Raw genomic sequence first — 66033 nt, forward strand, 5'->3', positions numbered from 1 at the left:
TGCAGATTGCTGAACTGCAGCCCATCTTTATTTTGTTTTTTAATGCAAAAATAATGATACTGACATGTTGCAAAATAACCAAATTAATTGCAAAATATTGCTTCAGTTTTTTTCACTCTTACTTTTCCAGCTGTTTGCTGCCCTGTCCCAACTTTTTTGAGATGTGATGCAACAGAATAGTTAATATTAAAAAAGTACTTTTTTTTTCCTTAGAATGGTACATTTCCTTAATTTAAACAGTTGCTATTTTTTTATCATTTATTATGAATAAAATATGGGTTTATGAGATTTGCAGATCACTGCATTCTGTTTTTATTTACATTTTACACATTGTCCCAACTTTTTGGAACTGGGGTGGTACAATACCAAAAGTTTGCTACATGCCTAATTCCTTATTTCTTAACAATGGAATATAATTCTTGAAACATTGTATGTTACAGGCTCCAATCTGTTTGGCCTCCATCTGCACTAATTATGGAGAAACCCTGCATACTGACCACTGTGCCTGGACCAAAAGGCATCTATGAGTGTTTTAAACCATGCATTGAGAAGCATTTCACAATTATCCACTATGAGGAGTTTGTTAAAAGAAAGGAACATTATGCAGAACAGATTCAGGCTATTTTTGTGTGGGGTGTTATCTTAAAGGTTAATATGGAGCTTTTACAAACATTACCCAAACTCCAGGTTGTTGTGAATGGTGGTGTGGGAGTAGACCACCTGGACATACCGCTGATCAATAGTTTTGGAGTTAAGGTGTGCAATACTCCGCATGTAGTTGACAATGCGACAGCTGACATTGGGATGGCACTAATGTTGGCATCAGCAAGGAGAATTCTTGAAGGTGAGAATCATACTTATATAATTTCAGTTTTGTAAATTTATTTCATGAATACGACCATCACAAGATTCTGCTTGTCATGCAGGACATAACTTTTCGAAATACCATGAATCAGAATACATGCCAGAGGCTTCTTTGGGCAATGATGTCAGTGGCGCCACTTTGGGTATCATTGGTATGGGGAGAATCGGTTATAAGGTTGCCAGGAGGGCTCAAAGTTTTGACATGAAAATCCTCTATCACAACAGGAATCAAAGGTAAGAACATGTACTAGACAACATAACATAACATGTCATCTGTCAGAATTATTTTTGGTTTAAATGTGAAGCAGACAATATTACATTTAGAATATTTTAATCACACTTAGTTTCGAATATGTTGCCTGATATATATTTTTTTAAAGATGAAAAAAAAATATTGTCAGCAACAATATGCATTGTTCACTTTTTCATTTTTTATACTGGATTCGTTTGTTTTTTTATCTGATTTCTTGTTTATTGCAGGACAGAAGAAGAAGAGAGGGCAGTGGGTGCTGTCTATTGTGAGAAAATGGAGGAACTGCTGCAAAAGTCTGACTTTGTAATGATTGTGGTTAATCTGACTCCCCAGACACACAAGCTGATCGGTGCTAAAGAACTTGCCATGATGAAGCCCAGCAGTACCCTCATTAACATCAGCAGAGGTAAAGGCATAATGTAGACATATCATATATATTTGTGCATGTAATATCTATAGTTATAATGTTGGTCTTTTCTTAATGTCACAAGAATTCCCTTTGTAGAACCATCTAGTCTGGTTGCAGTCAGGCAGAGATGTCTTCAGGTGGTGTCATCAGTGTTTAGAACCTGAACCACAACAGTGTCCAGCTTGTGGGTTGGCTTTGACTTTGCAGTCGGTACATGTCTGCATGTCTGGTCAAATTCTGAAAGCAAACCTCCTCACCCGCAAAGTTCAGTGAAGACATTGGAAAGAAAATTTGATAACTGAACATCAGTTCCTGAAAGATGTTTTTTTTTCTTGTTTAGGTTTGGTTGTTGACCAAGATGCTTTGGTTGATGCTCTCCAACAGAAAGTCATAAAAGCTGCAGCACTGGATGTCACATACCCTGAGCCTCTCCCAAGGTACGGCTCATTGTCCATAATTGGTTACTTCCTTCCAGAAATATGACACAATAAGTAACAAGTGATTAAATGCATAAACCAAATGATATTGTTATAATGTTTGTTGTTACAGAGATCACCCTTTACTGTCAATTCCAAACGTAATTGTCCTGCCGCACATGGGGACGCACACTATGGAGACCGCTCGGATCATGGTGGAGAAAATGGTGGCCAATACCCTGGCAGTTTTGAATGGGGAGAAACCTGAAAATGAAGTGAAGATATAGATCACACTCACCTGTGTCTCACTTCCTACCTTTAAAAGCATATCTTCAAAGCTGATTCTTTTACTACAGTTTAATTTACAATATGTAGGGGCAGTGATAAACACTAAACAATCTAGAAAGTCTGTCAAAAGGTTTGAAACACCTAGTCTTTCATCATTTTCCAGAGACATATGCATGTTCATTTTGTTAATATGAAACAAACTAGGTCATTTATTAATGGTATGAAGATGTACTTTGACTAAAAATCCCCCCCAGATGTTACACTTTATATCCCTGAAAAATCATTCCTAAGCATAAATGAACAGCTTTGCAAACTCTTGGCATCCAGACAATTTCTTATAAATACTTTGCCAGGCCTCTTGTGAAACTTGCTAAAGGTCGTTGTAACTAGTTGAATATTACTTTCTGACCTTGTGATCCAGTTTATCCCAGAGCAATTCAATAGGATTTGGGTGATATAACAATCCAGGCAAATGTTTGCTTTCTATATAACCCTTACAGAACTTGGACGTAGGCTTCAGGTCATTGTTGTTGTTGTTTTATGGTGAAGTTGGTTTCACTTAGTCACAGTCCAGTTGCATGGAGTTGAAGTATGAAATCGTAGCCATGTCAGTTCAGTGTTTCATTTACCCGAAATAGGTCTCCAAAACATTAAGATTCAAACTCCATGTTTGGCAGTGAGTGTGTGGTGGTCTGGTAACTTCTTCTCTCCAGTTGATGTCTTACTCAAAATCTCCTGTTGGATCTTTCCACAGAACTTTTATTTACTGTCTTAATTTTTTCTTTGTGTTGACTTTTACCTTGTTTGTTGCATCTAAACAATTGGATTATACATGTGTTTCAAAAACAATCTTTTCTCAGGCTGTAGATAGTAAAGTTTGTATCATATTGTTCTTAATGGAATTTTAAAATTGAACAGTTTTACCTATAAGGGATGTATCTGACCTGATTTTATTAATGTTTTACAAAAAAATGTGTAAGATTCCAGGAAACTTTCAATAAATCAATATATGTTTGTCAAATGCAAATTTGTCATCATCAGTGTGTGACATTGAAATGCTCTCCTGAATGTACTGTACTTTCTGTCCGCACTGCAAGCTTGTAAGTGATGTACAACACGGTGTACGCTTCGTCACTCACCGCATGAGACATGAACCCCAACTCTATATTCAACATTTTCCTTAGTGAAGAAGTCAAGAGAACGTAAGAATAGCACACCACAAAGTGCAGCTTTTACACGAGTAAAGCCACACTGGCATAACTGTCCACAAAGCTCCTATTCACTCAGAGAAGCTGGAGATGTTTGAATAAATAGCAAGAAACCAGCAATAATAGCCAGTCAGTCCTAGAAACTCTTGCACCATCAGGATAACCACGAGTCATTGAAATTAGGCCGGGGCTCCAAATAACATGAAAGGTGAAAAGTTAATGTAATCCAAATCAGGTTAAAAGGCTGTTTTCTTACAGGACATTTAAAAATTTTCACGCATGCCCTTTACTCTAGACCAGCGGTCCCCAACCTTTTTTTGCGCCATGGACCGGTTTAATGTCAGACAATATTTTCACGGACCGGCCTTTAAGGTGTGACGGATAAATACAACACAATAAAATGATATGAGCGGCATAAAAACTGGTATTTTCTAAATATAATAATAAACGTGAATCCACCGTGTTGTTTAGTGTTCATTTTGCTAGCTTGGGGGTTTAAATTTAGCGGTAATATATTATGTGTTAGCGGCCGGAGCAGCCCCTGTAGGTAAGACATGTGACCCAGGCAAACATCTTGACATGCATTAAGAGTGAGTCATAGACAAATGTGGTGGAGAGAATCCAGTAATTTTTAAAAAACGGACAGGTGCCGGCTCAGGGGTTGGGGACCACTGCTCTAGACAATTCAGTGTTGAATAAGAGTGAGCTGAGACACAAGATTCACATTTCCAGTATGTCTATCTCATGATGTGTGTAATTTGTAGCTTGATGTGTTAGTAATACAAAAATTTGATCTCACTGTGAAAACTTGCCATTGCAGAGACCAGCTATGATAAAGCCAGGATTGATACAGCCTTGTGTCTGAAGCACATTCTCTTGTATGTATTCTTTAAAGGGGACCACAATCAATAGATGTGGGCAGAAATACTGTGGTTGTTTGAGGTGATTGGAGGATTCATTAGCTGACATTTGCAGCATGCTGTAATCGTGATTCATGTATATAAATAGTCAATCCTCTGATTTTGATGATTTCCCTTTGGCTCCTTGGGCCAAACAACTGCATCATCTCCAACCTTAATGGTAGAATAATTGGGATTGGAGAGCACAGCATTTGGCTGACCTTGCTGAACATTTATTAGTTTGAATTAGTTAAAGGCACGTCAGCTATTAAAGACTTTAAAATGTCTATTAAGAACATCAGAAATGCTATCTGATTTGTAACTCAATTTACTGGATGGATGAGATGAAGAACAACTGGTCCCTCTGTTGTATGTTTTTCTTCATGGATCAGGAGATTGTTTTAGTGGAAAAGGAATCCTTTTTTCATGGGGCAGTGGAAGGGCGTGGAATAGACAATGGTGGTGGGGTACAAGAGGTAGGCATACACAAGATTCTTTTCTGTTTTGACACTGAGATGTTGGAATGAACTTCCTCTAGATTTCTGAACATTGCCTATCTTTAAACGACGGGTTAAGACCTGCCTTCTCCTAAAACACACAAACTAGCACTTTTTTCTGTTTGTTTTATTTTAATACTGATGGTATCTTAAGTCTAGTGAACCAGTATTAATTTATTCATTGATCGAGACTTCAGAGCACTTTTGTACTTGACTCTAAATAAGGTTGTCCGCTAAATGTAAATGTTTTTCGTTTTCTTTGTCATTTACACCTTTGTCTCCGTATTTATTTCATTCCCACCACCTTTATTCACAGCCTCAAACCTGAACTTGATTATTTAAGCCCACATCCATACACACTGGTTAAAGTCTTGTTTTTTTTATTGTTTTGGTGACTGTTGTAAGTGTAACTTTAAAGAAGTTTAATGAAAGAGGGAGGGATCACAAGAGTTATATAAATTCTTTGGTATTTGGTATTTGACGAATCCATTACCTTTGCTGTAAAGCAATTTCAGTCACAACACAGCTCGTACGTGCAGCAGCAGCAATTCTGTGAAATTAGCCACACTTAAGTTCTAAATGCAAAGGGAGCTGTGTGGATTAAAGGTCCAGTTTTACGGTATGTATGGAAGATAACTTGAGATCCATGTACACTATATGATTTCAGATAAACACTGAAAATAACATCTTGGCAGAAGGAGTGTCTCAGGTGAGCTTAGAAACAGGCTTGCATCTGTTACATCTCTTACAAGTCCTTTCACCTTTTGTGTCAAACGCTTGCATTTGTATATTACATGTATTGAGGACTGGAAACAAGTAATAGGTAAAGTAGAATAAGTAATTTTTTCCCCCTAAAGACAAAAGATTCTGCACTTCTGTACATTCTTTGTGCAATTAGTCATTCATTGAATACAGGTTAAAAGTTATGCACTGAATAAATGAGTATAGTTTGACCCCTAGATGGCAGTATAATCATCAGTAGTAAACAACTGTATGCTCTGGAAATAGTGACCTCAATCCTTCAAACGTTTAAACGTAGCATTTTATCCCCATTCCCACAACTGAGCATCCATTTCAGTGCTCGAATTGAGTCAAGTCTTCCTCATGTGTTGTGTAAGTCATATATTTTTTACTAAAATAATCTTGGGGACCCCTAAGTCTATTTTTTTTACTTGTCATGGGGGTCCCTAATGCCTTATGGGGGTCACGGTCCGTGCACTGGCATCCATGGTGGGGTTGGGTGGGATAAGGGCCTTGCCACATGAGTGCCAGCCTTTTAGAGGTATAAGGGTTCAGAGCAGGGTGTGATTAGTGTCATCAAGTAGGTAGAAAAAATTCCTAGGTCACTATAATGCTGTGCCATCCTGCTTGGCTGAGGACAGCACCATGGCACCATTGCAGACTGCTATCCTTATATTGTTCAAGTAATTTTAAGGTTGTGAAAATTGAGGGATTGTGTGAAAATGTATACAAAACCGTTTTTTTTTTTAAACACTGTGAATTACAACTCATGCTATACAATGCATTGCTTAATTTCACATTCACTTTAATTTCTTTAGAACTTAACAATGAATATAGTCCCAAAGCAGCTTTACTGACATAAATACATTAAAAATCTAAATTCATCACTATAACTTTATACCTTTAAGATTATCTCGTATGAGCGACAGAAGGCCACAGTTTCAATAAGACGCCATCAATCTAATTAAAATTCTTTTAAGGAGATCTTTCTCCTGCTTGTCATATTAGCCAGTGACTAGTGACTTCCTGAGACGATAAAAAGAAGAGATCTTATGAGAACCGAAAGGAACCCTATCCTAATCCACTGTTCAGTTCAATTATCAGTTTGAATTGTATAGTACTTTAAAAAATGGACATTGTCCCAAACAGCTGTGTTGTGGTGTACAAAGGCAAAATTGTAAAAATGTTTTACTATCCAAATTTACCTTTATACTTTACTTACTGAATGTGACATGAAAATAATGTAGCAGTACCAACCAGATTCAGATATATTTTCATGTATGAGAAGCTCTGAGGATTTCTATATGTAAAAAAGGTTATTAAGAAACTGTTAATGCTTATTAATAGTATTGTACACATACTATTTTATTCTGAGAACCTTACATAATTTTTATCTATGAATATGTGACCATGTAAACATACCATATAGTATGTGCACTGTATAGATATAGAAATAAAATTTTTAATTCATGAATAGGAGGTACCATCGGTCCACTGCAGGCCAGATATTTGTGATATGTGATACGTATGTCTCTTAAGAGATAGAAAAATATGAGCAATTTTACTTGTTTATCCAGAATCTGCTATTATTTCTAGGACATTTGATGCGTTTTCACATTTTGCATGCCTGGAAAACACATTGCAGGGTTCCCAGAACATGAATCCCAGACTTGCCTACTGGAATCGTGTAGGTTTTCTTTTGAAAGTCGTCTCACACAAGAGGAAATTACACTGAACAATTTTAAAAGTCAAAGCTTATTATTTCCCAGGGGAAGTGATGCCATCACAGTCATTTACATGCCCCTCCTCGGTGCATTAGACAACTATCAGTGCTTCTCTTCCTGGACCCTGTATTGTAGGCACTCTGTGGTTATGCACACAGAACAAGCCTTTCCAGGACCAATTATAAAGGAAAAATGATCCGAAGTTTGTGCAAATCTTCAGCTTGGTGCTGCAGTTCGGTTGTTGAAGTGAAAAGCAAAGTAAGTTCACATAATAGAGTTGGAATAATTGACATAGACATTTTATCGAAGGTTCATCAATACTAAGACTTTTGTAAAAATCTAGCACTGAGAAATAGTTTTCTTATTGTTGATCATATATTTTGGTGCGAGATGTATGAACTGGGAATTTCCTTACACTATATTTAGAGACTGCTGCTTTTTTAAGACAAATAAAAACGTCTTGTCTGTGCATGAATAATTGTCAAAACTAGATTTGAACATAAACACTAATTCTGCTTGTATGGCAATTAAAACTTGAGTTCTGAGACACTGTGAGTTACTACAGCTTTTATTTACTCTGAGTTAGAATATTTGGAAGCTGTAGCAGACACTGTAGCATAGCTTCTAATTCACCTCTAGACATTTTGCTGTATTTGCCACTATATAAATGTTTTTGTTTTTTTTCCTTAAGTTTGGTGCAGAGTTTAGGAGATTTTCTCTGGATCGCTCTGAGCCTGGTGTGTTTAAGGACTTTTGGCAGTTTGTCCTGAACCTACACCACCTGTTTCCCACAGACATCTACATCAGCTATGCAGACGTACATGGAGATTTACTGCCGATAAACAATGATGATAATTTTTGGAAAGCAGTGACTTCTGCACAGACGCTACTGCGTATCTTCATCCAGTTGCAAGGTATGCTTTCAGATTTGCTATAAAAAGGACCCCAAGAGATAAAAAATGTCCAGGTACACGAAAAATTCCCCAATGGCTCAGTATATTAACATGTTGAGAGGGACAAATATTCTGTCTCTGTACAAAAAGACATTTTTCTCAAAGAGACATTTGTATTACCTCAATGTAATGCAGATTTTAGGAGAAAATGGGGTCTAAATAATAAAAAAAAGATAATAACAAAGAAATTATATATATTATATAAATGATAGATAGATAGATAGATAGATAGATAGATAGATGGATAGATGGATAGATGGATAGATAGATACAAGAATGTACAGAAGGGCAGAATATTTTATTGTTAGGGGAAAATAAATTCTTATTCTACTTTACCTGCTCCCAGTCCTGAATACGTTATATATCTTCCATACATCTGCCATAAGACTGGACCTTTAATCCACACAGCTCCCTTTGCATTAAGAACTTAAAATTGTGCTTAATATCTTAGAAATGCTGCTGCTTAGTTCACACGTACGAGCTGTGTTGTGACTGTTTTCTTTTTTGCTTTACTTTTAACCCAGAAAATTGTAGCAAAGGTCATTTATAATTTACACTTTCAACAGTCACTAAATCATTAGTATTAGTTTACTGTATTTAAGTATATAATTATAAATATTAGTATATATTAGATATATATTAGCTAGAAACAGCAACTCCTAACCAAAATCCTCATATAGTCCTTACAATTTTTTTGATAAATTCTCACAGTGTTTGAATAACCTATACAGCACTGTGTGAATATGTTCCCACAATGTGGTATTCAGTCTCGCAGTGTTTAAAACACTTACAGCACCGAACAATCTCTTACATTTTGTGTCATCTGATCTGAAATCCTACAATTACTACATTGTTTAGCAAGAAGTTTGCTTCTTAGATTGAAAGTAACTGTTCCTCTCTGTTTTCTGCTCTGTTTACTGGCTGTTTATCAGAGTGCTCATCAAGCCATGTGTTTTTGTTTGCAGCCTTTCTGTCTGAAACAGGAAGCAATTTATCTCCTCCGGAATTATGTGTACTTAAGTGTAATCGCTGAGCGGTGGTTTTTTTTTTTTTTTTTTTGACAGGCTTGTTTACATGACAAGATCTAGTCTGGTCATATCCTATAATATATTACATTGAATAAAAAATATCCCTGACAACTAAAAAAACCCTAACCCTAACCCTAACCCTATACAAGTATAATGTTCTATTCATATAAAGTTACAAATTATGTATATTAATACACTACATTGCTAAACGTACGTGGACACCTGACAATCACCCATGTGTCCTTTTTAAACAAACCTCTTCAAAACCTTGGCATCAATATTGAGTACTTCTACTCCACTTATCTGAAGGCTTTCTACTGCATTATTTGGATGGCTGTGCAGATTTGCCCTTTCAGCCTGGCACTTATTCAGGTTTGGCACTAATGTTGGTCAGGAAGGACATTCGAGTACTTCCACATTAGCCTTAGCAAGCCATGTATTAATGGATCCATCTGTTAATTATCCTATTGTTATACTGAAGCAGCTTTAGGATAAGCCCAGTGAAGGAAATATTTGTTAATGTTAATTTTAGGTTGCAATTTTTATTAGAATAGTTTTGATAGTTGTATTTGTTATAATAATAATTATATTATAGCATACAAAGTTATTAAAGAAATTTGTGTGGGGCAGATTGATTAAGACCCACATATGGTCAAGAATCCATTAGCTTTTGGTGACACAGAATGTCCTGTAGCATGGAATTTCTGTGTCATAGTCAACCCTTGTTAGTATACTGGATGTAATAATAAATATTATTTAAAAATGATCTTCAGACTGTTTTTTCCCCCTTTTGGGAATCTGATTTACAGTAATGCTTTAAAGGCTATATACATATTCTAGACATTTAGAATATAGACATATAGAAATTTTAGTTAAATGCTGAGATCCAGGATTAATTGTTGGAGATATTCTTTCACTTTGGGGTTTTATTCTTTTTGTAAATGTGACATTTGAAGCAAAACATTTTATGATATACTGCCAAATAGTATATTGGAATGTTATTATAGCATTTAACACCTGTCTATACCATTGGTGTTTTGCAGATGAAATGGACCAGGTTAACATTAGTGCCAACTGTGTGTCCAAGAGAAAGAAGTCCACCATATCAGTATGTGCTGATGTCAGCCACAGAGGACACGTTCAGATTGGAGTGCCTCAGAACTTCCGTCCGGTCTCCTCCATAATTGATGTTGACATCTTGCCTGAATCCCACAGAAGGGTTCGTCTGTACCACCAAAGCTCAGACAGGCCTCTGGGTTTTTACATTCGTGATGGCATTACATTCAAAGTAACTCCTCATGGACTTAAGAAAGTGCAAGGAATCTTTATCTCAAGAATGATTCCTGGTGGACTGGCTGAGAGCTGTGGTCTTTTAGCCATTAATGACCAGATTCTGGAGGTCAATGGTATTGAGGTGAAAGGCAAGACCCTAGATCAGGTTACAGACATGATGATTGCTAATAGCCACAACCTAATCCTCACTGTGAAACCAGCAAACCAATGCAAAAACATAAGAAATCCCATCATCCCCACTAAACCAAAATTCCAGCTTGATGGTGAGGGTTCTGTAAGCTACCCAGGACTTCCTATGATTATGGGGGCCTATGTTTGGAGACGTAACAGCTCTGTAAGTGATGATGATTCAGACATAGTTATGGAGAAAACTCTGAAACCCCAATCTCAGCCCTTGAGCTCTTCAGGAGCCTCTCCAGCTTCCGAAATTAGCATTCGCAATCGCCACAGAAATGGCCAACTTTACTATCAAGAACTGTGCCGCTCACAGCCCTGCCTCAATTACACAACTCATGCTGGGTCCAGAATGTCATTGCAGAGAGAAATCAGCAAACAGCAACATTATAGGAGCAGCCCAGGATTCAAACAGAGCACATGTAGCACCTTTGATATCTTGGGCACACTGAGCCCAGATCTGCGGCAGCGCCTCATGATACCTCAAGGGGCCATGGAGGAGGATGGAACTGTTATTATTCTATGATACAAACCATGAAATCTATAATGATAATCATAATTTTAGAATATTATGGATTATAAACCACTTTGTGTGTTACAATATTGTTAAATAGTGTATTTATTTCACTATTTAACAGTATATTGCATGATTAGTCTATTCTATTTTCAATTTATAATATAATTAATTGCAAATACCAACATATCTTTATATCAATGATTCCCAATAAATAAATAAATATAATAAATACTGTATATGATATAGCCAGCCCAAACTCTTTGTCTTGCGTATATACCTAACGTGTGTGTGTTTGTGTGTGTGTAAGTGTGTGTGTGTGTGTGTGTGTGTGTGTGTGTGTGTGTGTGTGTGTGTGTGTTTGGGGGGGGGATCCCCACGTGTGCTTGTGCAGTATAACTGTGATTTGGAAAAAATTGATATTTCAAGTATTTATATATAGGCTATAAAAATTCATTCATCCTGCTACACTCCACTTTACTAAACATACCCATCCACTTTATTAGGAACACCAAAACACCTGCTTATTTACACAGTAATCTAATCAGGCAGTAACATGGCAGGATCACAATGCATAACATCATGCAAGACTTCACTTTATCAAACATCAGAATAGAGAAGAACGCAGTCTCTTATTCCTTTTATCAAGGCAAGGTTCCTCCACACAGAAAAATAGAAGAACAATCACCTGTACTTATAGAAATGTACCTTTGGGTCCTGGCATGGTTTAGAATTACATCCTGTTCATACATCCTGCTTGCAGAACATCTGTGAAATGCTATGGAAAATATCAGGATGTAATTTTAAACCATACCAGGACAAAAAGGTACACTGTAAACAATTACTGTTAAAAACTCCATAATCTGAGTTTTTCAGAGAAATCCCCTATAAAACAATGCATTCTGAGTGATTTTTATGTGTTCGTGTTTACACAGAAGCGTTTATCAGTGTCTGAATTCACTCTTGTATTTCTATTCACTCTGTCAAGTGGACTTTACTAGTTTACTTTAATGTTGGGAACAGTGAACAAAGGTGTTGGTGTGATTTCAGACACAGTGTCTGAGTGTCGACTCTGAACGTTGTTAATTCACAGTATACTGTAATTCACAGTATACTGTAGTATACTGTGAATTAACAGCGTTCAAAATTGACACGTTATGACAAGAAAAATCAAGAGAAGTTGTAATTAGCTGATCATAATATAATTAGCTGATTATAATTTGCTGAGGAAGAGCACCACAGATGCAATATTTGCTTTGTGAATGTTGATGGAGAAGTATATAGAAGGTCAGAAGTTGAAAGTTGCATTGTGTCTTGTGGATTTGAAGAAAGTGTACGACAGGGTGCCGAGAGAGGAGTTGTGGTATTGTATGAGGAATTCAGGTGTGACAGAGATGTATGTAAGTGTGGTGCAGGACATGTATGAGGACAGTGTGACAGCAGTGAAGTGTGGAGTAAGAATGACAGATTGGTTCAAGGTGGAGGTTGGACAGCATCAAGGATCGGCTCTGAGCCCTTACCTGTTTGCAATGGTGATGGACAGGTTGACAGATGAGGTCAGACAGGAGTCTCATGGACTATGATGTTTGCGGATAATATTGTGATTTGTAGTGAGAGTAGGGAGCAGGTTGAGAAGTGCCTGGAGAGGTGGAGGTACTTGCTGGAGAGAAGAGGAATGAAAGTCAGTAGGAGTAAGACAGAGTACATGTGAGTGAATGAGAGGGAGAGCAGTGGAGTGGTGCGGTTGCAGGGAGAAGAGGTGGTGAACGTGGAGGAGTTTGGGTACCTGGGGTCAACAGTGTAAAGTAATGAAGAGTGTGTTAGAGAAGTGAAGAAAAAAGTGCAGGCAGGGTGGAGTGGATGGAGAAGAGTGTTAGCAGGAGTGATTTGTGATAGAAAGGTATCTGCAAGAGTGAAAGGGAAATGTATAGGACTGTGGTGAGACCTACGATGTTGTATGGTTTAGAGACTGTGGCATTGAGTAAAAGACAGAAGGTGGAGCTGGAGGTAGCAGAGCTGAAGATGTGGAGGTTTTCATTGGGGTTGACGAGGTGGGACATGGGGTATGTAGGATGCTTTGGAGACAAGGTGAGGTAGGCCATATTGAGATGGTTTGGACACATGCAGAGGAGGGACATGGGGTATATCGGTAGAAGAATGCTGAGGATAGAACCACCAGGAAGGAGGAAAGCCATGCAGATAGTTGGTTTAAAAAAGGCAGATGTAGAGGACAGGGGGGAATGTAGATAGTCAAGTCAAGTAAAATTTTATTTATATAGCGCCTTACAGCAACCAAAAGGAGCACAAGGCACTTTCCAGTAAAGAATAACAAAAATAAAAAATAGACAGTAGACAATAAAATATAAGAAATATATAAAAAATATTAAAAAATATAACTACACAGTAGCCAATAAAATATAAGAAATATAAAAAAATATAAAAATATAAGAACACAAAAGAACAAAAAAGCAGTTGAAACAGGGCTACTTGTTAAAAGCTTGTATGAATAAAAATGTTTTCAACTGCGATTTAAAAACACTCAGCACAGTGATGGATCGAATGTGAACATAAGGGAAGAAGAATGAAGAAAAAAAGAAGAAGACTGTTCAAGAGCCCAACTACAGCAAACTCTGATCTTCATTATGGTGTCTTCAAATGAAAGTACAGTTCAACAACTAAAATCTTAATAAGAGCGTTTGTACACATACAGTTGTGTTCAAAATTATTCAACCCCCACTGAAATTGATTGTTTTGGTCGGTTTGACATTGATTATGATCATTCAGTCATCCTGCTTACAATTAAATCAAAGAGGCACGTGTAGGTCAGACAAATATAACATAACATTTATAATGAAATAACCACAAATGTCTTTTCTGAGCTCACATCATTATCAGTTTTATTCAACCCCCAAGTGACATTCAATCTTAGTACTTAGTACAACATCCTTTTACAGTTATAACAGCTTTTAAACGTGAAGCATAGCTTGACACAAGTGTCTTGCAGCGATCTACGGGTAGCTTCGCCCATTCATCATGGGCAAAAGCCTCCAGTTCAGTCACATTCTTAGGCTTGCACTGCAACTGCTTTCTTTAAGTCCCACCAGAGGTTCTCAATCGGATTTAAGTCTGGTGACTGCGATGGCCACTTCAAAATGTTCCAGCCTTTAATCTGCAACCATGCTCTAGTGGACTTGGAGGTATGCTTGGGATCATTGTCCTGTTGAAAGGTCCAACGTCTTCCAAGCCTCAGGTTTGTGACGGACTGCATCACATTGTCATCCAATATCTCCTGGTACTGAAGAGAATTCATGGTACCTTGCACACGCTGAAGCTTCCCAGTACCTGCAGAAGCAAAACAGCCCCAAAGCATGATTGACCCCCCGCCATGCTTCACAGTAGGCAAGGTGTTCTTTTCTTCATAGGCCTTGTTCTTCCTCCTCCAAACATAGCGTTGATCCATGGGCCCAAACAGTTCTAATTTTGTTTCATCAGTCCACAGAACACTATCCCAAAACTTCTGTGGTTTGTCCACATGACTTTTGGCATACTGCAGTCGACTCTTCTTATTCTTTGGGGACAGCAAGGGGGTGCGCCTGGGAGTTCTGGCATGGAGGCCTTCATTACGCAGGGTGCGCCGTATTGTCTGAGCAGAAACTTCAGTACCCACATCTGACAAATCTTTTCTCAGTTCCTCAGCAGTCACACGGGGACTTTTCTCCACTCTACGCTTCAGGTAGCGCACAGCAGTCGAAGTCAGCATCTTCTTTCTGCCACGACCAGGTAGCGTTTCAACAGTGCCCTTTGCCTTGAATTTGCGAATGATGCTTCCTATGGTGTCTCTTGGTATGTTTAACATCTTTGCAATCTTCTTATAGCCATTGCCCTTCCTGTGAAGAGTAATCACCTGTTCCCTTGTCTTCCTGGACCATTCTCTTGACCTCACCATGTTTGTAACCACACCAGTAAATGTCTAGAAGGAGCTGAGTATCACAGTCATTTTAAAGCTGCCTAATTGGTGCTTATTAGGCTTTATTGCTGCTCCCTGATATCCACAGGTGTTTTCAATACCTGATTGAAAACACTTCATTGAACCTCTGTTCTTCAGAGTGGTAGTCTTTAAGGGGTTGAATAATTATGTCAATGAAGAATTCACAAAAGAAACATTTACTACTGTATTACAAAACTAATTGATGTCATTTTAGTTGCATATGGTTCTTTAAGAAGTCCTTGTAGGATTTCATTCTGAATACAATTACAAATGTACACTAAATTCCCTAAAACCATTTACAGCATTGGGGGTTGAATAATTTTGAACACAACTGTAAAAGGCCTTTTATAATTGAGATTTTCCTGAGCAGCTGCATGACTGCCTGGTTTGGGAACTACACCGTCTCGGATCTCAAGACCCTACAGTGGACAGTGAGGACGTCTGAGAAGATCATCGGAGTCTCTCTTCCTTCTACCACGGACATTTATACCACACACTACATCTGCTAGGCCAGCAGCATTGCGGATGACCCCACAGACCCGTCACACACACTCTCCACCCTACTGCCATCAGGGAAGCGCTTCCGAAGCATTCGGCCGTCACATTCAGACGTGCAACAGTTTTTTCCCTCAAGCCATGCACACACACACATTCAACTGTGTAACTAAACTGTGTTACTGGTCTGTACAACCCGAACTCAACACACACACGTACTCACTTCACACATCCATGTCTCAGCACCACCCATATTATATCACTTTATTATTACAAACTGTTATTACATGCTGTTTACATGCTGTTTACATGCTGTTTGCATGCTGTTTACGCACATCTTTTTGACTGCTGTTATTGCTGTTTTGCACAAACCTTTTTGTTTACATTTAGTTGATTACAAGGTTCACTCCTGTACTGAGTACTCAGTTCTCTTTTACACTCTGCACTGTGTAATATAGAGCAAGTTTACTAGCCGAGCTATTTTGTGTTTTGTGTATTTGTTCTACACTGTCTTGTCTTGCACTGTTTGCACCAGGTTGCACACGATGCAGTTTATGTGGCGAGGACACTTACAAGTCCTCAGCTCTGTGTTTTCTGTTATGTAGCATTATGTTGTTAAATGTAGCACCAGGGTTCTGGAGGAACTTTGTATCATTTCACTGTGTAATGCATCAGATATATGTAGTTGACATGACAATAAAAGCTTCTTGACTTGACTTTACTTGAAGTAGATTTTTCATAGGTAAAGGAGCAGATCTGAAGGGATCATGGATGTAGAGTGTTTGGTGAACTGGAATAATTGTATTCTGTCATCCCCTCACTCTCACTTGTTCACTCAGGTTTGTTGACAATGTTGTGGAGGGGTGTCTCCTATCTCAGAGATCCCTCATGTTTGTGTCTTGTCAGAGTCCCCAACTGCACAGTGTCTTTAAAATTTATACAACAATAATATTCCATATTAATCCATAATAATCCATATTTCACTTTCCCTGTTACCTCTCTCTCTCTCTCTCTCTCTCTCTCTCTCTCTCTTTCTCTCAGTTAAACATGCTCCTAAGGTACCAGTGACCACTGTTTCTGTCGCTTTCCTCTCCTCGGATCTGCCCGCTTCGTCCCTTCCTGCCTCTGGATGGGGTTCTCTTCAATTGGAGGCCACTCTGTGCAGCTGGGGATGATTTCTCATCAACGGCCTGGAGATCCATAAAATTACGAGCTTTGAGGATGGATTTGGACTGTACTTAATATCAACAGTCTGCTACACTGACACAGGACTACAGGTTGCATCTGATCACCATCACTGCAGACCTCAACATTGTTTAGTTGTAATTAATGGACATTTGGTGCCACCCAGATGAGGATGGGTTTCCTCTTGAGTCTGGTTCTTCTCAATGTTTCTTCCTTATGCCATCTCAGGGAGTTTTTTCTTGCCACAGTCGCCACCGGCTCACTCATTAGAGACAAACTTGCACTTATAAACAACAATCTTATTAATTATTTCTTACCACATTATCTGTGTAAAGCTGCTTTGACACAATGTCCATGTGAAAAGCGCTATACAAATACAAATGAATTGAGTGCTTTGAAGATTTAAAAATATAAAACATATTTTCTAGGTTATTTATATTCTGGGTTATTTAGCATGTTTTTGTTTACTTCATAATTCCATATGTGTGCCTTCATAGTTTGTATGTCTTCAGTAATAATGTACACCAATCAGACATATAATTATGGCATTATAACATTATGACCAGTGAAGTGAATAACTGATTATCTCATCATCATGGCAGCTGTTAGTGGGTGGGATTTACAGTTTTAGGCAGCAAGTGAACGTTTTGTCCTCAAAGTTGACATGTAAGAAGCTGGAAAAAAGGGCAAGCGTAAGGATTTGACAAGGACCAAATTGTGATGGCTAGATGACTGGGTCAGAGTATCTCCAAAACTGCAGCTCTTGTCAGGTGTTCCTGGTCTGCAGTGATCAGTTTCTATCAAAAATCCAAGGTCCAAGGAAAGAACAGTGGTGAACCGGTGACAGGGTCATGGGCAGCCAAGGCTAAATGATGCAGCTGGGAATAAAAGGCTGGCCCGTGTGGTCCAATCCAACAGATGAGCTTCTGTAGTTCAAATTGTTGAAGTCGATGCTGTTAATGCGCAAAGGGTCAGGACTGTTTTGGCATTAAAAATATTATGCAGGTGGTCATAATGTTTGAACGGTAGCCATAAACTTATGCCTGGTCGGGTTAATACACATATGTATATGTATTTATATCTTCATTTAGTCCAAACTGTAGTCTAAAGTGTTCTGACACTTCAGCATCTCACTAGAAATCTGTTAGAGCCATGAGTAGGTGTCATGAATGGCTCACATGAACATGTTCCATCAAGTCTGAGTGGCAGTGTATGATGAAGGGATGGCACAGGTGGCCAACCAGGTAAACTGAGAGGACAAGGTGCGCGTCAAGTCAAATCCCAAACGCCACTCAAATATGACGTCAATGTTTTGACCACGCCCACTTCGTTTGATCTCAAAGGACTTTTTTTTGCACTGTGTCATCCGCAAATTGCCTACGTCACTTCCCGTCTTCCTGTGCGCCATGTTTTCCAGAAAGAGCGGACTAGTATTGCACTGAGGTGAAAACAAAAGCGTTACAAAAAAAATTATAAAAAGCGGTGCGCCTTTGTTTTTCATTAGAAATCACAGCCGCACGAGCGTGAAAACGTGGGAGTATCCGAGGAAGGCGTCGGTTCATGAACATCACACCGCGCGCCTCACGGTGACGCCGGAAGACAACACACGCAGCCGAAAAGCATCAAACCGCCTTCCTCCTGAGCGGATCGTCAAGGTAGAGAGGCAGCACACACACACACACACACACACACAGCGTCAGTGTTCATTTCCCCCAGCTGAGTGTCAGTGCAGCACAGGGAACATGTAGTGTATTTTCTTTTCTCCAGCACATCCACTTCAACATCAGATTTCCAGCAGGCCTTTTTTTTCCCCACACACAGCTGCTGTTACCCCACTGGCTGATGATTGACAGGTTCCCCATTCATTATTACAGATTTCTGATCACCTATGCGCCCTTTATTTAAGCTCTTACATACAACTATAATCATCACAAAAGCTTTGTATGTGATCAACCTGTATATGATATCCCTCTAAATTAAAGAACCAGCCTGTCATGCTCATCAGTTTCTCTATTCATTTATTTTACTGTGTTTTAGTGTTCTTGTAGTTATAGTGAGGAGATCTACATCTGCATTCAAGCACCCATTAGTGAACTGAACACCTCGATGATGATAAAACTATTATGAATAGATTATCCACATGAGGATCTGTTGAGTCAGGTTCCTCTCAAGGATTAACATTTTATATTTATGGCATTCTGGAGACTTCTTTATCTAGTGAACTTATTCATGCATCTGAGCAGCTATGGGGTTAAGGGCCTTGCTCAGGGGCCCAGCAGTGGCAGCTTGGAGTGGCTGAGATTTGAACCTCATGACCTTCAGACCATTGTCAAAAGTGCTATACAAATAAAATTGAATCTTCATATGCAACGTGAGCGAGCGGATTATGAATGTGGTTGTGCTGTGGCCCTGTAGAGAAACGAACACAATGTACCAGGTGCCTGTGAACGATCTGGTGAAGCTCAGAAGATCGCGGAAAAAAGTCAAGAGTATTCTGTGTGACATCGCACTGCAGAGTTGTAAGGACTTGATCGAGGTAAGTGTTCGTCAAAAACAAAACGTGAAGTCTACTTGAGATCGAATCTTCCTCTGGGTGTTTTAGTCATATTTAATTGTTACCAACAGGAATACAAAACCTTTGATGCTGGCGAGGCGAGTTTCAACAACACCGAATGGAGCGATTTCACGGATGGACATGTCGGAAAGAGGAGAAAAAAGGTGTGTGAGACATTGATGAGCGGTGTCCTCCTTAGTGATGTGATACGTTTTTATAAACTATAAATATTTAAATAAAATATTATTTTACCAAAAAATACAAATTTTACTATTATTATTTGTGACTGGCAGTCAATTTGACTTAAGTATAATACATTTTTTAAAGAAATATTTGAATTTGAATAATTAGTTTGTATAATTTTTCTCACCTTTCAACTTTTTCATCTGCCTATTAAAATAAAAAAAGAATGAGAGTTATTCTTAAATAATGCTTCCCATTCAATCCAAATTTTACTGTGGCACATAAAACTTGCCCTCCATTAACCAATACCAAACCGAGGTATGTTTATATATGGTCATAAATGTGTACAGTCACTGACTTCATAAGTGGGTCTCAATCATTTCCAATCTCAGCATTGCTTATTGGAAAATCAAAGGAAATCAACCGGGACCCTATTTTAATTCTATTAAATGAATAAATGTTCTAGTACTAATTTGTAATCAAATATGATTTCAGCAGCAGAAGATAGAATTGGCTGGCAGAAGGTGTAATAAACCATGCAGCATTGATTCTAATGTAAGATTTGTGTAATCAGGTTTGTGAATGAACCTTTCAGAAATATATTCGTATCCAATGAAGTCAAATGAAACGTATTAGAACGATCTGCTTCATTTTAAACCGAACGAGCTATTGATTTTCAGTTCTGGTCTTCATCAGAACACCTCAGGAAGATTGCTTGAATGATTGACTGGTACATGACTTTAACATGAGCATTACTGTTGTTGCTTGTGTTTTCTTTTTTTCCTCATAAAGTGGAAATATCGGACGGAATCCTTGTGCTGCAGCCTGTGCTGGTTTTCCACCCGGTCTTTTTACACCTTCCGAAGTCACGCTTTGCGGTGTCATAGGGAGGAACTAGACCTCGCATCACTTTTAGCCTGCCCCCAATGTCCTTTCGTAAGCCGTCCAGAAACCATAAATCAGCACCTCAAGTATTTCCACCCCACACTTCCAAAACCAATATCCACACCCACCGTGTCAGTTATTCAGCCACCTAAGTCTTTAACCTTTCCAACCTCTTCCGACCTGGCTGAAGATCGGTACATGTGTGTGAGCTGTGGCTACTCTGACTCTTTGCTTTATGTGATGAAGAAACATGTTTTGGTGAATCACTATGCAACATTGTTGAACCGTTACTTTGGGCACAGGTTGGAAAGTGGCCAAAACTTGTCAGTTCAAAGCAAAAGTGCCAGAGTTCTAAATTCTAAGTATTACTGCAAGGAGTGTAAATTGCCAGCAGAGACCATAGAACATCTTTTGTATCACATTTTGAGTTCGGACAAGCATAAGGATCTTCACTGGCATATTATGCCGTTTATCAGCGAAAAGACTCCAAACGCCGGGCAGGCGAACTTGCTGAATCTTGCACCAAATTTGAATCAGGCTAAAAATGTAAGCATGGTCCGAGGCGCCAACTTTGAGCAGCAAAGCAAGCAAATGAAAGGACATTCAGCAGCTAAATCAAATGGCACGATGCTCATGGCAGGGACCGCAAACTCAGCAGGTCTTCTGTGCTCTGCTGGAGGAAGGCAGGTCTTCCTTTCCTCCCAGACTCCTGCTTTACTACAACAACAATCTACTAGTGGAATCCATCAAGGGTTGTCTACCTTGTCTTCCCCCTCGCTTGTTAAATCTATAAATATGATGATGCCAAACAAACAGGTACCCATGACCATGACGATGCCTAGGCTCTCCCAATCTCAATCAGCCCAACAAGTGCTTCTGCCATCCGGAGTTCAGGTCAATCTTCCAGGCAAAACTAATGTACGTCCGCCCATGCTGTTTACTCACAGGCTACAGCTAAACCAATCTGCCCACAGGCAGCCCATCATAGCCTCTCAGTCTGTCCGACTCATTCCTACAGGCAACAAGGTGAATGGGGTACCGACGTACACTTTGGCTCCTGTTCAAGTAAACACCGTAGCTGGCCAGGCCAGCGCTAGCCATGTAGGCAATCGAACATCAGTAGTTATGACACAGAATGGTCCTCAGTCCTCAGTAATATCTTCGTCAAAATCTGCGGCCCTGCCTGCTAAGCCTGCACCTTCAGGCCAAAAAGAGGTGCCGCGTAAAAAAAATCGGCCAAACAAATTGGCGGTTTTTGCGCCATTCCTAAAGAAACAGAACGACGATACTGTAAAATGCCTACGGTGCAAGGTTTTGTTGACCGAGCAGTGGATCTTTCAGCACTTGCTGCATGGTTTGAGGTGCCTGTTTTGCCCTCTGATGTTCTACTCCTTCAAGCAGATCATGGAGCACTCAAACAAAGAGCACAACTTGAAAATCAAGAAAAACCGAGACTTCATTAAAGGCGAGTACAAGCTAGACTGCGACGACGAAGGCAATATCGAATTTTCCACCTTCAGCTTGAACACCGACGTTCCCAAAGACTTGCTGGATAACCGAGAGCTCAACCTTGTGCTGGTCACTAGCGCTCAAGAGAAAATCTACATCAAGATGTACCCAGACTCTGCGAAGGCTGTATACCCGCCCACCCTGAAAACCATACCTACAGTATGTCCGTTCTGCCAGATCAAGCTGCAGACTTTGGAGGCCTACGAGTATCATTTGAAAACAATACACCACATCGTGCCCACCATCCACGCCATACTGAAATCTCCTGCCTTCAAGTGTATCTACTGCTTCGGGGTGTATTCGGAAAAGTCGACTCCCAAAACCATTTCTATTCACGTACAGCGCTGTCGGTGCGCCCCCAAGAGTGTCAAGGAATCGGAGAAACGTCTGAATCCGGACACAACCGCGCACGTCAATGGCGAGAGGGTAAACTCGATCCAGCAGAGTTTCCAGCCACACATCATACTCAACGCAGACGAAAAACACACTGCCAAAGAAAAGTCCAAGCGGGAGTCCAGTGGTGAGAAAAACAGAGGGGTCAGGGCCTGTAAGAATGAAGTTCCTGCCCCAGCTGAGCTTGTCCTGGACCCATCAGGAATGGAGATGCAATCGTTCGAGAACAGGAAAGAGTTCCTCACAAAGTACTTTCACACTAAGCCCTACCCCTCCAAACTGGAGCTGCTAACACTCGCTGCCCGTCTGTGGTTGAACAAGACAGATGTGCTGCACCACTTTGGTATGAAACGGAGCAGATGCATGAAAACAATCCAGAGGAGAAGAACTGTAGTACTACTGGGCTTCAACATGTCCGAGGTGAATAAAGTGAAACATGACCTTCTAATTCCAGAGGTGGAGCCCAAAGTCTGAAGAACCCGATAAAATACTGTATTTATATAAGCATGCTTAAGTTAGAATTCGTGTTCATTTAAAGTTAAGTGATTTCTATCAGAGGTGTCAAAAGAAGGATTCGGAGGGCCATATTATAGGGTTTGTCCTTCTCCAGTACACAGTTTAGGTCATACACAACTTTATTATAAGCCAATAAATGAATTGGCAGCACTAAACGGACAGGCTTTGGCTCGATCCGTTTGGAATTGCATCGTTTAGCTATGTTTAAGATGTAATTCTATGGTTTGGGTAAGGATTGTGTGTAAATAATTACAGATATATACATGTTTGGGTACCATTTCTGATATTATTTGCCAGTTTGTAAGTTGGCAACTCTGTTAGTATTTTTTACACAGCTATCCTGTAAATGCACTCGTGTGTATGGGCCCCTGTACATTTCTAATGTAAAAAGTGCTTTCTGAGACCTGTAGTATGCATTTTGTTCAGCTGCAGTGCATCACTTCTGTATGAAATTCTACACACTCACCGTCCTCTTGAGTAGGAACACGTGTTTGCCTGCTCATTCATATGGTTATCCAATCCGCCAGTCATATGGCAGAAGCGCAAATAGTGCCCACGTCAAAATAGGGACAAATTTGTGTTTGGGCCGCTTCGGGTTTCTAGACAAAATGGTGCGGGGTAAAAAAAACAAAACCGTCTGGGGGAAGAGGATTTGTAAACTGAAACACCTTGTTGAAATCGGAGGAGAATGGCCAGACTTGTTTGAGTTGACAGGAAGTGTATAGTAACTGAGCAGAAAAGCTTTAGGTGAACAGCAGCAGAAGACCACATCAGGTCAAGAATGAACTTCTGCCGTTGTAACCCATCCACCTCAAGGCTCGGTGTTTTCCGAGATGCTTTTCTGCTCGAGCGCGGTTATAGAGGCCGATTATATGAGTTACTATTGAACCTCCTGACAGTGCAAACCAATCTTTCACTCCGTCCTCTTGCCTGTAGAACAGTCACTCACTGAGTGTTTATTGTATTTTACCCCATTTTGTGCATGCCTGTATGTACAATTCCCAGGAGATCAGCGGTTTCTGAAATGCTCAGACAAGCCCATCTGCTACACATTTCCATTACAAAGATTATAGGTTTTATTCGTTCTGATGAACTGTGCATGATTTCATGCATTGTGCAACCGGCACATGATCGATGAACTGATCGGATAGCTGCCAAAATGAGCGCAAATGTTCCGAATAAAGTGGAACGTGAGTGTAGTTTACCACTAGTACCTTTGAGAAGTTCAGTGTACCGATTTACGTCATTGCTTCTTCTTTTTTTTTTTTATCCTATGTTGAGTGTACTAATAGAAAGAAAGAAAAATGTTTGCCTTTTAAAACCATTCATATTCTATTAAAAAAGTTTATTTGGGATGGGGTTGTGTTCTATTTCGAATTTATAACCTAACGAGTTTCTTTCAGCACGATCCGGTGGGAGAAACAGTGGGTCGAGCGTGCTGATTAATGCTGTTGAAGAGTATATTCTTAATACTGTATAATATATTTTTATTTTATATGAAGCCCTAATGTTTTACTAGCAAGGATGCGGATAGCATAAGTGCAATCTTATGATATGGACACTCCTGCTTTTTTATCGCAATTAAGGTTTTGTTTGTGTAGATAAAATTTGCCAAACAAGCTTTAGAAATAGATATATTTAGGTAGGCGCTGGTGCGGGAAGGTCTCAAATGCAGATGACTCCAGAAAGGTCAGTCTAAAGATGCTTGGGAGACCCCATATAAGAGATACTGTCATGTTTAGATTTTGGGAGAACTTTAGCTTCAGCTTATATGATTGAGGCTTTGATGGGGCTTTTAAATACTTAAAAGTTTTTACGTTTATCATGAATTGATTCATGCAAATGAATATATGCAAATCACCCATGAGAGCGTGTTTAACACTATCGCACACTTGCTCAGCTTTTTATATCCGACCTTGATAATCAGTTTAGCGACAAATCATACAAAATTCTGGCCAATTTTTATTATAGTGCAATTTTATTTAAACGTAAACTTTTTGTCATTTTTAAAATGATTTGCTGAACCTTTTGATCTCAAATTCTGAAAAATTTTAAGCTACAAGGCTTGATATGTTAAAACCTGTTGAATAAATGCTGTACTCCTTTGTTTATGTAAAATGTCAGTGTGCAATGTTGTTCATCAGGTGAAACAAACAGCTCGTGTATCTCTCTTCCACCAAACCCCCCCTCTCTCCCCGCCCCCCATACTCTGCCATGCAAAATTGTCACAAATATTCCACGTCATTTTTATTACTTATAGCATTAATAGACAAATACACAACCTTCCGGAAGTGGTAGTGATGTGGGCCGTGTTTAAGAATGTATTTTGGGAGATCGTGGGAGAAACGTTTTGCGTTACTATATGCTAATTATAGGCATTTGGACTAAAACAATGTTTTTATTTATTTATTCACAACTTTTTTGAGTTACTGCTTGCATCAAGAAGAAGAAGAAGAAGAAGAAGAAAAACAAGCTAAAGCTACTATCAAGCTGATCTTGTATCTGCAATGTATCGTTTTTCCACACTGTCACTGTGTTGGTCTTAACTAGTTTTGTACACTCTGTTAACATGATGTAGTTCTGTGTACAGACCACTTACTCACTGTCTTGTATGTTGTCCTTTAACCATTGAGCCTTTATGTGGTGAGGATGCCAATAAACATGGACCTAAGCTCTTCAGTGAAAGCAAATCGAAGTTCTGTCCTAACGCATACATTTCTGTTTTTGTTTTTTTTTTTAAACTGGAGATTAAAGATATATCTAAGTAAATATAAGGGTCGAGAACAATAAAATTGAAACACAGATGTTGAAGGTAATTCCATATGTAAGAGCAGAGTGAATGTGTGAAGTAAAACTACATGAAATTTTGTAATTAACATTAATGAGAGAGAGTTCAATAAGGACACATTTTTGGTCTTGTCTTGCTGGTGCATCTGTAAACAATTTTTTTTTCTTTCAAACCAAAAATCTAAGTAAAATATCTCCATTATTTATAACTGTTATCTTTTTGTTTTTCTTCTAGCTCAGTTGTCAAAGGCAGCCCATAGACCCGTCTGGTAAAAAGTTGTACAATTTGGCCACTTTGTTGGGGCGGGTGCATGAAACATTCTGACCCAATCTAAAATGCTGAGAATGCAATATGGCACTACCATGTAAAATTTGGGCTTAATCTAAGATGTATAATTATAACTTTTGAACCATGTCCAACAATGACAGGTATCTGTGAAATTCCTGTACTCAATCAACACAAAATTTGGGTCATAATTATCAAAAGATTTTTGAATAATTTAAACTGTTTGTCCATTATGAGTCAATAAATCTAACAACAAAGCTGCCAAACACCCCCGAGGCTGTAATTCTGCAATGTGCTCTTTACAAGAAACTTGGTAAGATTCAGGACCTTGACTTTAGGCCATGGGTGTCCAATGTTTTCCATAAAATATACATTTGGATTTACTTGGTTGGAATGAAACCCCGCACCCACGTGGCCCTTAAGGGGAAAGATTGCAAACATCTGTTTTGGAACAGAAATGGAACAAATTTTCTGCCAGCACCATCTACTAGTGAGAAGCAACAATAACAATGTTCTTACATCTAACTGCCTTTATTGCTTTTACAAATTTTGTCCAATGTTTACCAGATTCGGCTCACATCATCTTGACAGCCTGCTATCATTTGTTACATTAGATCCACTTCAATCCTCGAGTGGGCCAAACTTAAATACTGGGTTTATGTAGAGGCCCAAACACAAGGCAGACAAGATACAGAATATAGTGCAGAAATGAAGTAAGGAAAAGCAGAAGATTCTGCTCTAATGCACATTTGCCCTGAGCAAGAGGCTTGGAATTTTTTCTTGGCTGTCAATTTGTAAAAGTTTGAATGAAAAGAACTGGATCACTAGTAGTTTTATAAGCAGCATGGCAAATAATTTCAGCTGAATGTTTGGAGAAACAAATGTTCTGGATGCCAAGATGTGTAAAGCTTTTTTATATACCAAGGGAGGATTTTTTTCAATTTAACATCTGTAAATTTATTTAACGTTACCATACACTGTGTATAAATACTGTATTTAAAATGGTGTAGTTTAGACATGCCCAGGCTTTTACTCATAAAGACAAAAAAATCTAACTCGATTGCGTGCCATGGGCCAAAAATACAATTCTCTCACATATTTAAAAATCAATCAATCAATAAAAAATGTGATTCTGACTGCAGTCTGCTTTATTAATGATTATTTAACTTATTTTTAAAGTTCTAATTGAGTGAAACATTTATTGCACAATAAAGTTCAGAGTCTAATGCAGCTCTAAATTGACCTCTAATGAGATACATGAAGCTGCTTATCTATCTATCTATCTATCTATCTATCTATCTATCTATCTATCTATCTATCTATCTATCTATCTATCTATCTATCGAGTTAGTATATCTTAAATATATTCTCTTAAATCATCGATGCAATCTGGGATCACTTATTTTGCCTTCAGTTTCAGGCAAAAGCAAGTGATCTTGAGATTTGCTGACGACAAACCCCGCCTCTACGCTCCGATTGGCTACCATACAAATTTCCTACAGCCTAATTGGCTACAGGTTCATAATTCTGTACGACTTATAGTCAATCCTAGAAGAAGATTCGGGGTTATGAGCGCGTAGCTCGTTTGGCCTCGTGCGTTCTTCTTTAAAGCTATAATACTAATGTTTTGATATGAATATGGCACTAATCGGTCAGTACTGGATTCAGAAATGTTTATCTCGATATGCCGGTGTCGTGGTCACCACCATGCGGAAGCTGGAGACTGCAGTTGGCCATCAGAACTTGTCCTTCAGGAGAACATTTCTACATCAGGATCTGGGAGGGAGGAACGTCCACACCTCTGCTGGTCAGTGTGGCGACCTGCTGAAGAAGATGCTCACCAACAGGAGGTGAGTACAGACTGATGAAGGACCAGTAATGCCATTAAAACTGTATCCAGCCCTGTAAACCTCAGTGTTTTCTCCTGACCAGGAAGAAGAAGTGGTATGAAACTCCCCAGGTGAGTTATGGTGCACCATAATGCAGCCCCCATGTGCAGCAGAAGAACTTTATTGCAGGTTTACTGAGTGTGTTTTCAGTCTGTACTCACAGGTCCATCCAGCTCCATGAAACCAGCCAAGAAAAGGACCACAGAGGACAGTTTACGAGTGCGAACCCTGAACACCATCCTTTATAAAGCCATCTCTGACCTCCTGTCCTCTCATGAGGTTCATGCGGAGATCCCAAGTTACAATGTGGAGCTCACTAAAGTACGATAAACCATGCCTTTTACGCTTTCTCCTCTGGTTCTGTGTGTATTACCTTCTAGGTCATTTCTTGTGGTGAAAACCATCTCAGTTTTAGAGAGATGCTCTGTTCTTTGTTAAATCACTATGGTAACCCATTTCCTCCTTCTTCATGTTGATGTTAATAGTTTAATGCTTGCTGGACTGTTGCACATGCTCCCTTGTGCTCTGAAAAGTGCTTTTAAATACATTTTATTTCTAATCAAAAATGTTCCCCTGGTTTTATTTTAAGGTTTCGCTGCTAGCAGATCACACTGCTTGTCGAATCTACTGGAAGACGAGTTTGTCCTCTAACAGAGACGCTCAGATTCAGAAACTTTTGGACAAATGTGCCCCGCGGATACGGTACGTATTTCTGAGGTGGTTAAAAAAAAAAAAAGTTTCGATGCTAGTTTTGTAAAACGCCAACAGATGGCAGCACAAGGCTGCACGCACAGTCACAGGAAGCATCAACCTTCATAAGTCAGTGTGCCAAAAGTCATCTTCCTATGTGTAAATGTAGAAAACTAAAGTGTAAACAAAGCTAGTCTCAAAACTTTTTGATAGCACCTCGTATTGGCGTATGTATGTACATTCAATTGCACAGTGAAACAAGAATAGGGTCATTATAATATGCGCTTGTGTGTTTCAGATACCTTCTCGTCTCACAGCAGATCTTGGGCAGTGTTCCTCCTTTAGTTTTTGTCCTAGATAAACAGTATGCAGCTCTGAAAGAGGTAACCGGATCTATTCAGTCATGGCATTAAAATGACAACATGAGTAAACTGGATGAATCGTTTTATTTTTTTTTTTTCTCTGATGTCAGGTGGAAAATCTTCTAAAGATTGCCGATTACGGCCCCAGTGAAGACTCTGAGAAGATCGTCCCTGAAGATGCCGAGTAAGATTTGTACTTCTGTTTTTAGTAACTGTCTACTGGCAGATTTATAGGTATAATCATAACTATATAATAAATATGGCCCGTGTCTATCATTCCTTACAAAACACATGACTAGAAATAAAACGAGGATTTCTTTCCACAGGACAAGAGAACACACGGTGGAGAAGAAGAGAGTCGTGCTCGGCATTGATCACGACGCTCTCTATAAACAGATTGAGGACTATAAACAGCGGTTTGATTTGAGAGACTCAAACATGCAGATCAACAACTCGGCGTCTCTGACTCAAGAGCAGCTAGACTTGTTAGCGGAGATCAGAAAGCAGAAGCTGATCGAGAAGAAAAAACGCAAAGCGAAGAAGATGAAAGACGATGACATCACGCCCAAAGAGTTCCTGCTCAGGAGGCAACTTCAGAAGGAGCAGGATGAACAGGATGAATGTGATTCAGAGGACAGTCAGGCCTCAGAGCGGACATGATAAAAATAAATAAATAAATAAATAAATAAAAAACCTGAAAAATATTATATAGTTATCATTTTTCATACAAAGTGGTATGTAGAACAGAGCTGATTGGCTAGACAGAGTGACTGACGCAGGAGTGAGTACAGTAAAAATTCACTGCAGAGGATAATTCAGTGACAAATCATCCAATGAGAAGAGATTAAACCAAAATAAATTGAAATTTGAAGGATCCTTTTTAAAAACATTTTACGTTCATATTCATTCATTGCCTTTTTGATTATAATCATTTATTTATATTGAAGGCATTTGGCAGATACCATTATCCAGAATGACTTGTTTACTTCATTCGTTCAACAGCAGCTATGGGGTTAAGGGCCTTGCCCAGGGGCCCGGAAATAACAGCTTGGTGCTGAGAGTTGAGAGTTTTATGCTTGGAGTAATAAATTCTATAGCACAGAACGTGATTATGAATGATAACACAACCTAGATGATCTGATCTACACTGTTTATTGTTTTTCTATTTTTGTCTTTCACCTGAACTTTGATCTGCTCAGTGGCTGTACATTTTTCTATCAAGACCAAACGTTGATGGGAGGAACCACACTTTTTTTTTCCCCCTGAAGTCTTGGATGAGTTTCATTGGATTCTTTGAATGGCATCAAGGGTATAATGGTACTGGTTTTAAAAGTACAACTTTAAATACAGCAACTGGTCTGCTCCCAATGACCTGATTATAACAACTGGCTAAAAAAGATGATTTGAAATGTCATTACAGCAACTTCCAGAGTCATTAACAATCAACTTGGTGTATGTAAACCTCTGACCCCTGGGACATGTCTGATCTTTTTCAAAAAATATTTCTGATGTGAACAAAATAGTGTCCCTACATGAGCTACTTTTAGCCTGTATCTTTTGCCTCGGGGTCAAGATGGGTCAATCTCATGTACATCATTTAAAGACATTATTTTGTTCATACATTTACTTAGCAGGAATCCAGGGGGTCCAAGAATCCGAAGAACTCCTCAAAGACCTCCTTATAGCCAGTTTCTCTGTAGGAGCAATTTACAAATCACTGAAGATGCAGATGAGCATCTGTACAAACATTTGTATGCAAATATAAAAATCTGGGGACAGGAATGAACAAATGATAAATGAACTGCTGAAGGCATCAGGCATCAACCTAAAGAGCACCAACCCAGTTGTAAAGCATGGGAGTGGCAGCATCCGATTGTGGGGGGTTTCGACACAGAACTGGTGAAGGGGGAATATCTAGAAATGCTAAAAGAACACATTATAACCTCAGCCAGAAAGTTACACCTGGTTTGGGAAAGAAGGAGGCCTGACTGCGTAACACCAGGTCAGTCAGGGGAGAAAAAAAAATTCTGAGAAGCTTCAGGCTTTGTGTATTTAAACTTTTGATCTACTGAAAAATAAATAAAATATTTAAAAGCTGAAATGAATATGTCTCGTCTATTATTCGAGACATATTCTCGAATAGAAAAAAAGCTGTGATAGGTTCGTGGAAGTCTACAGCAACAAATAAACTGTAAATAGAAAAACGTTGCGAATCGATGACCCTGCCTGTCGATCAAGGCCAGGAATTGGAGGCTTCGGCGGGCACTATAACGGCTGAAGATGGGAAGATCCACGGGTTTCATTTATCAAAGCTGCCTAGAATTGAATTCTGAATTTGTGCGTAAGAATCTCCCTCATATATACTGGTGGATTTTTTTTGCTTGTGCATAGTCACACTCATCATATAAAATAGAATCATCATGTTTAAAAGCACAGTGCTAAAAGGGCTACCTTGATGCCAAGAAGAACTTCAACAAGATCAAAAAGATCAATTGCACAAAACTGATTTAACTCAAAATATTCAAGTCATAGCTGATTGAAAAATACCAGTACCATCTTTAGTAAATTAGGAATAAAGTAGTAAACCTAGTAATACATTTCTTATTTGGAGACAATGTCCATTGTTAAAAGTGCTACACAAACACAAATAAATTGAATGAAATGTTAAAAAACTGTCAGTAGATAAAAGCGCAAGAATGAACTAAAATCATCTAGATCAACCAAAACTGCACTGTGTACCAGAGGTGGGAAGTAACGGAGTACAGATACTTCGTTACTGTACTTAAGCAGATTTTTTTGGTATCAGTACTTTACTCCACTATTTATTTTTCAGACATTTTTTTTTACTTTTACTCATTAAAATTTTACACAAATATCTGTACTTTTTACTTCTTACATTTTCAAAACAGACTCGTTACTTTAGTTTTAATCCAGTGATTTGGTGAAATATTATTTTTTTTATTTTCACTGCGTGCCGATTTACATCATTTAAATCTGTAAAATGTCTATAATTTTATATATAAAAGCTTCCTGACTTGACTTGAAGAGGTGCAGTTTCTCCGGTATCACCTCATTAACTGTCCGTGTGGATAGCAAAGGCTCTAAATGATGTCCACACACCTCTGCGCTGATATAGCATTTATATTTAATCACATGCTGTAAATATGATCCATGTTTAACACCTCCAAGCTGCCAGTTTTGGGCACCTGAGCAAGCACTTAACTCACTCCTGCTAAATTAGTAAATGAGATCATTAAGAGTCGCTCGGGATAAACACTTCCAACAGGAAGTGGCTATATCTCGCTATCTTTGTCTCTCTTATTTCTCTGTCAAATTGTCTCTGTGTCTCTTTTAGTAAATGTCTCTGTCTTACTGTATATGTCTCTCTCTTGCTGTCTCTCTATTTGTTTCTCACTCTTTCTAAAGCTGTGTCTGTGTCTCTTTGTCTTTGTCTCTGTCTTTCCTGCTTATTTACATGTCTAAAAAAGTTTTGAGTTTTGAAGTAATGACATTAGTGATCTATGATGAAAGACTTTCCTGGTTCGATTTTTACCTCTAGTTTCATATTGAACATTATAAGAAGTATTTAAAAACAGAACAATAAAAGATCATTTAAAATTGGTTGCTGGTAGATCATCGTATATCAGTGGTGCAGGTGTTGGAGATGTGGTTCTTGTACCTGAGTCACTTCTCATAGACTTCGAGTAACTGAGAGAATGTACAGGAAGGAGAAGTTTTGACCCTCTACCATCATGATCTAAGAGAAAACACTGGTCTCCTAACTATAGAAAAGCCAAGAGTCCAATAAGCAAAGGCTTGTTTGCCTCTCCTGTGTTGGTGTAATGGTCAGTGAAGTGATCACTGCTATCTGACTCACCTGGTTCGATTTCTACCCCTTAGCTTTCCTTTAAATGGTTTAAAAAGTTTTAAAAAAAACCCAAAAAGGTCCCAAAAAGGTCCTAAAAATCAGGTTCTTGCAGGAGATCCTGTGGCTCAATTAGAAGAGCTTTACCTCTGGGTTGAGAGGTTGCCGGTTCAAACCCCGGCCAGGGCTCGAAGTTAAGAGTGTGGAAGGTGTAAGAAATGGCTGCGTGGAAGGTTGGATGTGGTTTCGGTGGGCGTATCCTGAAGCAAGGGGGCAATATCTGGGCATCTGCCCCCCCGGGTGTCTGAGAAGCTGAAAACAGGGGGTTATGAAGCAAAAACGTTCAAAAAAAGTATCGACTTAGTTTTGCATATACAGGGAGTGCAGAATTATTAGGCAAATGAGTATTTTGACCACATCATCCTCGTTATGCATGTTGTCTTACTCCAAGCTGTATAGGCTGGAAAGCCTACTACCAATTAAGCATATTAGGTGATGTGCATCTCTGTAATGAGAAGGGGTGTGGTCTAATGACATCAACAACCTATATCAGGTGTGCATAATTATTAGGCAACTTCCTTTCCTTTGGCAAAATGGGTCAAAAGAAGGACTTGACAGGCTCAGAAAAGTCAAAAATAGTGAGATATATTGCAGAGGGATGCAGCAGTCTTAAAATAGCCAAGCTTCTGAAGCGTGATCATCGAACAATCAAGCGTTTCATTCAAAATAGTCGACAGGGTCGCAAGAAGCGTGTGGAAAAACCAAGGCGCAAAATAACTGCCCGTGAACTGAGAAAAGTCAAGCGTGCAGCTGCCAAGATGCCACTTGCCACCAGTTTGGCCATATTTCAGAGCTGCAACATCACTGGAGTGCCCAAAAGCACAAGGTGTGCAATACTCAGAGACATGGCCAAGGTAAGAAAGGCAGAAAGTCGACCACCACTGAACAAGACACACAAGCTGAAACGTCAAGACTGGGCCAAGAAATATCTCAAGACTGATTTTTCTAAGGTTTTATGGACTGATGAAATGAGAGTGAGTCTTGATGGGCCAGATGGATGGGCCCGTGGCTGGATTGGTAAAGGGCAGAGAGCTCCAGTCCGACTCAGGCGCCAGCAAGGTGGAGGTGGAGTACTGGTTTGGGCTGGTATCATCAAAGATGAGCTTGTGGGGCCTTTTCGGGTTGAGGATGGAGTCAAGCTGAACTCCCAGTCCTACTGCCAGTTTCTGGAAGACACCTTCTTCAAGCAGTGGTACAGGAAGAAGTCTGCATCCTTCAAGAAAACATGATTTTCATGCAGGACAATGCTCCATCACACACGTCCAAGTACTCCACAGCGTGGCTGGCAAGAAAGGGTATAAAAGAAGAAAATCTAATGATATGGCCTCCTTGTTCACCTGATCTGAACCCCATTGAGAACCTGTGGTCCATCATCAAATGTGCGATTTACAAGGAGGGAAAACAGTACACCTCTCTGAACAGTGTCTGGGAGGCTGTGGTTGCTGCTGCACGCAATGTTGATGGTGAACAGATCAAAACACTGACAGAATCCATGGATGGCAGGCTTTTGTGTGTCCTTGCAAAGAAAGGTGGCTATATTGGTCACTGATTTGTTTTTGTTTGGTTTTTGAATGTCAGACATGTATATTTGTGAATGTTGAGATGTTATATTGGTTTCACTGGTAAAAATAAATAATTGAAATGGGTATGAATTTGTTTTTTGTTAAGTTGCCTAATAATTATGCACAGTAATAGTCACCTGCACACACAGATATCCCCCTAAAATAGCTAAAACTAAAAACTACTTCCAAAAATATTCAGCTTTGATATTAATGAGTTTTTTGTGTTCATTGAGAACATGGTTGTTGTTCAAATTAAATCCTCAAATAAAATTAATCCTCAAAAATACAACTTGCCTAATAATTCTGCACTCCCTGTATAGGAAAAAATTCTGCCAAAAACCTATCAACCTCACTTTTTCTGAGGCTATGAAGCAGCCAGTATTTACAGACTTTGTTGAGGGTCAACTACCTCATTGCTCACCAGACACTACTTTCTACACAGCTTACCCAGAGTGGGGACAAGCCAGACTCGAACCAGCAACCTCTGAGCTCAGAGGCAAGGCTTTTATCACAAAGCCATCAAGTCCCACAACACACCTTCTTTTTTTTTTTTTTGGGGGGGGGGGGGGGTGTTATCGTTTGTTTCAGGCTTCAAAGCAAAAAATTCAGACCGGACAGAAACACAGAAAGCAGGATTCAAACCCTGAACCCCACCAACAGCAAAATAACAGTCTTAACCCACTGAACCATTGGAAAGGACCGGCTGCGACGATTGTTTAGAGCAGGTCTATCTTTTCTTTCAAACCATCAACACAAGAATATAATGCTAAAGACAGACATAAGAAGCAAACCCATATCGTGACTAGGAGGGACAAAGCAGGATTCGAACCCTGATTCACACCATTAGCAAGGCACCAGCATTAACCCACTGAACCATCAAAAAGGACAAGCTGTAAAGCTTGTTTAGAGCAGGTCTATCTTTTTTTTTAACCCATCAAAACAAGAATATGAAGATGTAGGAATCAGGAATTTAACCTACCTCATGACTAGCAGACAGAAAGCCAGGTTTGAACCCTGACCACCAACATTAGCAAAGTACCAGCCTTAACCCACTAAGCCATCAGAAAAAACAGGATGGAAAGCTTGATTAGAGCAGGTCTATCTTTCTTTTCAAACCATCAACACAAGAATTTAACGCTAAAGAAAGATGTAGGAAGCGAATACAGATGTTAGTAGCACAAGTTGAACCCACATTGTAAATAGCAGGAAGAAATCAGGATTCGAACCATGATCCCCACCACCAGCAAGACACCAACATTAACCCATTGAACCATCGGTGAGGACAGGCTAGGAAGCTTATTTAGAGCAGGTCTATCTTTCCTTTCAACCCATTAAAAACAAAAATATATCGCTAAAGGAAAACGTAGGAAGTGAATCCTGATCGTGACTGGCAGACAGAAAGCAGGATTCGAAACCTGAACCCCACCAAAAGCAAGAAACCTGATTTAGCCCACTGAACCATCAGGGAAGAGAGGCAAGGAAGGTTGTTTAGAGCAGGTCTATCTACCTTTAAACCATCAACATAAGAATATAAAGCTAAAGAAAGATTTGGGAAGCAACATCCTTCACTTTCCGTTGGCTCCGTCTCGACTATTTTTGCTTTCGGAAGAGCGCTTTTTTCCCTGTTTGAGGGTTTGAAAGCAGTGAGCGGAGGACATTCACCAGAACTACGAACACACACTACAGTAATCACATTAAGGTACGTAATTTCTCTACTATGGCAAACATCCAGTTCACTCAGTGTGTGAAGTGTGACATGTTTAGTCAGTCTTTCTCCGTTGTTATCGATAATTTTATCTGTGAGAAGTGTAAGCTAGTTTGCTTTTTGATGGAGAAGATCTTAGCATTAGAGGAGCGCATCCAGAGTCTAGAAAGAAGTAGTGAGTGTGAGAGCAGTCCAGGGTTTGCAGGGGAAAGTCTGGATGCCCTAGGTGAAGGTAATATTCCCCCGACTCCGGCATTAGAGCCCTCACAGCGGGGCGAATGGGTGACGACTCGGCGGCATACTCGCAAAGCCAAAGCTAATGCTAAGGCTCGCCCACAGGAGCACCATTCCTCTCCGCTTCGCGTGTCCAACAGGTTTGCTCTCCTCGGTGAAGCACCCGCTGAGAAACCTGAAAGAGCTCTGGTTTTAGGAGACTCCATTCTGAGGCACGTGAAATTAGCTAGACCTTTAGGGGCACCAGCAGCACAGGTTATGTGTATACTGGGAGCCAGGGCGCCGGACATAGCAGGTCAGCTTAGATTCTTAGGAAAGCACAGGTTCTCTAAGATAGTTTTTCACACAGGAGCTAATGATATAGGCCTTCGACACTAAGAGTAATATTATAGAGGTGTGTAAATTAGCGAAGGCAATGTCCGATGCTGTAATATGCTCTGGCCCCATCCCAATGCGACGTGGCGATGTAGCCTACAGCAGGTTATGGTCGCTGAACTGCTGGATGTCCGAGTGGTGCACAAAAATAATGTGGGCTTCATTAATAATTGGAGCATTTTTGAGGGCAAGGCTGGCCTGTTAGGGCGGGACGGTATCCATCCCACCCGGGAAGGTGCTGCTCTCATTTCTTGTAGTATAGGTCATAGTCTCAGAACAGCACTAGTTAACAAGTGACTGTCTAGAGCCAAGGCCAGGGAGCAGACAGACTGGCTAAACCGACCGTCTGCTAGCTGCACAGAGTCGTCACTCAGGATCCACCATATTGAGACTGTGTCTGTCCCCCGAGCAAAACCAAAATATAGGAATTATCAGAAAGTCTGTTTAAGTAACCTGATTAACACTAAATTAAATAGGACTGAACGCACAGCCAGCACCTCTGATCTAAAAATTGGATTGTTGAATATTAGATCTCTCACATCAAAAGCTCTTGCTTTAAACGAAATTATTACCGACCAGGAGTTTAATATAATGTGTTTGACAGAAACATGGATTAAACTGAATGAATATGTAGCATTAAATGAGGCAAGTCCTCCTGGGTATAGTTACATACACCACCCCGTCTAAATGGCAGAGGAGTCACAGCTATTTATAATAATAATCTAAACGTCACACAAAAGACTAAACAAAAATGTTTAGTTCTTTACACCAACATAAAATATTCAGTGTCCAAAAGCAGGTCAAGTCAGTTAATTCCACTAATTATTATTTATAGACCCCCAGGGCCCTACTCTGATTTTCTGATAGAATTTGCAGATTTCATTACAAATTTAGCAACTTCTTTAGACAAAGCATTAATTGTTGGTGACTTTAATATTCATTTTGATAATCAGGAAGACTCCTTAAGAGCAGCAGTTGTGTCCATTCTAGAGTCAGTTGGAATTAATCAGAATGTTATAGGACCCACTCATAGTGGTGGACACACTCTCGATTTGTTGTTAACATTTGGATTAAAAATAAAAAACGTAGTCATATTTCCACAGTCTGAAGGCCGTGTTAAGCGTACTTACACGTCAGCTACAGCACCGCGTTTTATTAATAATCTTCCCGAAATTACGATATTAGATAGATCGCCGTCAGACCCCGCAGAGCTCGACTGGGCCACTGAACACCTAGAAACAACGTTACGTTACACTCTAGATGATGTAGCTCCCCTTAAGACCAAAATGATCAGGAGAAAAATTAGCACAGTGGTATAATGATCATACACGCACCTTAAAACAGACCACTCGAAAATTAGAACGTAAATGGCGTCAAACAAAATTAACAGTATTTCAAATAGCATGGAAGGAGAGCCTCTTAAATTATAGAAAATCTCTTAGTGCTGCTAGATCAGCATATTTTTCCACCCTCATAGAAAATAACAAGCATAATCCTAGATTTTTATTCAGCACGGTAGCAAAATTAACAGGAAATAAAAGCACTGCACTAACATGCACACCATCATTAGGTAGTAATGATTTCATGAACTTTTTTAATAATAAAATTGAAAACATCAGGCAAGAAATCCAGACGGTTAATATAAATCCAAATTATTTTACAAGTAACCCTGTAGACAGCAGTGTAATTATAGCAGACAATCAACTACAAAGCTTCACTCCTATTCATGAGAATGACTTAATTTCATTAATTTCCTCATCAAAACCATCAACCTGCATTCTCGATCCCGTGCCTACAAGTTTCTTTAAAAAGTTACTCCAGAGGTAATTGAACCTGTTTTAAAAATAATTAACTCTTCCATTAGCACTGGTTATGTACCAAAATCCTTTAAACTGGCAGTTATCCACCCCCTTATTAAGAAACCTGACCTTGACCCATGTCAGTTATCCAACTACAGACCAATATCAAATCTCCCCTTTATATCCAAAATTTTAGAAAAGGTTATAGCACAGTAGTTATGCTCACACCTACTTATGAATAACATTTTTGAAATGTATCAGTCAGGATTTTGGCCTCATCATAGCACAGAGACGGCGCTAGTTAAGGTGGTAAATGACCTGTTATTGGCCTCTGATCAGGGTTTTGTCTCTTTACTTGTTTTGCTTGACCTTAGTGCAGCTTTTGACACCATTGATCACACTATACTGCTTGCTAGACTTGAGAACGTTGTTGGAATAAAGGGAACAGCTCTCTCTTGGCTCAGGTCTTATTTGACTGATCGCTATCAGTTTGTTGATGTAAATGGTGAATTCTCCACACTCTATGAGGTCAAGTTTGGTGTTCCTCAAGGATCTGTCTTAGGCCCTCTGCTTTTCTCTTTATATATGCTGCCTCTTGGTGAAATCATTCATAAACATGGGATTCGCATCCATTGCTATGCTGATGACACACAGCTGTATATTTCAGCAAAGCCAGATGAGCGAGATCAGCTAAACAATGTTGAGAAGTGTGTAAAGGACATTAGACAGTGGATGCTTAATAACTTTCTTCTGCTCAACTCAGATAAGACGGAAGTACTTTTACTAGGACCACATGCAGCTAGAAGTAAACTTTCCAATGACGTAGCATCTCTGGATGGTGTTTCTGTTTCAGCGTGTACGGCTGTCAAAGACCTTGGTGTGATTATTGACCCGAGTCTTTCCTTTGAGTCTCACGTGAATAATATCCCCAGGATCGCCTTCTTTCACCTTAGAAATATTGCTAAAATTAGAAATATGATGTAGTTACAGGATGCAGAAAAACTAGTTCATGCTTTTGTTGCTTCTAGATTAGACTACTCTAACGCTTTACTGTCTGGGTGTGCGAGTAAATGCATAAATAAGCTTTAGTTAGTTCAGAATGCAGCAGCAAGAGTCCTCACTAGATCTAGGAAATATGACCACATCACCCCTGTTTTAATCAGTCTACACTGGCTCTCAATCAAATCTCGCATTGATTATAAAATACTACTACTGACGTATAAAGCACTTAACAGTCTCGCACCGCAGTATCTGAGTGAACTTCTGTACCAGTATGATCCTCCACGCCTACTTAGATCAAAAGGTGCTGGCTATCTGTTGGTTCCTCAAATAATGAAGACTACAGCAGGGGGCAGATCTTTCTCTTATAAAGCCCCACAGTTATGGAACAGCCTTCCAACCAGTGTTCGGGACTCGGACACAGTCTCAGTGTTCAAGTCGAGGTTGAAAACTTATTTATTTAGTCAAGCCTTTTATCAGTAGATTTTTCTTAGGTAAAGGCACAGATCTGGAGGGAACATGGATATAGAGTGTTTGGTGAACTGGTATATTTGTATGCTGTCGTCCCCTCACATTCACACGTTCACTCGGGTTTGTTGACGATGGTGTGGTGGGTCGTCTCTTATACCAGAGATCCCTCATGTCTGTGTTACCTTCTTGTTTCTCCCTTTTAGTTATGCTGCCATAGCGAGTCTTGCCAGAGTCCAAACTGCACAGTGACATTAACTTTCATACACCAATAGGGACACTTAATAATCCATATCCTTCTCTTCCGTCACCTCTTCTCTCTCTTTCTCTCTCTCTCTCTCGGTCGAGTTAAACATGCTCCTGAGGCTCCAGTGACCACTGTTCCTGCCCCTCTCCCCTCCGTGGATCTTCACACTTCTGTGCAGCTTGGGACGGTCTCTCATCAACACCTTGGGTGGTTCCATGTAATTCCGGAGTAGAACGGGTGCTTTGAGGACGGATTGGAATGTAGTTGGTGTCGGCGGTCTGCTGCACTGACTCTGGAGTGCAGTTTGCTTCTGATCATCATCACTGTACCCCGCAGCATTGTATATCTGCTTTAAATGGACATTTGGTGCAACCCAGATGAGGATGGGTTCCCTCTTGAGTCTGGTTTCTCTCAAGGTTTTTTCCTTATGCCATCTCAGGGAGTTTTTCCTTGCCACAGTTGCTCATCAGGGACAAACTTACTTACAAAGAACATATTAACGTTTATTTACCACATTATCTGTGTAAAGCTGCTTTGAGACAATGTTCATTGTTAAAAGCGCTATACAAATAAAAATTAATTGAATCGAATATAACTGACATCGCAACTAGCAGGCAGAAAGCAGGATTCAAACCCTAATCCTTACCATCAGCGAGGCACCAGCCTTAACCCACTGAACCATGGAAGAGATCAGACTGGGAAGCATGTTTAGATGAGGCACAACCCTTAAACCACTGAGCGACCACTGCTGAAAAGCATGTGTGCTTTTTGGAGGGTTCATACTTTGTTTCATGCCAGCGCAGTAAGAAAGAAGGTATGTAGGACTGGCTTTGAAACCTTATCACCAGCGTGGACTATATTAGGATCATGTTCAGGCACAAGCCTTAACCCACTGAGCTACCACAGAAGTGCCTTTTTTTGGTGGAGTTATCTTTCATTAAAGACCAGGAAATCAAGAAATTTATCCAACACAGAAAGGACAGAATTGAAATGTTTTCAGAGGGGACAAGGTCCAGAAGTTTTATTTACCAACACAGAAAACCAGGAATCAAACTCATACTCATGGGGACCCTGACATTAACCCACTAGGCTATCACATCTATCTATCTATCTATCTATCTATCTATCTATCTGTCTGTCTGTCTGTCTGTCTGTCTGTCTGTCTGTCTGTCTGTCTGTCTGTCTGTCTGTCTGTCTAATATGATGTGAGGTCCAGTTAACAGCTAAAACAGGTAACAGTAATAACTACTTTTTACTTAAGTACATGTCTGAGCCAAAACTTCTTTACTTTCACTTGAGTAAAAAAGTTTAATCGGTACTTCAACTTTTACCCGAATATTTTAAATATTGCTATTCATCTTACATATGGGTCAAGATCTTCTCACGTAAGCAAAGCTTGATGCATAGGATCACGCATACACACGGATTGTACACAAAATGCACGCGCATATGTACGGTTGGCCCTGAGCATGTCTAATCTCAGATTCCTGTTCTTTAAATTAGTCACTGTCTGCTAAAAGCACATATGCTACATGAACTGGGAGGTAAACAAATGAATAACATTAAAAGAACATCAATCACTGCCATTTTAAGATAAAAAAAATCTGGGTACTTTTCCATATTTTATCACCAGTCTCTGTCATCCTTGGGCTGTAAGGCTTCACTACCAACGTAAGTAGATGCAGTAAGATGCCCAGGTATTGTATCTCACTGAAAGTAAAAAGACCAATGTGACCTAAATGAACAAAAATGTGTTAATAAAAGAATGCATTTGACATGGCATTTGAAAAGCTGTTGTGATTTTACACAGTAATGTACATAGTTACATGTACAAATAACTGTATGAGCTCTTGTACCTGGCCTGTTTGCTGTTTCATGGATGATTTCACATGATTCCTACAACTTGTATATTTTAAACCTGAATATATAAAGACTCAAATATGAAAAGGTAAATTTAGATTTGCAAAAATGTTAAATAATTAGGAAGCAAAGCAGTTGGAGAAGAAAATAATAATAATAATAAAAAAAAAAAAAAATATATATATATATATATATATATATATATATATATATATATATATATATATATATATATATATATATATATATATATATTTATTTATTATGTTCCTTTTATACTACAACTTCCCAATAATAAAAATATATTTCTTTCCCCTATTAAGCAATACTGTTTTTTAAGGACCATTTATAATTACATATAGAGAACGTCCCGGAATCAGTTACATTATAGCTGCTATAAACTGCTGTAAATCCCTGCGTCCTTTCCCTCAAAGCCAACAAATTCCCTGTGGGATCAATAAAGTATTCTGATTCTGGTGCTTTGTCTTTATTTCGAAGAGATTTTTGCATGAGAAAAGGCCATTCTTTTTATATTATATTGGGAGTAAGAAAAATAGCACAAAAACCTTCGTCCAAAAGATTTTCTCGTGTCATAAAATTTACTGCAACTCCATTCAAAAAGGTACATATCAGAATCAGAACGGTAAATTCGACGGTGCTCTGGTAGAACATTAAATCACACACACATTCAATCCGGGTTCTGCTGATTCTCAGTAAAGTCCATATTGTCTGATGATCATTAAAAAAAATGGAAAATATAAATCTTATGTTGTTTTTGTGTGCTGCATGCAACTACCTCTATTGTGTATGTAATCTATCCCATCTGTTTCCATTCGACATATTTCCTGCAAGGCATTTCCATTTGCCTTCAGTAATGTTCAAAGGGTTTTTAGGTCACCTCTGTAGTGCTTTCCTCAGTTTCGACAGCTTCCTGAACATAGACAATGAACTGCGAGGCGTCCTCGCCCTGTGTGTACACCGTGACTGTCTTGATGCCTTCCACATCATCGGAAGAGACCACTAAGTGATGCTCTTCTCCCAGACCCACAGTGGCCTGCTGCAGTGCATCATGGATCATCATGGCATGGTCTGTCTGCGGCTGCTCCTCCTCAGTCACCTAGTAAGAGAAAGAAATTGAGCTGATTAATGTGACAAAGGGTGCCATGGTACAGTCCCACCTTATTTTTACTAATTAAAAATAGCCATCAGCTTTACTCCCACCCACCGGTCAGCACACCCCTGTAATAAGACAGCGAGGGAGGGTGACATCACAGAGCAGCATCACAGAGCAGAAGACTCCAAGAGAAAAGCCTTTTTCTACATACAAGAGTTCACAGATGCCCACAAATAACTAATAATCATAATGTAATGTGCCATCCAGACAGCATGGCCAATATTCCTCCTCTGACTCACGGCAATCAATGGCTGTGGCTAGGATTTGATCTCCTGACAGTAGGGACACTTATAAAGCAAGAGACATTTACTTTAGACTGACTGTGAATTGACCTTGACTTCACCCGAACCCTAGATCACCAGTGATGGCGCCACCTTTAAAAAAGCCACCTTTAGTTCACACCAGAACCTTCCGGACCTTCCGGCTCTTCATAGAGGACAAAATGTGAGTATAATGAGATGTCAAATGTTTACAGTTATTTTTTGAAACATCAAGCAATTTGTGATGTAATGTCCCACTTTACGTATAACTCAACATTTCTTTCTAGTCACACAAGCATTAGTGAAGAGGATTGATATGAAATAAAGTGCTAGCTACAGAGATACAATGGCATTATTGCCTCCAAAGGAACACTAATGGCAAACAAACAGTTAATTCAATCCTCATACCAGCTGCATTATTCAATTCAGTTTAATGAATCTTGTATTTGTATAGTGATTTTAACAATAGACATCAAAACAAAACAGCTTTACAGAGATGAAGCGGTTATAAAAGATTGTACAAGTTTGTTGCTTAAAATTGTAAATTTGTTTTTTACGAGTGATCTGGCGACTGTGGCAAGAAAAAACACCATGGCAGATGGCATGAGGAAGAAAGCTTGAGAGAAATCAGATTTAAAAGGGAAACCTATCCTCCAATATATCTGGGTGGCACTGAATGTTCAATCATTCCATCATTGTTGAGGTGTTCAGTGATACACAATTACATGTAACCTGTGGTCCTGAGCCAGTGAAGCAGACATTTGATAATCATATATATATATATATATAACCCATATATAACCCACTGAATTTTACAAATATTTTTATTTTTAACATAAATAAGCCGCACCTGTCTATAATGTCTACACTGAAACTAATGAACTTTACACAGGCTTTAACAAAAGAAAGTGTCTGTTACACGGTGTAACGGGTGAAATATGTTGCGCTTCCTTTAGGAGCATAGCTGTATTTTGGGAATAGCCTCCACCGCATTTTTCTGGTATTACTGCATGTGTGCAAGACGAGGATTATGTCCTCGAAGGAATGTTTCCAGCACATTATGGAATCCATGCTATAAACAATTAGGGCTGTTTAGAGAGCAAATGAATGATCCAACCTAATATTAGTATAGTGTTTCTAATAAAGTGCATGGTGAGAGTACATACATACATAAATACATACACAACATGACCTGGTCAAAGATATGTGGACAACTAAGCATCATAGCCCTTTTGTCTTTTGGGGTGGGCTGTCATACATGTAGGTTAATTATCCACAGACTTGGCTATATAATACACACATACACACACACAAAAAAAATAATTGTTAAGAAATTAAAGGACTACTATGCCAATATGCCAGGGATTTTCATAGGGGTGGCCAGGCAGGGGCCAGCAGTTACCGGTATTACTGCATGTGTGCAGGACGAGGATTATGTCCTTATTATTTTCTGATGCTCATTTCTAAGTTTCTTTGACTAACCCGTAACGCTGTTGCCAAGAAAAATAAAAAAGCATGAGTTTTGGAAAACTTTCTGTGCTTATATGATTTCTGTTGCAACTGGAGTTAGCGAGCTCTCCCTTCACCCAGACTCAACGCGTTACAACGGCTTGTATCTAAACAGTAGCCTACCAAGAAAGTCATTGTTTACTGTCTTCCTCCTTCCTTTCACAACTATTTCTCTCGGGATTTTATCTTTCGGCATCGTCGTGCGTTTAAAAAAAAAACGTTTTTTCTCCCGAAGCCGTGCAGCTCAGAACACAGGTGAAGTGCCACCTTAAGTAGCCACCTTTTGCTTAGATTACTGCTTTGCACACTCTTGGCATTCTCTTGATGCCTACTTTGAAGAACCTACAATATGACATATTTTTAGTTCACTTTTTTGTTATTTGTCAAAGAGTTTTCTTTATTTTCATGACTATGAAAATTGTAGATTCACACTGAAGGCATCAAAACTATGAATTAACACGTGGAATTATATAATTCCACGTGTTAATTCATAGTTTTGATGCCTTCAGTGTGAATCTACAATTTTCATAGTCATGAAAATAAAGAAAACCCTTTGAATGAGCAGGTGTGTCCAAACTTTTGGTCTGTACTGTATATATAATATATATAAACTTTTGGTCTGTACTGTATGTATATATATATATATATATATATTATATAGAGATAGATAGATAGATAGATAGATAGATAGATAGATAGATAGATAGATAGATAGATAGATAGATAGATTCATGATGCATTATAGATCTTATAGAACGCATCATATATTGATCCAATATTGATGGAGTGTAATATAACAAAAAAAATATATAAATATAATAAAACAGTCCTAATACATTCTTAAAGTTCTTGAGTTTCTCAGTAATTTACTGTCATTTTTGATTACTATAGACCTAATAAAGTTTACAAGTTTGCCGAGTTAGATCGTAAACATCCTACTGTCTTCATAGCTTTTCATAGTGAAGTGTTCCTTCAACAGAACTAATTGATGCTGTAGGTCAAATACAAAATGTCAAAAAATCCTTGAAAAAAATCCTAAAATACACGGCTAAAAAATATCAGTGCTGCTATCAGACAGAGCCTACATGAGGCGAAACCCGCTGTCGATTAGTTTTTCCCGCCTGCCTCTGGATGGGGTTCTCTTCGATTGGAGGTCACTCTGTGCAGCTGGGGATGTTTCACATTAATGACCTGGAGATCCATGAAATTACGGAGTAACGGGAGCTTTAAGGATGGATTTGGACTGTAGTTAATGTCAACAGTCTGCTACACTGACTCAGGACTGCAGTTTGCTTCTGAACACCTTAAAATTGTTCTTCTGTAATATATGGACATTTGGTACCACCCAGATGATGAATTGAAAACTTGAATTGAGCTAAATCTTGCTGGGATATTTCCAGCCTCTCTATTGATTACTGAAAAACTCTGCAGCCACGCCATCACATTTAAGTGAGTGAACTTGCCTGCTCCACCACAGTGACAGTGCCAGGCGCCATGGCAACCACGGAGGCCACAGTGTCAGGGTTCTCTGTCCCTAGCTCGATGATCTGCTGAAGGATATTAACTGATGCTGGATCCAGTCTGTCTGCAGCTGCAGCGGAGACAACACCTACGAAAGAAAGACAGAAAGAAGGCAGCTGCACATTTAGCTGAATATTTTGGAGCTACAACTTTTTTTGGAGTCCGTCTCATACAAACCATTCTGGGTGTTAAAACGAAGGTTCTGAAGCACCGAAACAGCAGCCTCAGTTCCCTGCCCATCCTCGGTCTCAGTGATTTGAAGATACTGCGTGTTTGGTTCCTCCGCTGATTCTACTACCTGAACAAGCACAAGAGCGCAGTTAAATTATTGTTATGCAGACATTCTTAAAATACTGAAAAAAATGTCTGAAAAAAAATTAAGCACAACTGACAAAATCATTCCCATAATGCAGTGTTAAACCACACTCTACACTTCTATGTAACTTCGTATTTAAAGCAGCAACAGGAAAGGAAAAAAAGACAAAGTCAAAATGGTACTTTCTCACCTCCCACTGATTCTCAACAACTTTGAGTCCATGCTTGCACTTCAAGTGTCTGTTCATTTCCCATTTTGTTCCGTAAACATAGTTACAGACGGGACACTTTACTCCGCCTGCAGACATATGAGCCAAAGACATATGACAGCACGACTGTACCACAGTCATACGAGACTTATCTGGACTTTTCACACTTTAGCGTATTCCAGTGACACTATATTTGCTACAAAGAAAAGGGCACAGAAACAGACCTTGCTCTATTACACTCTCTGAAGTGGGCGTCCCAGGCCCTGTGTTGCTGTATTGCTCTCCCGGATGCTTCTTGTTATAGTGTCTTTTCAGGGAACCTGAGATGTTGCATGAGTAGTGGCAGTGTGCGCAACGGAATGGCTGAAAAGGCAACGTTACAAATGTTAACACGCAGTTATATTTTTATACACAACTTCAGCACTTTACTACTCATGCAGTCTTATTAGCGAATCATGTGGCAGCAGTGCGAATGCATAACATTACACAGATATGGGCCTGCAGTACTGGGCTTTATGCACTTTAAGTGTCAGAATCTTAAAAAAAAAAATGCGATCTCAGTCGTTTTCAGTCTTTTTCCACTGTTAATGAAAGAAAGGCTATTGTGACCATGCTGTACAACTGTGGTGAGCAGAAAAACATCTGAAATTGTTGAACAATGAGGACCATATCAAGTTCTACTTCTGTTAGCCAAGAACAGAAAGCTGAGACTGCAGTGGGCACAACACTGGACAGCTGAAGTGAAAAAAACCTATTCTGGCCTGACAAACAAAGAACAGAATTTTGCATCAACAGCATGAATATGTGAAGATATCGAGTTAAGGTGTAGGGAACGATTTTTGGTACACTTTTAATCATTTATAATTCATTTATAATTAATCTGATGTTTTGAAAGTGACTATGTAAATCCCCTTATGGACGCAATTTACCCACCATCTAATGGCTCCACCCTACATGATCATCTTCTTCTTCATCTTCTGGTTTCTCCCATTAGGGGTCGCTATAGTGGGTCATCCGTCTCCATACCCCCCTGTCCTCTACATCTGCCACTTTCAACACAACTACCTGCATGTCTTCCCTCACCACATCCATAAACCTCCTCCTTGGTCTTCCTCTTTTCCTCCTTCCTGGTGGCTCCATCCTCAGCATTTTCTTACTGATATACCCCATGTTCCTCCTCTGCACATGTCCAAACCATCTCAATCTCACCTCCCTCACCTTGTCTCCAAAACGTCCTACATGCACTGTCCCTCTAATAAAGTCATTTCTAATCCTGTACATCCCGATCACTCCCAAAGAAAACCTTAACATCTTCAGCTCTGCTACCTCCAGCTCCACCTCCTGTCTTTTACTCAATGCTATTGTCTCTAAACCATACAACATCGCAGGTCTCACCACAGACCAATAAACTTTCCCTTTCACTCTTGCAGATACTCTTCTATCACAAATCACTTCTGCTATCACTCTTCTCCACCCACTCCACCCTGCCTGCACTCTTTTCTTCACTTCTCTAACACACTCTCCATTACTTTGCACTGTTGACCCGAGGTACCTGAACTCCTCCACCTTCTCCACCTCTTCTCCCTGCTCCATCCTACATGATAAAGCACCATAATACAAAGTAGAAGTTATCTCAAATTAGTTTCTTATTAGATCTGAATCCAATAGATTCAGCCTTTGGGAAGTTGGAGAACAGCAAAATTAAGAATTGAAGAATTGCAATATGCAATCATGTCATCATGAACCATAACATCAATGGAATGTTTCCAACACCTTATAGAATCCATGACATAAAGAATTAGGGTGTTTAGAGAGCAAATGAATGATCCAACCTATTATTATTATAGTGTTTCTAATAAAATGCATGGTGAGAGTACATACATACATACATACATACACAACATGACCTGGTCAAAAGTATGTGGACAACTAAGCATCATAGCCCTTTTGTCTGTTGGGGTGGGCTGTCATACATGTAGGTTAATTATCCACAGACTTGGCTATAAAGTGCACAAAAAAAATAAAATTAGAAATTAAAAGGACTACTATGCCAATATGACCAGTAGGGGAGCCAGGGATTTTCATAGGGGTGGCCAGGCAGGGGCCAGCAGTTACTCTGGGGTGGCGCAGAAAATATCATTAAGCAAAATTCAACCTTAAAATCCAACCTTAAAATACTTAGCTCTGGTTTGCTGTAGATTGAGCTAATTATGGGCCAGAAATTGTAACAAATGACAGAAACAAAGAGACAGGGAAAAGTCTTTTCAAAACGATATACGGTAAATCAATGAATTATTCATTACAATTTTAAGCATCTTTTTAGCCTTGATCATATTAAAGATGTGGAAAATATTTGGAAAATGCATGCTGACAAAAGGTTATTTTATTTACCTTAAAGGAGACGTGTTGTTCCATGTGCCGGAGGAGCTGTGGCTTCTGTGCTGCAGTGAATTCACACTCTGTACATTTGAACTGCTTACCTACACCAGAGTGACATATAAGCAGTTGTTTCAATACAAAGTCATAAATAGTAGCCTTTCAATCTCCTGTTTACTCTGGGAAGTGGTCTTACTCAAACCAATGCATGTAAAAAATACACTATATGGATAAAAAAAAATTATGAACACCTGACCACAAGATTGTTAGGTACTGATGTAGGTGATTGTAATGTGTTCAATAGGGTTAAGCTCAGAGCAGGATCAAGATCTTCCAATCTAACCCATGTAAACCCTATCTTACTGGAGCAGGCTTTTTTAAGAGGCATTAAACAATTGTGTGCCTTCTCCTTTTAAATAAAAGTTAGAGGAAGAACCACAAAAGGTTCGAAATGGCAGGTGTCCCAATACTTATGGTCTACTATTTATTGAAACAGCTAACAAAAAAGCAACATGTACAAGAAACACTCAACATAATCAAAAACTAATAATGCACAATTATTAAAACTTTTTTTAAAATAAACTTTTATTGTTGATGTGAGTTTAATTTGGTTAGGAATCATTTATCTTGCTTTATCTGCTGGCACCTACCCCATTTTATTTCTATTAGCTTTTTGTGTTTTGCTTCTGGTTTTTATTTAAAATGAATGTGTTGGTTGGTTTTAAAAAAAGATCTCCCACGATTTATCTTCTTTCTACACTAACATCTGCTATTTAAACAGAGGTGTGTAGACTTTATATCCACTGTAGCACACAGAGTGAAGACATCATTACTAAAACAAATACTTTTACATACTGTAGATTTGTCTAATTTTTTTTCAATCGCACGGATCAAACATGTGGACTTGAAGAGTGATTATAGTACTCCCAAATGAAAGACACCAATTAAACACATTATCCTGATGATAATTTGATCCAATTCATCCCAAAGGGGTTTAGTAGGATTGAGATCAGAGCTTTATAGCAGGCCACTCAAGATCTTCCACTCTATCCCATCTAAACCATATGTTCATAGAGCTGGCTTTGTGCACAGGGGAGGCCATGTGTCCAAGTACTTTTGGGTACACAGCCATCTTGAATGAAAGCAAATTCAACAAATTTTTTTTTTATTTTTGAATGCAAGATAATTATTCCTTTTTCTAGATACTTTTAGTCATCCTTATTTAGATGTTATTAAACTGCCGGCTATTAGAATTAGCGCATTTACATTGTTAATATGTATTAATTCTTGTATGTGTGTATATAAATATATAATTTTTATTTATTTTATTTTAACGATACATCTACGATACTCTTATTTTTTATCTTTATATTGTATTTCTTTTCATGTTTACAAGTTGGACAATCGTAAAAAGCACTATAGGTCATACTCTAAAAATGTGTATGTCACAAATAAAATGTGAAAAATTTTAATTGAATGTCAGACGTAATTGTTTTTATAATTATGTAATATCTTTCAGTATGAGGTACCTATATAACTTTACAATAAATCTTAACTTGCCCAGCTATTATTTTTTGCAGTGTATTAAAGTTACACTTCCCCAACCACATTCTTAACATTCTGATTCTATATATATATATATATATATATATATATATATATATATATATATATATATATATATATATATATAAAGGGAAATCTTTCATATTACTGATTGGGGAGCCATTCATGATAAGGAGAAGATAAAAAGTGGTTCACCGTCTGCTGAGTGCATGAGCTTGTGGCTCTTTAGTGTGCACTTGGACTTGAACTTTTTGCCGCACAGATCACACAGGTGGCTTTTCTCAGTGTTGTGCCTGTTGAAATGAGCCTTCAGGTTGCTTTTGCTGCGTGAGGCGTAATCACACAATGAGCATTTGAAGGGTTTTACTCCTGTATATGTGTAAACAAGAACAGATCGTCGATAAGCTTTGTGTATTACAAACAGATTTCAAACATAATGGAAATGAATATACAGAATATGGAATGGATCTTAAAATTCAATTTAAAAAAAAACAAACAGTGAATCACACATGCTAAAATAAATACAAATAATACAGGGTTTTTTTTGTGTTTGAGAAAAGATAATGTAATGTTCTGAGTTGGCATCCACAGTTCCTGTGGGTTTTTTTTTTCCAATAAGAGATCATTTTCTCCCACCTTCATGAGCCCAGATGTGCTGCTGCATGTCGGTTCCATTTCTCGTGAAATAGCAATCGCAGTACGGACATTTAGACGCTCGTTTTCCTATTGCACCCTTTACGTGGGCACGGATTCCCAGCACCTCTAAAGTGGTCGTTAGTGAAGTATCTAAACAGAAAGCACTCATATTACAATTCCAGCAAAAATATCGGGACAACATGAAGATTACCCGGCCTGCTAATTTTTTTTACCTGGATGGTTAGATTTGATATGATGCCTAAGTTTGTCTTCTGGAAATCCTTTTTTACAGATCGGACAAACGAAGCTCTTCTTCACCTGAAGATAATTAAAAGTAAAATAAGCAAAAATTCAGCTTCAGTTGTTTTTTTATTCCCCGGACAAACCCTCTCTAAAACTTACAATTTCAGAGTGTGTTTTGAGATGGGCCTGCAGCTTGTACTTGTCTGGCGTAGAGTACTGGCATCCTTCTGAAGGGCACTTGAGGTGAACATTAGTGTGTCTCTGGATTACGTGACGCTTCAGGCAGTTTTTTGTAATCGAAGAGTAGCTGCACTGGGAACAGTAATGCAGATGTTCTCGTGTATGTGTTCTTACATGCATGTTGTAGTGCACCTGGTACCAGAAAAGCTTACCTATTGAAAAAAAGGGTCAATGTCTTACAAGCAAAGTAAAAAAATTGTTGCAGAATTGTACAAAAAATTTTTTTTTTAAAACAACAGCTGTATAAAAGATTACCACAGTATTCACACTCCAGATCTCCGTAGACCTTCCGTATTCTCTCAAAAACATCCATGTTTAGTTGCCTTTTCTGCATTTGTCCCAAAATCTGCGCAAAAGCAGATTTTTCCTCTAGTTGAGTGGTTGCCATGTCCTCTGTACTACAAGAAGGTGGGTTTCTTTGAGTAACACTGGTCTCAGTCTTGCTCAAAGCAAATGGCCCGTCTGTGACTTCGGACATCTCCGATGTAGGAGTTTGTGAGGGTAAATTTGTATTCCCTTCACTAGGATTATTAAATTCCATTACACTGCAGTCCACATTTGGCAAATTATCCTGCAGCTGTTCTTTGTCTAGCAGATCCTCAGAGACCGTCCCATGCAGTTGAGCTTCCACAGCTGCACTAGAATCAATAACTAGGCAGTTGTGGATCTCTGTTGAAGCTAGATCCTCTTGGGAAACATGCACCAGTTCATCTGTTGTGAAACTCTCAGGATCTTGAGACTCTTGTTCCTCTACACTGTCCGTTTCAGTGGCAAGCAATTCCTGTGCATTGAGGAGGGACAACTCTTTGCTGATCTCCAACTCATCTTGTCTCAGCATGTCCCTCTGAATGTCATCCCCAGGTTTCAGCAGGCAGAAACTGCTTTTGATAGAATCAGCGAATGTCGCGGATTCATCCATTCCTGAGTGGGACTCCCTGAGGTGCAACTTGAGGCGCACAGTACTGACAAACTTCTGCAGGCAAACTGAGCACACGTACACAAAGGGATGCTTTCTTACATGAGCCTGGAGGGCCTGAAACTTTGTGGACCCATGATCGCACAATTCACAGCCATACGGTCGGTTGCTCCCATGGACCATCAGATGCCGATCACGCTCCAACTCATACTTGAATTTACGGTCACAGACATGGCAGTCATAGAGCAGCTGTCGTTTGCCTTCTCTGGTTTGGAGCCTGTACTCGTCATAGGAGTCCTTGACTTTCCCGTCTTCCATATCGTGGCTCTCTCGGATGTGTTTAAGCAAGTTCTTCACGTCTGAGTACTTCTTCTTGCAGAAGCGGCAGTGCTGCTTAATTTTCTGGTGTACCCTTTCCACGTGCACTTTCAGGTGACCCTTGCTAAGGCAGTTAAATGAGCAGTGCTCACAGCTGAACTTCTCCCCGGTGTGCTTCCGCATATGGACGCTGAGATTGGCCTTGATAGCGCTGGCGTAGTCGCACTGGCTGCATTTGAACGGCTTCTCGTTGGTGTGGATTCGCAAGTGAGCCTGAAGGGAATGTTTGAACTTGAAAACCTTGTTGCAGTATTCACAGGTGAAGATTTTCAGCTGGGTCTGCCCTATTCTGTGTGTAAAAAACAAGTTTAAAAGAGGTTAACTATTTGATGGGTAACAGTTTTATTGAGAAGTGGTGGATGAAGTACACAAACCATGTACTTGAGTTAAAGTAGAGATACAGTAGGTGAAATATGACTCCAGTAAAAGTACAAAAGTATTTGCCTTCAAATGTACTTAAGTATTAAAAAGTCATAATTTATTATGACTATAATGTTCCTATTATCACTTTTGTCACAAGATTTTTGCTTAATCGCCTCAGTTTATGTGAAAAGACATTATCATGAGCCCAAAACCTTCAAAATCTTCTCGCAAATAAGGCCACGGGTGTTGTGGCAAGTTAGAGTTAGAAGTCCTTTCATCATTTTTAGTTGTATTTCCATGATAAGTAGATACACACCAATCGGCAATCAAAACAGTTCAAACAAGTTCAAAACAGAGCGCGTGCACGGACCTGATTGGTGCCTTGCTGATAAGTTTTTATCCACTCAGAAATGAAAAGGAACAACTGATTTTTGCTAAATGTAAAGAGTAAGATATTTGACTTTGAAGTGTAGTGAAGTTAAAGTCTCCCCAAATAAAAAAATACTTCAGTAACGTATAGACGTGAAAAAGATGCTAAAGTACAGTAACAAAATTACATTTACTTTGTTACTGTCCACCACTATAATTGAGTAATAAACATCACCTATACAAACAGAATATTATAGTGGAGCATGTCAGGACACACACATGTAACAATAATGTAGATCTGATCTTGATAACGTTGGTGTGTTGGTAAAGTCAGTAAAGACAGCTTTGGATTTTCTCCCAATTAAGTAATTTGCCAGTTCCAGCCAGCTCTCTGCAATCAAACAGCAGCTACTAAAGGTTGAAAGGGTAAAGGCTAACCAGAAAGGATAAAGGCTGACATGCTTCCCGAGAAACAGCCGATTTTTGAACTAATGTTCATATTGTTTCTCTGCATCGTAAAAACAGAAAGGAAAGCACTGTCAATCCTCTTCAACATACATGAGTTCTTAAACGCCCCAACTGGGTAGGTCTACCGATTTTGCTCCCTAGGCTTTTAGTCAGTGATGGCTGAAGCATTATCAAGGTTTACATTCAAACTCTCCCAATAACAGAGCAAACACCTGACCAAGGAGCCCCCAAGCAGACTTGTACCTGTTAGATTTCAGAGGCACTTCATAAGCTGCTTGCTGAATGGCATATTCTTGGTAACCCTTCTTCTGCGTGGACTCTCCTGCAGTTCCATCAGGTTGCATATCCGCCTCAGCTGGAGCAGCTTCGATTGGAACTATTTTTGTTGCGCCTATGATAAAACAACATCTTTATAACACTTTCAGGAAACAGTTAACATCTAGAGTTGTTTTTTTAGCTGTATAATATCTCACCAGGAATGGCTTCATGTGCTGCAAGAACCACACTGACGATGGGGTTCTTGATGCAGCCTGCTGATTCAGGGTCCTTTACACTACAGAGCTTGTCAGCCTTCACTGTTCTTGCCTTCTTTGGGGAGCATTCTACATCTTCATCCCCTTCCTCTGCTATCTCGGTAGGACCAGGGTTGTCACCTGGAGAGAAGACGGTTGACGATAATATATACTCAAATGATGGTCGTGTTCAGAATGCTAATACAATAATACAGCATACTCAGCTTTCTGATGAACAAGGACTATCAAGACTCTTACTGTGGAAGTCATCCTCATCAGGAACGTCTTTCAATTCTGCAAAACAGATGTGTTTGGAAATTTGCCGCCGGTTGCTGAATTTGCGTTGGCATTTCTTGCACTCCAAACCCATGCCATCTTCAACATGTTGTAGGGATTCTGACACCACATCAGATATCTCTTTCTTTGGTTGACTGGATGATTTGTTAGGTGTCTGTACATCTGCTTGGGTTTTCTTGGTGGATCCTTTTGGTCTACCTCTTTTCCTTTTGATGCCCTCTACAAGAACGTTGTGTAATAATACTGGACGTTACATAAAAGTAAAAAAAAAAAAGCATTAGAAACCTAGTCTGGGTCTAATCTGAAACTTGTCTTGACTATGAGGTTCTTGAAGACATTGATGTTTAGGAACACATACCTGGTACCTGAGGAGACTGTAAAGGTTTGAGTGGGATAATAATGTCCTCTGCATCTCCACCTTCCTCAGTGTGTTTCTCAAGTACGTGAGACAGGAGCAGTGATTTATTGGGAGAGAACAGGTTGCATATTTTACACATGAAGACTGGAGTGCCATCTGTAAAAAAAAATCAGATCAGAATGAAAACAGCACACAATGTTTATGTAAACACTAATAGAATAGTGAAATGGTACAAAGATTTTATGAATCATAATGCACTTAAAAACTAACGTTGCCTGCTATTTATTAACATAGCAGATTCAGAGATAGTGAAGTGGAAAAAAATATAATGGGTATTCCCATTAATTGCCATTTTGTCCTTCCCTTCGACATGGTATTGCAAAGCAGATGATTAGAGAACAGCATTAACTTTCCTGAGGAGAAGAAGAGGAGGAAGACGTCTACAGAGACAGCAGGAAAAGAAGAAGTGTAGAAGAGTGGAAGTTAGAGTTGGTACTTTAAATGTTGGTACTATGACTGGTAAAGGGAGAGAGGTAGCTGATATGATGGAGAGGAGAAAGGAAGATATGTTGTGTGTTCAGGAGACCAAGTGGAAATGGGAGTAAGGCCAGGAACATTGGAGGTGGGTTTAAACTGTTCTATCACGGTGTGGATGGAAAGAGAAATGGTGTAGGGGTGATTCTTAAGGAAGAGTACAGTAAGAGTGTAGTGGAGGTGAAGAGAGTTTCTGATAGGGTGATGAACGTGAAACTAGAAGTTGAAGGGGTGATGAAATGTCATCAGTGCTTATGCTCCACAAGTGGATTGTGAGATGGGGAGAAGGAAGTGGTAGAAAGTGTACCTAGGAATGAAAGATTGGCAGATTTAAATAGGCATGTAGGTGAGGGGAAAAGAGGTGATGAGGAGGTGATGAGTAGGTATGGCCTTAAGGAGAGGAATGTGGAAGGGCAGATTGTGGTAGATTTTGCTAAAAGGATGGAAATGGCAGTGGTGAACACTTATTTTAAGAAGAAGGAAGATCATAGGGTGACGTATATGAGTGGAGGAAGGTGCACACAGGTGGACTATGTTCTATAGAGGAGATGCAACCTAAAGGAGATTGGACAGCATCGGATGGTGTCTGTAGGATAGTTTTTGGAGGTGAAGAATAAGAAGAGGAGAGTGAGGACTGAAAGAAGAATAAGATGGTGGAAACTGAAGGAGGAAGACTTTAGTGTAAAGTTCAGGGAAGAGGTCAGACAGGGGCTCGGTGGTGGTGAAGAGGTGCTGGATAATTGGGCAACTACTGCAGAAGTGATAAGGGAGGCAGCTAGAAAGGTACTTGGTGTAACATCTGGAAATAGAAAGGAAGACAAAGAGACGTGGTGGTGGAATAAGGCAGTGCAGGTCCGTATAAGGAGAAAGAGGTTGGCAAAACAGAATTGGGATCGACAGAGTGATGAGAAAAGTAGGCAGGAGTACAAGGAGCTGCAGCAGCAGGTGAAGAGGGATGTGGCGAAAGAGAAGGAAAAGGCATATAAGGAGCTTTATGTAAGTTGGACACTAAGGAAGGGAAAAAGGATTTGTACCGATTGGCCAGGCAGAGGGACCGAGCTGAGAAGGATGTGCTGCAAGTTAGAGCAATAAAGGATAGAGATGGAAATGTGTTGACTAGTGAGGAGAGTGTGTTGAGAAGATGGAGGGAGTATTTTGAGCAGCTGATGAATGAGGAAAATGAGAGAGAGAGAAGGTTGGATGGTGTGGAGATGTGAAGCAGGAAGTGGATAGGATTAGTAAGGAGGAAGTGAGAGCAGCGATTAGGAGGATGAAGAGTGAAAAGTCGGTTGGACCAGATGACATACCGGTAGAAGCATGAAGATGTTTAGGTGAGATGGCAGTGGAGTTTTTAACCAGATTGTTTAACAGGATTTTGGAAGGTGAGAAGATGCCTGAGGAATGGAGAAGGAGTGTGCTGGTACCGATCTTTAAGAATAAGGGAGATGTGCAGACCTGCAGTAACTACAGGGGAATTAAGTTGATCAGTCACACCATGAAGTTATGGGAAAGAGTAGTGGAAGCCAGGCTGAGGTGACCATCTGTGAGCAACAGTATGGGTTCATGCTGAGGAAGAGCACCACAGATGCCTTATTTGCTTTGAGAATGTTGATGGAGAAGTATAGAGAAGGTCAGAAGGAGTTGCATTGTGTGTTTGTGGATTTAGAGAAAGCGTACGACAGAGTAGAGAGAGAGGAGTTGTTTACAAAACAGTTTACATTTTATATAAAATGTAATAAAAAATAATATATCTAAAAATTAAATAGAATAAATAAAATTAATGCAATACACTGTTTAATTATATTGATCAAATTGTCAAACTCGTCACTCCCAATAAAAACCTCAACATCTTCAGCTCTGCTACCTCCAGCTCCGCCTCCTGTCTTTTACACAATGCCACTGTCTCTAAAACATACATCGCAGGTTTCACCACAGTCCTATAAACTTTCCCTTTTACTCCTACAGAAAATAATAAACTGTGTTAATAAAAAAAACCAAAAAAAAAACCAAGCAATTTAGTGTTTTGCATTTCTTCCCCCTTAACTGTACTGAAATTGAACCAAACTGTGACTTAAAAACCGAGGTACGAACCGAACTGTGAATTTTGTGTACCGTTTCACCCCTACTGACTACAGAACCCAGTCTGATTTATTTAGATCATCATCAAGATCATATTCATCCATTTTAGAAAGACCTGCATGTCTTCACTCTGGGACTTTAAAGTTCGAGAGTCCTATAAACATCAATGCCACTGTATTGTGTCTTCCTCCTGCAGAAGCAAATGGAGATTGCATTTATAATTCTCCAAAAAATCTAGAATATGGTATGTTTGTTTTTGTATTTCATCTCCTTGCTTAGCACATGGGCATGATATGAATGTATAATAAAGAAATGTTCTGGCATGTTCTGCTGAAGGCCATGTTCAGTGAGCTTGTTTGGAGTATTTCGTCTGTCTGATGGCCATGAATTTGATTCTACGTGCACCCGAATGCAGGAAGTATGATGGCAGTTCTCTCAAAGAGCAGTGTTACATGCTCATCTCACACACACCAGTGCTCACAGCATCTCTGACTTGTGGTCAAGACAGCAGAACTGTCATTGTGGTGAAATCTTTACAGGTGGAGTGCAGATGTACATTTGTGTGTACAGTACGGTCTGATGCTTTTACAGTATGTAACACCTGCTAGACTAAAATGCTCTCAAAATATTATAATGTAGACCTTCACTCCCCACTGGAGTTTCTGGTTTGGATGCATATATGTTATAACAGTTTGGGATTGAATTGGTCCTGATAAGTGTTTCCTAAACTGTAAAATGTAAAAAGAAATATATTCACTTTTAAGTTTTTCTTTCCAGATAGATAGTTATTATAAGTGAGGGTATAATGGATGTTGAAATTGAACACTTTTTTTATGTAGAGCTGTTTTAACTGCAAATTTGTATAATAATAATCTACATCCTTACATCCCTACAAGTTTTTCTGGTGTAAATAATTCAGTGGGTTTTCTTTTTTTTTTTTTACATTAACTTTTTGTCAGTACATTCTCTGAGTAGAGGATACAGAGTGGACATGTACAGTAGGAGACTTCTTTGGGATTGGTGTGGTTGGCTACGTTGTTTCTACAGTGCGAGATATGTGGTGATGGAGATGTGTGAAGACGTTGGTAGGTGTTTGGGAGATGTCTGTTAAATGTCTGGGATGCTGGAAGGTGTCAGTTATATGTCTGGGGATGTTAGGAGATGTTTTGAGATGCCTGGAGATGTTTTGAGATGCCTGGAGATGTTTTGAGGTGTTTGGGATATGTTGGGAGATATCTGAGGGTGTTGGAAGATGCTGGAAGGTGTTTGGGAGATGTTGGGTTATGTTTGGAGATGCTGGGAGATGTTTGGGGGTGTTTGGGAGATGTTTGGAAGTGTTTTGGAGCTGTTTCGGAGATGCTGGGAGATGTTTGGAGGTGTTTGGGAGATGTTTGGAAGTGTTTTGGAGCTGTTTGGAGATGCTGGAAAATGTCTGTTTAATGTGTGGGGATGCTGGGAGGTATTTGGAGGTGTTTGGGAGATGTTTGGAGATGCTGGGAGATGTCTGTTAAATGTCTGAGGATGCTGTGAGATGTTTGGGGAGGTTGGGAGCTGAAGTCATTGCATAATGCTAAGTTCAGACTAGTAGTTTCTAGACGAATATTTAGCCTCGGTGTGAACTGAACAGCGATCATTAAAGCAAGTGAAAACCCTGAATTGAGCGCTGCAGAACCAGAGGAAAGTGAAGAGCTGCCATCAGTCAGCGAGCCTCGCTCCGTGCTCAACTGTAGGATGGGAAGTTGCTGGTTAGTTTTACCTGCTCGCTGCTCATCAAATCATCGGCATTGGCTGTTTCTTTTCATCACTGTGCACCGAGGCGCTTGTTTTTGCCTACCTGCTCGCGCTGGATCCATGCTTCTGAATTAAACCGGTAGTCCAAAAAAACCCAAATCCTTCTTATTTGCATTTATGGTCCTAAACAACATTTTAAGTAGAATTAATTGTATTAAAAATACTTTTGCGGACGTTTATGGCGAATCTGCGACATCATATATGGCGGATTGAGTCTCCTTTTTGGAGATGTTCGGGAAGAATATAGCGCGATGTGGGTGGTAGCGCCACCTGGCGGCTTGGAGGCTCATCTAGGAAAATCTAACTGAACAACTCTGATACATTCCATTCCATTCAGTTTTATTTGTAAAGCACTTTTAACAATAAACATTGCCCCGAAGCAGTTTTACACAGATAAATACTATATGAAATATAAATTTATAGTGACAACGTGAAAGAAGTTTTTTTTTTTTATCTTTGCAAATTTAATAAAAATTTAAAAAACGAGCCTGTATCCACTGATCATCATTGAGATGTTTCTACAACTTGATTTGAGTCCACTTGTGATAAATTCAGTTGATTGGACATGATTTAGGAAGGCAAACAGTTAACAGTGCATGTCAGAGCACAAGCCAAACCATGAAGTCCAAGGAATTGTTTGTAGACCTCTGAGACAGGTCCCAATGAACACAGTGACCTTCATCATCCATAATGGAAGAGGTTCATCATCCATAATGGAAGAGGTTTGGAACCACCAGGAATCTTCCTAGACAAAAGCCTGCCTGGAGTTTTCCAAAAGACACCTGAAGGACTCTCAGACCATGAGAAACAAAGATTGAACTCTTTGGTCTGAATGCAAAGCGTCATGTTTGGAGGAAACCAGGCACCGATCATCACCTGGCCAGTACCACCCCTACAGTAAAGCATGGTGGTGGCATCATCATGTTGTGGGGATGTTTTTCAAAAGCAGGAACTGGGAGATTAATCAGGATCGACGGAAAGATGTATGCAGCAATGGACAGAAACACCCTTAAAGAAAAACTGCTCCAGAGCACTCTGGACCTCAGACTGGGGTGACAGTTCATCTCCCAACAGGACAAAGACCCTAAGCACACATCCAAGATAATAAAGGAGGGGCTACAGGAAACTCTGTGAATGTCCTTATGTGGCCCAGCCAGAGCCCAGACTTGAACCTGATTAAAACATCTCTGGAGAGATCTGAAACTGGCTGTGAACTGATGCTCCCCATCCAACCTGATGGATCTTGAGAGGTTTTGCAAAGAAGAATAGAACCCAAAAAATAAACTACCCAAAAATAGGTGTGCCAAGCTTGTGGCATCATACTCAAAAAGACTTGAGGCTGTAATTGGTGATTAAGGTGCTTCAACAAATCATTAGAAAAAAAACTGTGAATAATTATGTACGTGATATTTTTAAATAAATATAGAAATTCGCAAAGATTTTAAACAAACTTCTTTCACAGTGTCATTGTGGGGAATTGTTTGTAGAATTTTGAGATATTATTAATTTAATCCACTTTGGAATAAGACTGAAACATAACACACAATGTGGAAAATGTGGTAAAGCACTGTGAACAGTATAAACATCATTAAACTGCTTCACTGGCTTAGTGCTTTTTCCTTCAACTGTTGTGGCTAATAACCAACTAGAGTAACACATTCAATAAACTAAAATACGAAGCAAAAGAAAAAGTTCAGAATCCAGGATTGTGATGCCAAATATAAGAGTTTATTCAGGCAAAAAAAAAATAATAAACATGGGTTGAGAGAGAACACAAAAAACGTGTATGATCACAATAAAAGCTATATATATTATATACCCTCTTCAACAAACTATGTAACACGTGTTTTAAATATTATCCAACGACATTGTTTTTAAATGTTCAGAGATTTTTCTTTATTAATTTAGTATAGTTGGGAACCATCCAAAACACTATCTATTTTGTCTCAGCAGACAGCCATGTTTAATTCTCAGTTAAATATATATAACAATCTCATTGTGCCTAATGGGTGTGTTCGTTCTATCTATCTATCTATCTATCTATCTATCTATCTATCTATCTATCTATCTATCTATCTATCTATCTATCTATTTAACAGGCAAATAACTTGTATACACTGTAATCATCAGTTTTAACACATTTAACAAACAGGATATAAAATATACGTGAACGGTTGATACTCTCAACAGTGATGAAACTAATGAATGGGCCTTTGGTGCCACCCAGATGAGGGTGGGCTCCCTTTTGAGTGGTTCCTTTCAAGATTTCTTCCTCATGCCATTTACATTGCAGATGGTAATTCTAGTTGTGATTTATGTCTGAAAAAGGTCCATAGTTCATTGCTCCTGTAGCACTCTGTTTAAGAAGTACTTTTATGCATGAGTTAGAGGTGGTAGTAGTAACTGAATGAAAGTAGAGGGTGGGTGAAAGGAAACTAGGCACTCTCTCATGCCTATTCATCCTTATTATCATGCAGGATGGTGTACCACCCTATTTTGCTCTTACTGTGTGAGTGGTTTGACAAGCATTTTCCAGGATACTGGCTGGACGACATGGACCTCATGAATGGTCTCCAAAAAGTCCACCTCTCACTTCATGTGATTTTTTCCTATGGGGCTACGCAAAGGAGAAGGTGAACAGGACAAAGCCTCGCACACTGGAGGTTCTCAGCAATATCCCAAACGACTTCCTTCAGAAGACTGATTCCATTCCCATCCATTTGAGAAAACTCAACATTTGAAATGTAAAGATTTGCCTAATAAAGTGCATGTATAATTTGTTTTGATACATTTCTATTAGAAATATGGACTTTATTACCAATTTTTAATGCCTACCAACTTTTCAACCACCCTGTACATAATCTTTAAACAAAGAAGAATCTCCAGAAATGAACAATAAAAGGTCAGGGATTATCTACACACCACACCCAATAGAAACTTGTTAATCTTTGCTAACATCCGCATAAAGTGTGAAAAAAAAATAGACTGACTGATGTCACCATATCATCAAGCAGACGTATCAGAGTATGCCACATTTAAACCTATTCTTTGTGAACTGTTTATCATTTCATGTGCAACCTTTTTCTCCTCCACATCTAAGTTCACATACAGTTTTTATGTCTGTTTAGCCAATGATAAAACTTCTTGGCAGCATGGTGGTGCTGGGATTTGAGCTCACAATGTTGCAAACCGGATTCTCCAGCATACATAAATTTATATATGCCTTAAAAAGTGGAACTTTTAACTTGTTTTTACTAACATTACTAGTATTAACAGTACAGCTAGAATAATTTACCCCTATTTAAATTATTGCTATTTTGTTATGACTTCTGTATGGCCAGTTCTCTAATCAGCAGACTATTAAACTACTTTACCACAGCCTACTGAGAATGTGTGGTGTGGATTTGATTACACCTCACTGTGTTAACAAAAAACTCAGAAACCAAGTTGAACAAAGAAGCGTTTATTCCAGGTCCCCAATCATACACAGTGTAATCGTTCAGCTTTCTACAACCCTATGCATGTTTATCCAGTTCTTCCTCAATGCGCAACTCCAACCAGTCAAAGCAAACACCCTCCTCTCAGCGTTTCAGCCACACTACAGCTGAGTGTAGGATGTTTACAGTCACTGCAGCTGGACTGCTTCAAACTCACACATCGCACAAATTACTTTAGTGTTACAGAGGAACAGATGATCTCCTTCTTGACACGATCGAACCATGGGGCATTTCTGTTCCTTCTCCAACCTGCACTTGTTTCAGGTCTACCTGTGGGATCTGGGTCTTTTTTTTTTTTTTTTAAACTAATAAAAACCATAAAAGGAAAATATCACACACGGACGGTGGTGATGTTGGAGGTCGGTGGCAGCAAACATCCAACTGAAAGCTCGTCTCTTCACACACACAGCTTCCAGTCGGGGATGTTTACAAGCACCAACAACCGGCTCGGGTCACACACAATCAATATGCACTTTCACACACGGCAAAACTAAACAAACATACACACAAAAAGCAGAAGTAATAGACTGGGTGGGAGGAAAGTGCAGCATGGATCACTGTGGGCTCTGCCCCTCTATAGAGCAAGAACATGATAATAATCATTTAAACATTTACACACACAAACATGGTTTTGAAGAGCAGCAGTCTGATCTTCAAGGTTACACTTTAAACACTTCTGAGGTACGCGTCCTCTGAACATGCTGTCAAAACTGAAGGGAAAAATGAAATCTGAGGTTTGTATGTTTGTTTAACAGCCCGGAAGTAAAAGCACGTATAAAACACACACACACACACACACACACACACACACACACACACACAAAGAGAAAGGTAAACAAGATCAACCCGACAATCATCTCCTCTACAAAAATGATGGAAATCCAAGAAGCAAAGGTCATGTTGTTTCTGTAGCAGTTAGAAAGTTGGTTGAAGAGGAAACCCCGGAGCTGCCTGTGTCTCGAGTCCTTCACAACACTCATCCGGCTGGAAACGAAGTTGTATTCGAATTCAAAAAGCCCGTAAACCGACCGGTTATTGTGCACTGAAGTGTTGCTGCACACTTGCTAGAGACGTCTCAAAGTCATTGTGCTAATGATCCGTGTTAGATAGCGCACTGTGGAAGTGTAGTGCAGTGCTAGCTAACGGCGGCTAAGCTCCGCAAATACAACTACACTCCAGCCACATTACCCCGCACCTCTTCACCACCACCCCCTCCTTCCTCCGCTCCACGGCACCGGAGGCTTTTTCTTTATTCTACGCATTTTTCCTGCTCCCCCCCCCACTCTTTTTTTCGTGTCTTTGACCGCCACATATTTCCCAGTCTCCGCCATTCCGCTTCCTTCCGTCTCGGTCGCGCTTGTCTTTACTTTGACCTTTAGTTACCCGACGGCGCGCGCGGGCGCGCGACAACCCACCCCCCACCACCCCGGTGTTGACGTAATCGCCATGGTAACAGGAAGCCCGCCTCGTACACGTGCCCCGCGTGCGCGCTCGCGACGAGGACGCGAAGGCGCTGAGGTGAAGGACACCTGGGGCTGCGTTCCAAACCGCACGTACCACGCGAAAGCAAAAAGAAAAAAAAATAAGGGGGGAGGGGGTCATGCGGCAATCCCGGAAGCGGCTGCACTAGGCATTCAGGAGGACAGGATGTGATTTGGGACACAGCCCTGGATAACTGGCGAACGTCTAATCATCATTCCTGCTCCAGTTTTATTTAGAATGTCAAGAACACTTGTGTGACTTGTGAAGTGCAAAAAAGAAGGGCAGTTATGAGTGAATGTTAGTATAAATTTATTTTGGTGGGGTTGAGAATTAAAGGGCATTTTAAGGATGAAGAATGGAAGAAAAAAATGTACTTGACAAAGAGTCCCCTATTTTCCTAACCTTGTCCGTGGCCCCATGTGTCTTGTGGAAAGAAATGCCACAGCTTGAGAAGAGGGACCCTTTGCTAATCAACACGTGTTATAAATAAAACCAATCCAGGCAGAAGCACAATGGTGTGTGATCGCAACAAACCCTGGAAATGTGTTGGTTTATATTTGGAAGAAATTGGGGTCAGCTCATGAATGCACTCAGCATGTGCTCCAGTAATAAAACACTACTAAAGTCATGCCAACTTCTGATGCAAACCCGTCCGCTGAAATGCAACATTTTTACTAAATACACATCGACCAATTTGCAATTGCAGTCTTATTTGCACAGTTTCTAAGTAAAAAGACGGGTTTGAGATCATAATCATTTTAATAGATATCAATCAGGGTTCTC

The 66033-nt window shown here is 39.5% G+C and overlaps 5 protein-coding genes across 7 annotated transcripts in view; 4 read left to right on the forward strand and 1 right to left on the reverse strand.

Moving 5' to 3' along the window:
- Window positions 1–3257, forward strand: part of zgc:136493 (uncharacterized protein LOC692276 homolog) — a 7561-nt gene extending 4304 nt beyond the window's left edge. Inside the window, exons 2-6 of the mRNA XM_046848612.1 lie at window positions 441–844; window positions 927–1098; window positions 1345–1523; window positions 1867–1963; window positions 2076–3257. Coding sequence (XP_046704568.1) covers window positions 475–844; window positions 927–1098; window positions 1345–1523; window positions 1867–1963; window positions 2076–2229 — 972 coding nt within the window. The 5' untranslated portion in view covers window positions 441–474 and the 3' untranslated portion in view covers window positions 2230–3257. The remainder of the gene's footprint in view (window positions 1–440; window positions 845–926; window positions 1099–1344; window positions 1524–1866; window positions 1964–2075) is intronic.
- Window positions 3258–7421: 4164 nt separating this feature from the next.
- Window positions 7422–11513, forward strand: pard6ga (par-6 family cell polarity regulator gamma a). Its single transcript, XM_046847199.1, has 3 exons — window positions 7422–7557; window positions 7991–8213; window positions 10324–11513. Exons 1-3 carry the CDS (start codon window positions 7492–7494, stop codon window positions 11271–11273), a joined length of 1239 nt encoding a protein of 412 aa, XP_046703155.1. The 5' UTR covers window positions 7422–7491; the 3' UTR covers window positions 11274–11513.
- Window positions 11514–18291: 6778 nt separating this feature from the next.
- Window positions 18292–25648, forward strand: adnp2a (ADNP homeobox 2a). Of its 2 annotated transcripts, XM_046847197.1 has the most exons (4): window positions 18292–18584; window positions 19345–19465; window positions 19555–19647; window positions 20459–25648. In XM_046847197.1, the coding sequence occupies exons 2-4, from the start codon at window positions 19358–19360 to the stop codon at window positions 22925–22927; spliced, it is 2670 nt and encodes an 889-aa protein (XP_046703153.1). In that variant the 5' UTR covers window positions 18292–18584; window positions 19345–19357; the 3' UTR covers window positions 22928–25648. The 2 variants fall into 2 exon arrangements, with proteins under 2 accessions (XP_046703153.1, XP_046703154.1); XM_046847198.1 differs by lacking the exon at window positions 18292–18584 and having other exon boundaries at window positions 19435–19465; window positions 19555–19644; window positions 20455–25648.
- A 1934-nt stretch (window positions 25649–27582) lies between these two features.
- rbfa (ribosome binding factor A) lies at window positions 27583–29687 on the forward strand. Its single transcript, XM_046847200.1, has 7 exons — window positions 27583–27892; window positions 27975–28002; window positions 28082–28252; window positions 28521–28633; window positions 28920–29004; window positions 29094–29167; window positions 29310–29687. Exons 1-7 carry the CDS (start codon window positions 27675–27677, stop codon window positions 29641–29643), a joined length of 1023 nt encoding a protein of 340 aa, XP_046703156.1. The 5' UTR covers window positions 27583–27674; the 3' UTR covers window positions 29644–29687.
- Window positions 29688–42628: 12941 nt separating this feature from the next.
- LOC124385266 (zinc finger protein ZFAT-like) lies at window positions 42629–60490 on the reverse strand. 2 transcript variants are annotated; one of them, XM_046848494.1, is made up of 16 exons: window positions 60315–60490; window positions 55868–56023; window positions 55471–55728; window positions 55174–55353; window positions 54944–55091; window positions 52462–53789; window positions 52126–52358; window positions 51957–52041; window positions 51724–51873; window positions 51283–51456; window positions 49537–49625; window positions 47370–47508; window positions 47128–47234; window positions 46799–46919; window positions 46564–46709; window positions 42629–43274 (listed from the first exon to the last, which is right to left on the reverse strand). In XM_046848494.1, exons 1-16 carry the CDS (start codon window positions 60331–60333, stop codon window positions 43047–43049), a joined length of 3561 nt encoding a protein of 1186 aa, XP_046704450.1. In that variant the 5' UTR covers window positions 60334–60490; the 3' UTR covers window positions 42629–43046. The 2 variants fall into 2 exon arrangements, with proteins under 2 accessions (XP_046704450.1, XP_046704449.1); XM_046848493.1 differs by having other exon boundaries at window positions 55471–55752.
- Window positions 60491–66033: the final 5543 nt, after the last annotated feature.

Source organism: Silurus meridionalis, chromosome 4 (assembly GCF_014805685.1).
Source record: "Silurus meridionalis isolate SWU-2019-XX chromosome 4, ASM1480568v1, whole genome shotgun sequence".
NCBI lineage: Eukaryota > Metazoa > Chordata > Actinopteri > Siluriformes > Siluridae > Silurus > Silurus meridionalis.

Coding starts and splice junctions, on each gene's coding strand:
- pard6ga (XM_046847199.1), top strand. CDS start 7,492: ATGATCCGAAGTTTGTGCAAATCTTCAGCTTGGTGCTGCAGTTCGGTT. Junction 7,558..7,990: donor TTGTTGAAGTGAAAAGCAAA/GTAAGTTCACAT, acceptor TTTTTCCTTAAG/TTTGGTGCAGAGTTTAGGAG. Junction 8,214..10,323: donor TATCTTCATCCAGTTGCAAG/GTATGCTTTCAG, acceptor GGTGTTTTGCAG/ATGAAATGGACCAGGTTAAC.
- adnp2a (XM_046847197.1), top strand. CDS start 19,358: ATGTACCAGGTGCCTGTGAACGATCTGGTGAAGCTCAGAAGATCGCGG. Junction 19,466..19,554: donor GTTGTAAGGACTTGATCGAG/GTAAGTGTTCGT, acceptor TGTTACCAACAG/GAATACAAAACCTTTGATGC. Junction 19,648..20,458: donor TCGGAAAGAGGAGAAAAAAG/GTGTGTGAGACA, acceptor TTCCTCATAAAG/TGGAAATATCGGACGGAATC.
- rbfa (XM_046847200.1), top strand. CDS start 27,675: ATGAATATGGCACTAATCGGTCAGTACTGGATTCAGAAATGTTTATCT. Junction 28,634..28,919: donor AAATGTGCCCCGCGGATACG/GTACGTATTTCT, acceptor TGTGTGTTTCAG/ATACCTTCTCGTCTCACAGC. Junction 29,168..29,309: donor ATCGTCCCTGAAGATGCCGA/GTAAGATTTGTA, acceptor TTCTTTCCACAG/GACAAGAGAACACACGGTGG.
- LOC124385266 (XM_046848493.1), bottom strand. Junction 55,092..55,173: donor AGCACATGAAGCCATTCCTG/GTGAGATATTAT, acceptor GTTTTATCATAG/GCGCAACAAAAATAGTTCCA. Junction 47,509..49,536: donor AACAACACGTCTCCTTTAAG/GTAAATAAAATA, acceptor TTGCCTTTTCAG/CCATTCCGTTGCGCACACTG.